General features: G+C 42.4%; 1 protein-coding gene across 6 annotated transcripts; it reads left to right on the forward strand.

The window, feature by feature from the left end:
• Positions 1-13,655: 13,655 nt before the first annotated feature.
• tnca (tenascin Ca) lies at positions 13,656-59,396 on the forward strand. 6 transcript variants are annotated; one of them, XM_035775793.2, is made up of 29 exons: positions 13,656-13,980; positions 34,787-35,350; positions 35,940-37,253; positions 37,794-38,057; positions 38,402-38,517; positions 39,408-39,561; positions 40,651-40,920; positions 41,129-41,314; positions 41,516-41,605; positions 41,980-42,243; positions 42,791-43,198; positions 44,643-45,107; positions 45,769-46,044; positions 48,082-48,354; positions 48,640-48,912; positions 49,145-49,417; positions 49,912-50,217; positions 51,626-51,898; positions 53,040-53,162; positions 53,545-53,688; positions 54,050-54,169; positions 54,351-54,494; positions 55,065-55,195; positions 55,314-55,446; positions 55,678-55,829; positions 55,978-56,074; positions 56,250-56,411; positions 56,613-56,776; positions 56,992-59,396. In XM_035775793.2, exons 2-29 carry the CDS (start codon positions 34,867-34,869, stop codon positions 57,100-57,102), a joined length of 7,170 nt encoding a protein of 2,389 aa, XP_035631686.1. In that variant the 5' UTR covers positions 13,656-13,980; positions 34,787-34,866; the 3' UTR covers positions 57,103-59,396. The 6 variants fall into 6 exon arrangements, with proteins under 6 accessions (XP_035631686.1, XP_035631687.1, XP_035631688.1 ...); XM_035775794.2 differs by lacking the exon at positions 42,791-43,198 and having other exon boundaries at positions 13,657-13,980; XM_035775795.2 differs by lacking the exons at positions 42,791-43,198; positions 44,643-45,107 and having other exon boundaries at positions 13,658-13,980.
• The last annotated feature ends 12,693 nt before the right edge of the window (positions 59,397-72,089 follow it).

Here is a 72,089-nt window from a genome sequence, read left to right on the forward strand (position 1 = left end):
GGATATATACAGGATATTACCCTAAACAACATAACCTTCCAAATCAAAACTCCAAGCGTACTACCTGATTTTTGGATGGAATTACTTGGAATGCTTCCTACATCTAGGATTATTATTCCTAAACTATACATCAAATGCTCTGGCAAACAAACAGAGACCTGAAAACACCATCCAACCTGGAACTGAGTGAGTGATGCTTAGTCTGAAGCTATTCTTGTACTTAAAAAAACGTTTTTAACTTTCAAAAGCCAATTACAATGATATATTTGACTTATTAAAACCTGTCACGGCTAGACGTGCCACTACCGGGACACCTCGACAACTGTAACTGCGTTCTTCGTTTGTGGAAAGAGAGTCGGACCGAAATGCAGCGTAGTGGTTACTCATGTCTTTAATGAAAGGAAAAAAGCGATACATGAAATAACTATACAAATACGAAAACAACAAACGGAACGTGAAACCTATTACAGCCTATTTGGTGAAACTACACAGAGACAGGAACAATCACCCACAAAATACAAAGCGAAACCAGCCTACCTAAATACGGTTCCCAATCAGAGACAACGAGAATCACCTGACTCTGATTGAGAAGCGCCTCAGGCAGCCAAGCCCATACAACACCCCTAGCCGCAATCCCAAGAATACAAAAACCCCAATACGAAATACAACAACATAAACCCATGTCACACCCTGGCCTGACCAAATATATAACGAAAACACAAAATACAATGACCAAGGCGTGACAACAACATCCGGTGAAATTGCAGAGAGCGAAATTCAAACTACAGAAATATAAATATTTAACATTCATGAAAATACATGTGTAATACATCAGAATAAAGCTAAACTTCTTGTTAATCCAGCCGCTGTGTCAGATTTCAAAATGGCTTTACGGCGAAAGCACACCGTGCGATTATCTGAGGACAGCGCCCCGCATACAAAACCATGAAAATATTTTTCAACCAGGCAGGTGCGACACAAAAGTCAGAAATAGCGATGTAATAAATGCCTTACATTTGAAGATCTTCCTTCTTCTGTTGGCACTCCAAAAGGTCCCAGGTACATCACAAATGGTCTTTTTGTTCGATAAAGTCCTTCTTTATATCCATAAAAATGCAGTTTAGCTGCGCACTTCAGTCAATAATCCACCGGTTTACCTCCATCAAAATGCATACAAAATTAATCCCAAACGTTACTAATAAACTTTTCCAAACAAGTCAAACAATGTTTATAAACAAACCGCAGGTACCCTAATACGTAAATAAATGATACAATTTAAGACGGAGAATAGTATGTTCATTACCGGAGATAAATAACAACGAACGAGCTTCCATCCATGCACATGGAAACACTACAGCCAAAATGGGCGCCACTTAGAAAAACTACAACTTCTAACTCATTTTTCCAAAAACCAGCCTGAAACTCTTTCTAAAGACTGTTGACATCTAGTGGAAGCCCTATGAACTGCAATCTGGGAGGATTTCGCCTTATAATAAAACTGACAGCCATTGAAAACAGTGGTAGGCTGAATGTTTTATTTTTGGGGGATGGTTTGTCCTCGGGGTTTCGCCTGCCATATCAGTCCTGTTATACTCACAGACATTATTTTAGGTTTTTAGAAACTTTAGAGTGTTTTCTATCCAAATCTACCAATGATATGCATATCCTAGCTTCTGGGCCTGAGTAACAGGCAGTTTACTTTGGGTACACTTTCATCCTGATGTGAAAATACTGTCCCCTAGCCCAAAGAGGATAAGGACTGAAAGCTGAGGCTACCAAGCTTTGCTAGGACAAAGAGTTACAACTTCAATTAGCACACCTTGTGAAGCGAGAGGTGTCGAAGCCTTTGAGCCCAACAAATGGCAGGCTACCCCACCCAGATCCAGAGGCCTTGAAGCCCCCTCCTGCTGTTCAAAGGCCATCCGCTGGCATTTTCTTCAAGAAATCTGCCTCCATAAATAAAAGCTTCACCCAAGTGGGTGACACCTACTCCCATCGCCTGCTGCACTGCTGCTTGGATTCCACCTGGCGATCTGTACATTGTCTGCCCTGGCCTTTCTCCCCCTGTCTGGTACAGGTACCCTCCCTCTCTCTCTGGATCAGTTGAAAGTGTGTGTTCACAGCTCCAATCCAGATGTGTTGGTCATTACTGAAACGTGGTTAAGGAAGAGTGTTTTGAATACTGATGTTAACCCTTCTGGTTATAACCTTTTTCGGCAAGACAAATCTCCCAAAGGCGGGGGAGTGGCAATCTTTACCAAGGATCACCTTCAGTACTTGGTTGTCTTCACCAAGTCTGTCCCCAAACAATTTGATTTGCTGGTTTTAAGTATTAAACTTTCAAATATCTCTTTGTTGACTGTTGCTGGGTGCTATCGTCCTCCAACAGCACCGGCCTGTACCCTACCTGCCCTAAGCTCTGTCCTGGCCCCTTACACCAAGTCTAAATTTGTCCTGCTAGGTGACCTAAAGTGGAACATGCTTAAACCACCTGACCAAGTCCCAAAGCAATGGGACTCCCTAAATCTTTCTCAGATTATTACCAACCCCACAAGGTTTGACTCCAAACATCCAGAAAAGGCTGCTTTTCTTGATTTTATCCTCACAAATAATCCTGATAGGTATCAGTCTGGTGTTTTCTGTAATGACTTTAGTGATCACTGTTTTACAGCCTGTGTTTGTAATGGCTGCTCAGTGAAACAACATGTCCTGATTTGTCACAGACGACACCATTCTGTATACTTCTGGCCCTCTTTGGACACTGTGTTAACAACCCTCCAGGCAAGCTTCAATGCCATACAACTCTCCTTCCGTGGCCTCCAATTGCTCTTAAATACAAGTAAAACTAAATGCATGCTCTTCAACCGATCGCTACCTGCACCTACCCGCCTGTCCAACATCACTACTCTGGACGGCTCTGACTTAGAATACATGAACAACTACAAATACTTAGGTGTCTGGTTAGACTGTAAACTCTCCTTCCAGACCCATATCAAACATCTCCAATCCAAAGTTAAATCTAGAATTGGCTTCCTATTTCGCAACAAAGAATCCTTCACTCATCCTGCCAAACATACCCTTGTAAAACTGACTATCCTACCAATCCTCGACTTTGGCGATGTCATTTACAAAATAGCCTCCAATACCCTACTAACAAATTGGATGCAGTCTATCACAGTGCAATCCGTTTTGTCACCAAAGCCCCATATACTACCCACCATTGCGACCTGTACGCTCTCGTTGGCTGGCCCTCGCTTCATACTTGTCGCCAAACCCACTGGCTCCATGTCATCTACAAGACCCTGCTAGGTAAAGTCCCCCCTTATCTCAGCTCGCTGGTCACCATAGCATCTCCCACCGTAGCACACGCTCCAGCAGGTATATCTCTCTAGTTACCCCCAAAACCAATTCTTTCTTTGGCCGCCTCTCCTTCCAGTTCTCTGCTGCCAATGACTGGAACGAACAACAAAAATCTCTGAAACTGGAAACACTTATCTCCCTCACTAGCTTTAAGCACCAACTTTGAGAGCAGCTCACAGATTACTGCACCTGTACATAGCCCACCTATAATTTAGCCCAAACAACTACCTCTTTCCCTACTGTATTTAATTAATTAATTTATTTTGCTCCTTTGCACCCCATTATTTTTATTTCTACTTTGCACATTCTTCCATTGCAAATCTACCATTCAAGTGTTTTACTTGCTATATTGTATTTACTTTGCCACCATGACCTTTTTTGCCTTTACCTCCCTTATCTCACCTCATTTGCTCACATCGTATATAGACTTGTTTATACTGTATTATTGACTGTATGTTTGTTTTACTCCATGTGTAACTCTGTGTCGTTGTGTGTCGAACTGCTTTGCTTTATCTTGGCCAGGTCGCAATTGTAAATGAGAACTTATTCTCAACTTGCCTACCTGGTTAAATAAAGGTGAAATAAATAAATAAAATAAAAAATAGATGCTTGCTAAAAAACTTTAATGGTCATGCCTTCCTTCATGAACTGGCCTCTGTAAAATGGTGCAGAATCAGCTTGTTCCCTTCTGTCAAAGACGCTTGGACCTTATTTTTTTTATATTGTCAGTTGTTTTGTTAAACCAGAAGGGGACTAGGGTTCCAATTTGGGAACACCCCCCCCGTTCAGCTGGAAGGTGGCGCATGGAACGCAAAAATATTCCTAAAAATATTTAACCTCCACACATTAACAAGTCCAATGGCTCAAATGAAAGATAAACACCTTGTTTATCTACCCAGCAAGTCAGATTTCTAAAATGTTTTACGGTGAAAACATAGCACATATTTATATTAGATCACCACCGAAACAAAAGGCAAGCGGCGGCCATTTTGTCCCAGAAAAAATAAAATTTAAAAGTAGGATTAAAAAATAAATAATTCACTAACCTTTTGAAAATCTTCATCAGATGACAGTAATATTACATGTTACACAGTACATTTAATTTTTTTTTCAATAATATGCCATTTATATCCATAAATCTCTGTTTACAATGACGACATTTAAAAAAATGCTACTCAAATGTCAGGAGAAATGATGATAGCTCCGACAGATAACGTCAGATAACAAGCAATAAACATGACTAAATATACATGTTCTACATATATTTACAAAGATACACTTCTTCTTAATGCAACCGCTGTATTACATTTATTTTTAACGTTATCGTTCACTGGGCTATACTATGAGTCAGCGCTCAGATATTAGCAGTATGTCTCCTCTACGTTTGGAGTCCACAGAAACACCAAATAACCACATAAATATTCCCTTACCTTTGATGTTCTTCCATCAGAAGACGTAGAAGGAGTCATACTTACCCAATACATCGTTTGGTTTCACGTTGTGTGTCTCTGTATTAGCACATGTTAACAGCTTCGGCTGAAATGCATCCAAAATTACTTCTGGTCCAGCACTCTTGCGCATCAAAACTTCCAATTTACATATTATATGTCCACTAAACTGGTCAAACAATGTGAAAAATCGAGCTTTATGATGTTTTAGCATGTAGAACAAAGATCAGCGCGAACAGACAATCCGGCTTCAAATGCTGGATCATGGAAAAAGACGTACTCCAAATCGGCCGCGCGCAATAGAGTGCCTGTTTTTCAGAGGGACACGAGCAATTTCGCCCGCCAAACGTGCAGGGCTCGTGGGATTCTCACAATGAACGTGCCATTTGAAAGCTGACATCGCGCTGAACAGATAGAGACTGTTCCTGGATCGGTAGCTGCCTGGGAAGGGTGGGGGCCATGACGTCAAAGTTGACCCAACTTTTCTCTTCACAAGAGAGAGTTTGGGAGAAAGGCTGCCCTGAGAGTTCTGCTTTACATACAGACATAATTTAAACCGTTTTTGAAACTTTAGAGTGTTTTCTATTCAATAATAATTTTTATATGCATATATTAGCAATTTTGGGAAAAAATATTTTCAGTTTACTATGGGTACGCACTTTCTCCAACGGGGGCAGTATAGAGGGGGAGCTCTAAGAGGTTATTAACAAACATGCCCCCATAAAGAAAATGAGAATTAAAAACAGGTTCAGCCCCTGATTCGAACGTGATCTTACAGAGTTACTCCCCCTCAAGAATTGCATTTGGCAAAAGGCTCAGCACACGTATACTCAAGCTGACTGGCTATCTTTCAGGGAAATAAGTGCACTTAGGCTATCCGGAATGCCAAAGTTAGTTACTTTAAGGAGCAGTTCTCTCTCTGTGGGTCTAACCCCAAAAAGTTCTGGAAAACTGGAGAATAAACCGTCCTCCTCACAGCTGCCAATGTCCCTTAATGTTGATGATGTGGTTGTTACTGACAAGAAGCACATAGCTGAGCTCTTTAATCACCACTTCATTAAGTCAGGATTCCTATTTGACTCAGCCATGCCTCCTTGCCCGTCCAACATTTCCTCATCTCCCACCCCGTCTAATGCGACTATCCCCAATGCTTCTCCCTCTTTTCCCCCTGCCCCACTACAAAGTTTCTTTCTGCAGGCAGTCAATGAGTCCAAGGTGCTAGAGGAGCTCCTGAAACTTAACCGCAAAAAAACATCCTGGTCAGATGGTTTAGACCCTTTCTTTTTTAAGATTGCTGCTCCTATCATTGCCAAGCCTATCTCCGACCTTTTGAACCTGTCTCTCCTTTCTAGGGAGGATCCCATGGATTGGAAGGCAGCCATGGTTCATCCTTTATTTAAAGGGGGAGCTCAAGCTGATCCTAACTGTTGTAGGCCTATTTCTATTTTGTCCTGTTTGTCAAACATTTTGGAAAAACTTGTCAATAATCAACTTACTGTCTTTCTTTATGTCTATAGTATTCTCTCTGGTATGCAATCTGGTTTCCGCTCAGGTAATGGATGTGTCACTGCAACCTTAAAGGTCCTCAATGATGTCACCATTGCCCTTGATTCTAAGCAATGTTGTGCTGCTATTTTGTGGGCTGGCTAAGGAGTATTGGTGTCTCCGAGGGGTTTTGGCCTGGTTTGCTAACTTCCTCTCTCAAAGAGTGCAGTGTATAAAGTCTCAGCCACTGCCTGTCACCAAGGGAGTACCCCAAGGCTCAATCCTAGGCACCACACTCTTCTTAATTTACATCAACAACATAGCTCAGGCAGTAGGAAGCTCTCTTATCCATTTATATGCAGATGATACAGTCTTACACTCAGCTGGCCCCTCCCCAGATTTTGTGTTAAATCCTCTACAACAAAGCTTTCTTAGTGTCCAACAAGCTTTCTCTACCCTTAACCTTGTTCTGAACAGCTCCAAAACAAAGGTCATAAGGTTTGGTAAGAAAATGCCCCTCTTCCCACAGGTGTGATCACTACCTCTGAGGGTTTAAAACTTGAGGTAGTCACATCATACAAGTACTTGGGAGTATGGCTAGACACTGTCCTTCTCTCAGCACATATACAAGCTGCAGGCTAAAGTTAAATCTAGACTTGGTTTCCTCTATCGTAATAGCTCCTCTTTCACCCCAGCTGCCAACCTAACCCTGATTCAGGTAACCATCCTACCCATGCTAGATTACGGAGACATAATTTATAGATCAACAGGTAAGGGTGCTCTCGAGTGGCTTGATGTTCTTTACCATTCGGCCATCAGATTTGCCACCAATGCTCCTTATAGGACACATCACTGCACTCTGTAAACTGTTCAGCTCTGTATACCCCTCGCAAGACCCACTGGTTGATGCTTATTAATAAAACCCTCTTATGCCCCTTATCTGAGATATCTTCTGCAGCCCTCATCCTCCACATACAACACCCGTTCTGCCAGTCACATTCTGTTAAAGGTCCCCAAAGCACACACATCCCTTTGTCACTTGTCTTTTCAGTTCGCTGCAGCTAGCGACTGGAACGAGCAGCAACAAACACTCAAACTGGACAGTTTTATCTCAATCTCTTCATTCAAAGACACATTCATGGACACTCTTACTGACAGCTGTGGCTGCTTTGTGTGATGTATTGTTGTTTCTACCTTCTTTCCCTTTGTGCTGTTGTCTATGCCCAATAATGTTTGTACCATGTTGTGTGCTGGTACCATGTTGTTTTGCTACCATGTTGTTGTCATGTTGTGTTGCTACCATGTTGTGTTGTCATGTGTTGCTGTCTTGCTATGTTGTTGTCTTATGTAGTGTTGTCTCTCTTCTCGTGATGTGTGTTTTGTCCTAAATTTATATGTTATTTATTTATTTTTAATCCCAGCCCCCATCCGCGCAGGAGGTCTTTTGCCTTTTGGTAGGCCGTCATTGTAAATCTGTCACACCCTGACCATATTTTGATTTGTATGTTTCTATGTTTGGTTTGGTCAGGGTGTGATCTGAGTGGGCATTCTATGTTACATGTCTAGTTTGTTACATGTCTACTTCTAAACCGTTACAAAATAAGAATTTGTTCTTAACTGACTTGCCTAGTTTAATAAAGGTTAAATAAAATAAATAAATAAAGACAGACAGACAGAAGTAAATCAACAACAGAATGGCTTGAACAGAAGAAAATACGTCTTCTGGAGTGGCCCAGTCAGTCCTGACCTCAACCCGAATGTGATGCTGTGGCATGACCTCAAGAGAGCAGTTCACACCAGACATCCTACGAATATTGTGGAACTGAAATAGTTTCGTAAAGAGGAATGGTCAAAATTCCTCTTGACCATTGTGCAGGTCTGATCCGCAACTACAGAAAAAGATTATTGCTGCTAAAGGAGGGTCAACCTGTTATTAAATCCAAGGGTTCACATACTTTTTCCAACCTGCACTGTGAATGTTTACACTGTGTTCAATAAAGACATGAAAAATTATAATTGTTTGTGTGTTATTAGTTTAAGCAGACTGTTTTTGTCTATTGTTGTGACTTAGATGAAGATCAGATAACATTTTATGACCAATTTATGCAGTAATCCAGGTAATTCTAAAGGGTTCACAAACTTTTTCTTCCCACTGTATCTGTGCAATTGAATGTAAACCATAACCAAATACCTGAAGGTATACATCCCTCTCCTAACTCCCTTGTCTTCTCTAATACCATGATCTACCCACTAATCCAGCTCTAGTCTCCTTTTGACTGTGACAGGGAGTTGTTAGGCCCTGCATCTTGAATGGACATCCATGTTTGACTTCAGCAGGATGTACTGTATCTGTAAGGTTTACTTATGACGCAGGCACAAGAACACCTGTGTTGTTTAAAAGAGACTTTTGATTTGTTTATATGTTCTCTGATGAATTGTAAGAAAAATTAGATGTGAAATATCAATATACACGCAAAGAGAAGTAATTTTTCTCTCCTGTGCACATTTGTGTCCTGCTGGAGGTCATTTTGCAGGGCTCTGGCAGTGCTCCTCCTGCTCCTCCTTGCACAAAGGTGGAGGTAGCGGTCCTGCTGCTGGGTTGAAGCCCTCCTACGGCCTCCTCCACGTCTCCTGATATACTGGCCTGTCTCCTGGTAGCGCCTCCATGCTCTGGACACTATGCTGACAGACACAGCAAACCTTCTTGCCACAGCTCGCATTGATGTGCCATCTTGGATGAGCTGCACTACAGTCTTGCCATCTGTTTGACAGATTTAGCTTGTGAATGTGTCTGGGCACTAGCCTGTTTCAACCTTTTGTCCTACAGTAGGCCCTTGTATCACACCTTTACTTTATACAGTATACATCATGTGTTCTAAATCCATTTTTGAGGGACCCCCACAGTGTGCACATTTTTGTTTTAGCCCAACACTTACACATCAACTTATCATGTGCTTGGTGACATACTACGAGGGTCCTGACTGTTGTGAAGTCAACCTTTTGGTTACATTACCTATAGTGATGACTTGCAAGTTGGAGGTGGCTTACATACAAACAAGACACGTTACCCTTCAGAGAGGTCACGGTATACGTGTCAAACACATTTGAAGCATTCACCTCCGTTCAATAAAAAGAGACAACAGGGTAACCCTCTCACCTCACCACCAAATAAACGTCCCATGTCTACAGGGACTGTCCCCCTCTCTAGTGCACTCCAACAGACTGTCTCCTTATTTTGCTCAGGCAGCCAAGGGAGATATAATTTATGTGACTTCACGAGCCATTCATTAGTGTTTGTTTATGATATGTAAATATTTATAATGGCCCAATGTCAAATGATCACCTCTTCTGGAATGCGAGCTACAATAAGTACAGACAAATCCTGGATGGACACAAAAGGAAAGAACGTTGTGAGCCCCATGCCCCTGTGTTTTTCTACAGTTGGTATTGAGCAAAACTAAGATGAAATGTGTCCGCGTCCTCTGTGGTCTTGGGTTATGCTTCCGTTTCCATTGTTGTGATTGTGTTTAGATACACAATCCAATAACTCCACTTCCAGAGAAGAGGGTCGTTGGGAGCAGAGAGAAGCAATGTGTCTGATTTAACTCTGTTTGTGTTTACATAGTGACAGTGTGTTTATGGAAGAACCATTAAATGACCGAGGATGAAGTCATCCCCAAAGACTTGAAATACTTTTATTTTTGAGAGAGAAGTCTGAGTTAATGGTAGCACTTAAAATGGCTAATGTTATAGTGTGTGTTTACAGTACATGAATGCCTAGTGTATATGTTTTAGGGTTAAGATAAAAACAGTGAGCACGAGTATGTGTGTAAATGTTTACATTTGTCAACAGACTGCACTAACTAGCATAACTGTTTGTGATGAGCAGGAAGTGACATGTTGGAAGTCTTGTTTGCTACAACATTACTCCTATGACCTATTCCTTATGTGGATGGTAGGACTTGGATCGGTGTTAAAGATAATTGATGACCTCTCTCTATTGTCATGCCCTCTACAGTGTGTAGGAAGTTGTGCGAAACATAGTGGTGCATTTGGGATCATTTGAATGGTATATAAATCACAAGAACCGATTCATGTCTACTTGATAAGGTTTTCTTTGTAATGTCTCAATTAGAAATTGAACTCTATAGGTACAGTATGAGTTCACTGAGAACTGACTTATTTCAATGAGTATATACAGTGGGGAGAACAAGTATTTGATACACTGCCGATTTTGCAGGTTTTCCTACTTACAAAGCATGTAGAGGTCTGTCATTTTTTATCATAGGTGCACTTCAACTGTGAGAGACGGAATCTAAAACATAATCCAGAAAATCACATTGTATGATTTTTAAGTAATTAATAAGCTTCGGTCTGTGTCTATGGAAATAACGTCAACCTGTCTTCATATAGTCCCTTGTATCTCAGTTGGTAGAGCATGGCACTTGCAGTGCCAGCGTATTAGGGTTCAATTCCTGGGACCACCTGTATTTAAAATGTGTGCACGCATGACTAAGTCATTTTGGATAAAAGCGTGTGCTAAATGGCATAAACTATATAATATCTAAATAGAGAATCCAAGTTTATGACAATGGATATTAGAGACCTATGAAGATGTGCTTTTTTTCTGTCTGTGCATCAGTCAGTTATCATTAGCAGGTTGAGGGGCCAAATACTTGTTCAGGCTATGTCATAATCAATTACAACAGCATTTACGACCTACAAGGTGTTCTTGATTAAATAACTGAATCGCAATCTTTTTGGGTAATACGATCATCAGATGAACGAGAGGGAAACTGAGGGAAAAATGAATCAGTTAGGAAATATATTTTCGACAAGAAACAGAAAGGATATCTCCAGGGATGTGTTCCGCTCCCAGCTATGTTATACTAATGATGGAGAGGAAGTATTCAATATAAAACAAAGTGTTGAATTTGTCTCCTCTTGGAAATCAATGGGGCATTTGCGCTTGGCTTGGCTTCCACGTAGAGCACAGTTAGTCTGTTTAGGTGATATGCGCTCAGTTGAGCTGTAATTGCGTAATTGAGACCAGTGAAGCGATTACAAACAGGTGGTAGAGACCAGAACCAGGGGCAGCATTTGTTTGGAACCCTCTGTCAACAAGCATGTCAATTTGAGACAGCTGTTTTTAACCATATAAAAAAGTTCATCATTGTACATTCACCATTACTGTTCAAGAGCAGAAAATAGCCATAATTATAATTACAGTATAGACCTATAAGAGTGGATAATGATGAGAGGTGTCCGACCTTCAATGTAAAAGTAAAAGTATTTCATCCTCCTTTTTCCTTCTGCCTCCCTTCTGAGGACTTCATAAACATATGGTATAAATTAACAAAGGTGACCCCCCCTAAGGTAAGTCTACAGTTAAAATACTATACTGTCCTTATGGCAAGTGATCTCATCAGTATTTACATGCCTACTAACTGTGTCCATCGGATGTGGACTTTTATATGGAGTTTGCGGGGTTGTATTTTACAGCTCAAATCACCGACACAAAACACCACTCATGTTCCCATAAAATCTGCTTTTTCCCCATCATTCCCCAATGCTTCGACACAACGGCAAAAAAATGTGTCTGTTTCCTGTCTTTTTCAGCCTCACAGCATCTGTTAAACAAATGAAAGTGTATCTCTGTCAGAGATAAAACTCATCGGTCAGGACAAGAGATGACAAGGGGAGAAAATCCCCCATAATTTTGTACTCTGATAGATTTGGGTTATTTTATAAGTGGCAGCTACTCACCATATGCTTTTGTCATTATTTGGGACGTGCATAAATGGAATGAGTCATATACAGTTGTCTTGAATGAAAATGCAACTCAATACTCCCAAATACTGACCTGAAATGTGGTGGGGAATATACCCAGAACCAGGTATCTAGCCATCCTGCAGCATTTCTGCATTATTTAAACTTTGAAGTTCATTAACTCTTATCTAGTAAGCTAAATGCAACTTTGACGAATGTCCCTTCAGCTGACTGCAGCCACCCAGTACTTTACTGTATAACAGAGGTTGTGGATGGAGAAGATGAGCTGTGTGTGTATTATCAGTGGGAGAATCAGCTTTGTCTGCCACCTGATGTGTGTGTGTGAATACATGTGCATGCATGTGGGTGTGTCTCTCCCTCTCTCGGTCTCTCTGTCCCTCTGTCTGTCTTTGTGTCTAAGGATTTGTCTGTGTAGGGAGATAAGGAGAGTGATGGATGGCAGGGAGGCTGGCTATCTCACTCCAAGTATATTTTGTTTGGGGAACCTGGATTAAGATGGGCAACATATGACTGAAGGGACTTAGTTATCACAGGGCTATAGTCAAGACCTGTGGTCAGTAGCGAATGGGCAACAGTTGCCATGGCGCCATTGAATGCCCTGCTTTGGGGCAGTTGGTGGGTCATGTGTAGGGACTCGCTACGGGAGTCTCAACCTATTGAATGGAAGTCCATCATGCATTCATAGATGTGTTGCTTTGTGTATTTGATTTTAATCAGACACGTGAGAGCTGATTCTTTTAGCCCCTTATGTGTTTGATACCAGGTTTCATTTGGATTAACTCATTCACTCTACTGCTTTACTGTGACTGTTCTCCCTATTTTTTTCCATCCTCTGTCTTCTCCCTCTAATTTTCTCTCTCACATACAGTCACTCTCTCCCTCTCTTTCACTCTTTGTCATGAGTTGCCAGCAGTCATGTAAAGTACTTAAGTAAAATACTTTAAAGTACTACTTAAGTAGTTTTTGGGGTATCTGTACTTTACTTATCTATTCATATTTTTGACTACTTTTACTTTTACTCCAACTACATTCCTAAATACAATAATGTAATTTTTACTCCATACATTTTCACTGTTGCCCAAGGGTACTCGTTATATTAGGAATGCTTAGCAGGACACGAAACTGGTCCAATTCACACACCTATCAAGAGACAATCCCTGGTCATCCCTACCACATCTCATCTGGCAGACTCACTAAACACAAATTCTTTGTTTGTAAATTATGTCTGAGTGTTGGAGTGGACTTTTGATACTTAACTATATTTTAGCAATTACATTTACTTTTGATACTTAAGTATATTTAAAACCAAATAATTGTATACTTTCACTTAAGTAGTATTTTACTGGGTGACTTTCACTTTTACTTGAGTCATTTTCTATTAACATAACTTTACTTTTACACAAGTATGAATATTGGGTACTTTTTCCACCACCGGTTGCCAGTAAGAACAACAACATACCACTTCAATGCAGCAGCCCAGCTAACTCCAACAGTAAGAAAGAGGGAGGAAGGGGGAGAGAAAGGAGAGGAGGGAGGGAAAGGGACAGCTATTTAAGGGCTGTAGTTGAGGAATGGGGGTCTGACCAGAATGCTTCTCTCTCAGTTTAAAAGGCATTTTATCCTCCTCTCTCTTTCTTTCCCACTCTCTCTCTAGCTCGGATCCTCTGTAGGGTCTCGGTGAGGAGGGCAGGCGCCTGAGCTATCAGTGGCAGAGGGGCTTTTCGGAACAGACGTGTCATCAGGTTTGAGCACAAGGAGAGAGGTTCCGGAACAGTCTTCAAAGTGGACATCCTTTCATTCCCCTTTATTTAATGTGCTGGGTTCCAACGAGGCAATTTGTGTGAGCTGGTGCTGAAGGCTGTGGTGGCGTAGCTCTAAACTGTCTGGTCTGCTAAAGGTAAGAATGAGAGATTCATTTAATTTTTACCTGGATGAAACTGATCTTGGATCTTTGAATGAGTTGCTGCTGTTATTTAGATAATTAATTACTGTGTCCATATTTATAAATTGGAAACGTTGAGATTTGTCTTCTTGACAGTCAATTGAGATTATTGATGACGTGATCAAACCTTGTGACACTTACATTTATTGTGTTTAGTTGTTCCTGATCATTTTGGAGATTAGATTTGAAAAAATTGTAAACATTTTGGTTATTAATGTCAAACCCTTCAAAGCATACTCAATTCAATTGTCTAATTCAATTTGACATCCAGGTAATTGAATAAAGTGTTTATGAAATATGAATAAGAGAATGTGGAATAATACGTTTATCATACCAAATGAACTAATGACTTCTACGAAGCCAATGTACATTTGAAATAACTGGGAAAGAAGCAGGATGAACTCAATCAGAATACAATACTGTCATAATACTTATCCAACAACTGTGGCTTCATTGTTCTCCCTCTGCCAGGCTTCGTTCTTTATTTAGTGACAGATGGCTCTCATTGCTCAGCTTTGCTGAGTCGCTAAAGGGAACCAATTATGGTTTATAGGGAACGAATATTAACATACTTCATGCATGCTGAAACTTCAGGGATTGCCAGTTCGACCCAAGGCTGGGTCTGTGTGATAGAGATGGAGGATTGGGAGACAGACAGAGCAAGGAGAGCATTATCTGGGTTGAATAACTGATGAGTGAATGAACATGTGGAGGAGTCATCCACCTCTTTGGTCACCTGGGGCTACAGGGCTTATAGCCCATGTATGATGTAAGAATGGCATAGAGCCAAAAATATTTTTAACATTTTTCCAGGTTCTAGATCAGTGAACTGACTGCACAGTGTGCTGTAGAAAATAGAAAAGTGTGTGTGTGTGTGTCTGTGTATATGTGCATTCTTATGTATGTGAAAGGTGCAGTGTGTGTATGTCTGTGTGTGTGTGAGACATGCAGAAATGTGTGTGTGTGGGTTATTCAGGAAGTGTCCCCCCCAGGTTTTTGAAAGTATTTTGCGGTCTGGTGAATAACTGTTTGTCTGTGGGCGACGCAATTATGGTCTTGTTTTATACGAGTTTTCTATTAAGGAGATTACACAGCAGGAGCAGCAGCCATTGATGCAGCCTTTTCCAGTGTGAGTCATGAGATAAAACAGGCACACTGCATGTCCATTTATTTCTAAATAATTTCATAACTTATTTCTTAATTGAAATCTCACCGCATGCTGTGTGAGTGGTTGATTTTCATAAAGTTTGCACTCTGTGGTCCTGATGGACAGTGCTTTAAGCCTGTGTGTAATTTACACAGTAGCCTAGTGGAGAACCAGGCTTCTCTAAATAGGAAGCCTGGGGAAGTCCATGGCACAAAGTCAGCTAAAAAAGTGTTGGGAACCCGGTGTAAATCAGTGACGCCTCACAACACGTCAAACCAATCAAATGCCTTGCTTGGGCGGAGGTGCTCACTAGATTAGGGTCGTAGGTGCAACAGTGTTTGAGCTACAGGTGAACTTTTGTTTGTTTGTTTATTAACCCAGTGTTAATCATTACACTCTTCATAGACTTATCATATAGGTCGAAAACACTGTTGCACACGTCCTACAGGCTCACATTTGTAATATTTTCAGTTGATCATATGGACAATTGTAGCCTAATTAATTTACATTCCCCCCCTATTGAAAAAAAAAGGTGCTATCTACAACCTAAAAGGGTTCTTCGGCTGTCCCCATAGGGAAACCCTTTAAAGAACCCCTTTTATTTCCAGGTAGTACCCTTTTTGGTTCCATGTAGAACTCCACATAGGGTTCTACATGGAACCCAAAAGGGTTATCCTATGGGGACAGTTGAAGAACCCTTTTGGAACCCTTTTTTCTAAGTGTAGTTAGTTTTGCTTGACAATGAATTAACTGATAAAGACCATTTCATGTGGCACATACAGTACACAACGTTTATCCACAAAGTTAATCATTGCAAATATCAAATCAAATTTATTTATATAGCCCTTCATACATCAGCTGATATCTCAAAGTGCTGTACAGAAACCCAGCCTAAAACCCCAAACAGCAAGCAATGCAGGTGTAGAAGCACGGTCCGTAGTATAATGCATGATGTCAGTCTCAGATATTAAAATCATATTTTGCTTTTATTTAAAAGGTGACCTTAGAGATCCCTGTTTATTCTCTATATTTTGGTTAGATCACGGTGTGACTAGGGTGGGTACTCTAGTTTTTATATATCTATGTTTTCTTTTTCTTTGTTGGCCCAGTATGGTTCCCAATCAGAGGCAGCTGTCTATCGTTGTCTCTGATTGGGGATCATACTTAGGCAGCCCTTTTTCCCACCTTCAGTTGTGGGATCTTGTCTTTTTGTGTTGCATATGTTGCACTCCTACCTTTACGTTCGTTGAGTTGTTTATTGTTTATTGGTGGAACATTTATAATTAAAGAAAATGTACGCCTACCACGCTGCACCTTGGTCTTCATTTAACGACGGACGATACATAAGGTCAATGTTACAACTACTTCTGGTACAAAGTCACAGATACTTAGAGGTCCTTTGGAAAGAACTGGTATATGTTGGCCCAGAGCGATACCAAAGTATTAGATGCAAGAACCTCGAACCCCATGTGCGCCTCACAAAAGACCTCATCCAACATCAACATCAAGTCCAGTTTGACATTGCACAGAAAGTCAGCAGGACCATTGGAGAGCAGACAGACCTCATGCACAGATAATACTGTGGTCTGAAGACAGAGGCTGGAAAGCACTCAGTCTCAAGTAGATCTGAAGACATCAACAATAGTAAGTGTGCATCTTGATCAGAAGGTGTTTGCTTTGACACCTGGCAGGTTCTATCCAAACTTCCAGAACTTCCAGAATAAACCTGTTGCACAAATTGGACTATGAGGAACTAGTGTTGTGGATCAGGAACCACAAACTGAGCACCGTGAGAAGAACAAACTGTCCTCTCTTTTGTAGTGGAGATTTTAGCATGTCAATTTTGGTGGGGCAAACTAACCAAAGTTTTCTTAGATGCATGCCATCAAAGCAACTACACAACACTAAACAATACATTAATTGCAATATAACAGTGACAAACGGTCCCAACAAACTATTAGGGCCTACAAAAGTCCCAACAGCAGTCCCAATACCTTACCACTACTACACCTGGAATCACTGGAGCCTTGTCTGGCAGTAAAACAGTTCATTCAGCCTCATTTACTGCCTTTAAAAAACATACCTGATATTTGTACAAACTATGGCATAAGGGGACGACGAGCGGCCCATGTTCTGAATTATGTCATTGTACATTTCTAAACGAATAGATATACTGACTACGTTTGTCGGATTGCCTCTTATCCACTTGTCGTCCCCTTATGCCATAGTTTGTACATCTCAATTGTCATTAGAAACCACATTTGTTTAAACAAGTCAGCCATATCAGCTGTGTTTTTTTAAAGGCAGTAAATGAGGCTGAATGAACTGTTTCGCTGCCAGACAAGGCTCCACTGATAGCCAGGTGTAGCAGTGATAAGTTGGGACTGCTGTCGGGACAGCTTTATGTAGGCCCTAACAGTTTGTCGGCACCATTTGTCACCATGATAGTGCAATTAATGTATTGTTTAGTGTTGTGTTGTGTAGCGGCATTGCTGGCAGGCATCCCACTTTCTTTCTTTTTTTGGCCCGACCAAGATTTACATTCTAAAATCGCCACTGCTTGGTTGTAATTGTTGTCCTGCATGCCTCTCAAATGGACTTGAATTGCCCTCACATACACCCTTGCAGATGGATGAGGTAGCACAATTGTGACAGCAGTCATGTTTGGGTGATATTGGTTTTGTGACCTTATCGTCAAGGAGCTGTAACAGTTTCACCTGCCTGTAGCTGGTACTGTTTGACACATACTGTCTCATCTTATCTGAAAGTGCAACAAGCTGTCTTCCATGGTATTGGATAAAGGAATGTTATCTTGTGCCGTCCCTACCCGCTCTTCCATTTGGCTGTATGTAGGACTCAAGGTCTTGAGGTGGTCCGTAGTTGACTACATGATGGACACCCTTAAAGTCTATCCCCATTCCCAGTGGTGAAGTAGCCATCACAACTCTGAGATTATTATTAGATTACTAATCTTTCAAGGCTGAGATAATGTGCAGTTTTATGTGCTCGGGTGTCTCTGAGGGGTACATGTCCAAAAGCCTGTTTCCCAGTGTGTCCTCTGCTCCTGCTGAATGCACAGATTTCTCCCCAAGGAACTGGTGAAAAACCTTGTACAGCAAAGGTCAGTCTTAAATTCTCTCACAGAATATGACAGTCCTTGGGGTCCAACTATGTGAGCAACCATGAAAACGTCTCTACAGGGTCAGAAGACACCTTCTACCCTAACAGTCGGATGTTGTCCCTGTCAGGACATTTCACCACCGCAACTCATTGCTGCATACCCAGGTGCTTCATTATGATCTTCCTTGTAGCCTTGGAAGCTGTAGCTTTGACGGCCAATACAGTAACTGGTAGGAGTGATCACAGCTGGCCAACCATTCCACACCACTTCAGTACAGGAACTGGAACTGGTATGAGTGACCGCAGCTCACCAACCATTCCACACCACTTCAATACAGAAACTGGAACTGATATGAGTGACCGCAGCTCACCAACCATTCCACACCACTTCAATACAGAAACTGGAACTGATATGAGTGACCGCAGCTCGCCAACAATTCCAGACCACTTCAATACAGAAACTGGAACTGATATGAGTGACCGCAGCTCGCCAACAATTCCAGACCACTTCAATACAGAAACTGGAACTGGTATGAGTGACCGCAGCTCACCAACCATTCCACACCACTTCAATACAGGAACTGGAACTGGTATGAGTGACCGCATCTCACCAACCATTCCACACCACTTCAATACAGAAACTGGAACTGGTATGAGTGACCGCAGCTCGAACCGTTCCACACCACTTCCGAAAAGCAGCCTCCTTCCCCTGTCACTTACTCTTTTATAGGAAATGGGATAAAAACAAGAAAATATGCATTAGTTGTCATAATAAAGGACTAAAAAATACTGTTTCAAAGACAAAAGTGTCATGTTAAAGCTCAAGTGTGGCCTTTGTGTTAATTTAAAGGAGTGACATTTTAAGAAAAGGTCCAACTGTCATATCTACTTCCGCTCCTCCCCTTTGGCGTTCAACGTTGCCAGTTTACTAACCACCGGTCCTAGCATTCATCATTACGCACCCCTGGCATTCATCATTACGCGCCCCTGGCATTCATCATCATCTACACCTGCACTTCACCATTAGGCCCACCTGGACTCCATCACTCCATCACTGATTACCTCCCATATTTATGTCACCTCCTTAGTTCCATTCTCCAGGCAGTATGTCACGTGGTGCGGAACAGGTGAACCCGAGAGCAGACTCAGACGAGGAGACTGGGATGAGGTAGCAAAGGTATTTATTGAAACATGGGGGGACGATTGAGTGCAGGCCAGGGGAAGCTCGGGCGGGTTGCTGGAAACCAGGTGCGGTGGCTGAGGCTGGAGCGAGAGGTGAGGGGACAGGGTAAGCAGGTCCGGAGGGGAATTTAAGGGAGCGTAGAGTGGGGAATCCAGGACAGTAGTAGCAGACCTGACGAGAAGTCGGACTGGAGACAGAGGCCAGAGTTAGAGCAGACAGAACTGTAGCGGAGAGGAAAACAGTGTCAGGCAAGGGAAAACAGCCACAACAGGAACAAACGGCTAGAAACATGGACTGACTGGGCAAAGATATGGCAGTGTGGATGTGGCAGGACTGAGTATTTGTAGAGGTCTTGATTATGGAACAGGTTGCAGCTGGTGGGAATCTGCTCTGACTCCAGCACACCTGTCCCCGACCCACCCACACACACACACACACACACACACACACACACACACACACACACACACACACACACACACACACACACACACACACACACACACACACACACACACAGGGAGAGAGTTATGGGGGGCATGCCATGTGTTTTTATTGCCAATGTTGCAAACTAACTAGCGTAAAGAACAACTTTCTACAAAATGTGTCGTACCTGGTCGGAAAACAGAGTAATCGAGCATAAAATGTACCACCCCCTTCATCAAGTGTGTGGGGGGAGGGTTCTTGAAATGTAACATCCAATTAAAATATTGCTGCTGGGAGACCATTCAAACCGCTTTTCCAATACACAATTCTCCAGACCTCCAAGGGAGGCGTGAAAACGACGTGATTTTGGAGGTATCGGAACGCGAGACAACTTACACAGTAACTGTTGTCGGCAGTATTCTTAACTAATCTTACTATAAGTCAAATAAGTTAGCTACTTCGGGCATTTAAATCATCATTGCAGTCAACCTTTAACACAAAAACCCAAATACCATGTAACATGACCAAGCATTGAGAAAAACCTATCTGTGGAGTCACACTTCCCCCAAAACTCAAAGAAGAGGTCACCTCATACACGTGGAGAATTTTGAATGGGACATCTGTTAGTTACTACTTGGCCCCAGTCAGGGTCATGAGGTGGAGTGGGCAGATGCTTTATGGGTCCTCTGCTATGGGGCTGCTTAACAGAGAGAAAGCGACAGGCCTCTGTTTGTGTGGGGGATGTGTGGCTGGACAGGCCTCTGTCATGGGCGTGCAAGTGTGCAGGGGGAGGGGGGAGACTGGTGGTATAGTGGCCCCCTTGAGGCCTTTGCCTCAGGGCCTGTCCTGCTTTTGGAGAAGGTATTTCCCTCTCATTTTGACCTCCACTCAGTAGAGAGTGTGACGCCTCAAATATGCAGTTTCTCTCTAGTTATCTTTACCGATCAGATAGAAATGTAAATCTTTCTGTTACATGACCCCAAAAATGTTTTTGTTCATGTGGAATCATGTCTAGTCCAACTGTATGTACCCTATCAAACTATCTTTCAACATGTAGTTTCAGGTGAACACAATTCAGGTAAAAAAAAAACATTTTGAATGAATCTGACCCTTCTCTACTCTTTATCTGCTGTAGCTTTACCAGAGAACTAACCCAGAACCTTCGATCCACATCCTATTGAATAAAAATAATGACATCACTGTATGGAAAAACATGACTGCAATACTCATGTGGATTGATCGACTGATGATGTAATTCTTTATATTATTTGATCATCTTAGAATACACATGGCCATGTATGGGGCACAAGTTATTGCCTACATATGCAAGATCTGTGTCAAGGAGCGCATACAGACTTTGATATCAGGGCCTGGCACTATAAATCTGCTGGGGCGTCTAGACGGGGTGTGTAACAAGTTGCGTGTGGGACTTGGGGTGCAGATGGCTCCAAACGGCCTGTGAAAATGTTCAGCTTTTTTATTCACTGCTCTCACTTTCTTGGAGATCTGCCAATGAAGCAGTAGTAAATCTGCTGCGATATCCTGCCAAGCATAAAACCCCACACGCTACTTAAACAAAACGTATGAGGCAATGTGATTATTCAATGACATCCTAATTATTGTCAACTACTGTCGAGTTTCTATATTTTATTTTGTCACTTGTTTGTAGCATTATCTTGTGGATAATGATAATTGATACAATTCAGAGGTGGAGTGAAGACTTTCTATTTCATTGTGCAGCAGGCGCTGGGGACATAATGTAACAATACAGATCGGAAACATATGACCCTGCAATTCCATTTCTCAAACTCAGGGCGAGGCAGAGTTTACTACGACTTATTGGCATCTCAATTATTTTTTACAACAGCAAAACCAGGCACAACCATTTAGTAATACCTACGTTCATCTGTATGCAGATGTAAGGATGCACTGTCTAACCAAAATGAGGTGTTTGTGTATGTGTGTATGGTTTATGGTTCACATGAGGGAGAGATCTGTGTGTGTGCATGCAACTGCATGATCACATGTGTCTGTGCATGTGCGTGTGTGTATGTATGTGTTTGTATGAACCAACAAGTCTCCTCATGACCTCAGGTATTGCACTCACTACACTCTCACCCACTAAGTGGAAAGATTCCCCAGCTGTTCCAGCAGCTTGGTCAATCAGCCCTTCCTGTTCCCATTAACGGAAAATAAAAAATCCCAAGGGAAAAACGAAATGAGCAAACAAGCAGATGTGCATGATCGACGGCTGTGTCTGGCACAAACCGGGAAGTCCTGACATGCTGTTAACGCCGCTGAGACAAGAGTTTAGAGACTGTTTTCCATAAGAGGTACACCTTGCCGTGCTTCACTCCAACCGTTCCCATGGATATGGTGTTATGAAATACAGAGCGAGAACTGAAGACTCCATAGACACCAGATCCTACTCACTGTGTCTGTGTGTAGGTGGTAGTGATGAGTGATAGTGGTGAAGAGAACTTTGATTCCATTGGAAGCTGAGAAGGCAATCAATTGTTGAGTTAGAGATACAAAAGACTAACCATGGTTACAGTGCCTACGGGACTATGTCTTTGTTTGTAAAGGGATTGTGCTGCAAGACTACACATTTAGTTTAATTTGCTCAACAAAATAATATTTACTGTCTGAGACAAAGAAACTCAACAGCATATTAATAAATAAATAAAAAATATTGCTGTGTGGGAAGAATGATGTATTTAATCAATAATATCCCCCTAGACTCTAAGCCCTGTCTATGCCGAGGAGGGGCGTGGGGGGGGGTACTGACGACCTGACGAGTCTTGTGTGAGCAAAACAACTGACATGTACGTGTTTGTGAGAGTCTCATCTTTCCACAGAGGGGTCATATTAGTGTGTAGCCCAAACAGTTCGGACTTCAGACGAATTCCAAGACGCTTGTGGGGGTCGTAGAGCAAAAAGGAGTCTCATCTTTCCATAGAGGGGTCATAATAGTTTGTAGGCTGAAGACGATTTTGTAAGAAGTCTGATTTTTGGTATGTCTCATGGTCTGACAAGCACTGCTCTAGCTATGTCACCTTTCACTGTGAAAGTGTTACATACTGTAGGTGGATGCTGTGGATTGAGACACATGCAATGCAAAAAAACAGATATATCTAGCTTAAACTGACAGATTTTTATGGGGATTTTTAAATGATACAAATTACATTTCCGCGTGGGTGCGGGAATTGACCTTAGGGGGTTTTAACCGTTTTCATTTCTCTCTCCGCCTGTGTCACCCCATATGGGACCGACCATAATGCTCTGAATCGAGCAGCCAGGCTGTCCATTTCTCAGAAAGGTACAGTAACCCTGGACCTGCAGGAAAGCTTGTCTTAAGCTTCAAGGGGAATTTAGCTAATTGCTAAAGTGTCTGAGCATAAAGGCTGCACCAGTCTGGACATACAGTATGACTTGTGTGTTAATGCCTTTGTCTTGGACAAGGCAAAACAGATGTCCTGGATCTTGGGCCAACATTCCTCATCCCTGTTTTCCATGTGGGAAAGTTCACAGTTCCACGCCAGGATGGGAGAAGAGTTATAAGGCTCCAGTAATTCTGTTTTAAAGAAAACACTGATATTTATTTATTTTTTCTTTATAACAAACGTCTCCCTAAGTCCCATGGTGAAAGGGGATGTCCTTGATCAACCCCATTCTGAATCTGAATTATGTGTCCCTGAAATCGCAGGGTGTCCAAAATATATAACTCAAACTAATAATTCAAATTTGTTCTGGGATTTTTAATAGGTGTGAATATCATCAATATTTCTGACCATCTCTTGCAGTTAACTTCAAACCTTCCACTGAGATTCTTTCCTGGCAGATAGAAATGGAATCTGTCACAACTTTATCTCTGCAGACACTTCCAACCCAAAACACACACACACACACACACACACACACACACACACACACACACACACACACACACACACACACACACACACACACACACACACACACACACACACTTAAATCATCCTCCCATAATCTACAAGAGATTAGGACTAAAGATAGGGGAAACCTCCCTGATGCTCTCAATTTCATACACAAACACAGCAAAACCATAATATAATAATAATAAAATATATGCCATTTAGCTGACGCTTTTATCCAAAGCGACTTACAGTCATGTGTGCATACATTCGACGTATGGGTGGTCCCGGGAATCGAACCCACTACCCTGGCGTTACAAGCGCCATGCTCTACCAACTGAGCCACAGAAGGACCACATACACTTCTCATAAAACTCATGAATGAATGAAATCCCATCATTTGGACTTCCCCGTTTCATCATTACACAGCACATTTGTAGATGTTAAAATCTCGGTGTTGAGGTAAAATGTGTTGTGTTACAGTGCCTTGCGAAAGTATTCGGCCCCCTTGAACTTTGCGACCTTTTGCCACATTTCAGGCTTCAAACATAAAGATATAAAACTGTATTTTTTTGTGAAGAATCAACAACAAGTGGGACACAATCATGAAGTGGAACGACATTTATTGGATATTTCATACTTTTTTAACAAAACAAAAACTGAAAAATTGGGTGTGCAAAATTATTCAGCCCCTTTACTTTCAGTGCAGCAAACTCTCTCCAGAAGTTCAGTGAGGATCTCAGAATGATCCAATGTTGACCTAAATGACTATTGATGATAAATACAATCCACCTGTGTGTAATCAAGTCTCCGTATATATGCACCTGCACTGTGATAGTCTCAGAGGTCCGTTAAAAGCGCAGAGAGCATCATGAAGAACAAGGAACACACCAGGCAGGTCTGAGATACTGTTGTGAAAAAGTCTAAAGCCGGATTTGGATACAAAAAGATTTCCCAAGCTTTAAACATCCCAAGGAGCACTGTGCAAGCGATAATATTGAAATGGAAGGAGTATCAGACCACTGCAAATCTACCAAGACCTGGCCGTCCCTCTAAACTTTCAGCTCATACAAGGAGAAGACTGATCAGAGATGCAGCCAAGAGGCCCATGATCACTCTGGATGAACTGCAGAGATCTACAGCTGAGGTGGGAGACTCTGTCCATAGGACAACAATCAGTCGAATATTGCACAAATCTGGCCTTTATGGAAGAGTGGCAAGAAGAAAGCCATTTCTTAAAGATATCCATAAAAAGTGTTGTTTAAAGTTTGCCACAAGCCACCTGGGAGACACACCAAACATGTGGAAGAAGGTGCTCTGGTCAGATGAAACCAAAATTGAACTTTTTGGCAACAATGCAAAACGTTATGTTTGGCGTAAAAGCAACACAGCTCATCACCCTGAACACACCATCTCCACTGTCAAACATGGTGGTGGCAGCATCATGCTTTGGGCCTGCTTTTCTTCAGCAGGGACAGGGAAGATGGTTAAAATTGATGGGAAGATGGATGGAGCCAAATACAGGACCATTCTGGAAGAAAACCTGATGGAGTCTGCAAAAGACCTGAGACTGGGATGGAGATTTGTCTTCCAACAAGACAATGATCCAAAACATAAAGCAAAATCTACAATGGAATGGTTCAAAAATAAACATATCCAGGTGTTAGAATGGCCAAGTCAAAGTCCAGACCTGAATCCAATCGAGAATCTGTGGAAAGAACTGAAAACTGCTGTTCACAAATGCTCTCCATTCAACCTCACTGAGCTCGAGCTGTTTTGCAAGGAGGAATGGGAAAAAATTTCAGCCTCTCGATGTGCAAAACTGATAGAGAAATACCCCAAGCGACTTACAGCTGTAATCGCAGCAAAAGGTGACGCTACAAAGTATTAACTTAAGGGGGCTGAATAATTTTGCACGCCCAATTTTTCAGTTTTTGAATTGTTAAAAATGTTTGAAATATCCAATAAATGTTGTTCCACTTCATGATTGTGTCCCACTTGTTGTTGATTCTTCACAAAAAATACAGTTTTATATCTTTATGTTTGAAGCCTGAAATGTGGCAAAAGGTCGCAAAGTTCAAGGGGGCCGAATACTTTCGCAAGGCACTGTATATCTGAGTGTTGACTCTAGTGGGGTTAACATCAGTGGGATTGAAATTGACGCCACCTGCGGTGAATAAACTAAGTGTTATTTGAATCACAGTGGAAACAACACCAGGTGGTGTTGTTGTAACTCAACTGAATTTAGTTAATTACCGGTAACATTGAGTAAAAATGATATGGGAGGGGTATCATTGCCATATTTCCCAGCATGTTTTGTTGCAGGTTGCTTTTTAGATGAGTTTGTTAAATATATATATATATATATATATGCACATTGATTGATAAATTTTTCTTATACTACACAAAGATAAATGACAAATGTTTCTAAAGTAATCCAATCTTTAAGTGGTTGGATTTATTTCACTTGTTATTGAGATAGTTGTTCCAGTTTAGATGGTTTAGGTAGTCTCGTTCATCAATCTTCCCTACCTTGACAGTCATTCTATCTGCAGGTTGCGGGTGAGTAAAAGTTCCAGTTGTTGGATATCCTAACTCTGTCTCGATTCCAATAGGAATGATATAAATCCGATTTTATTTGTCACATGCCCCAAATGCAAAGGCGGTAGATTTAATCATGAAATGCGTGTGTTTGTGCGTGTGTTTTTGGCATGCGTGTGTGTGTGCGTATGTAGTGTATATGAACGTGCGTGGGTTTTGAGTGTCAGTGTCGTGTGTGGGTGTGTGTGTGTATGTATAGTGTGTACTGTATAGTCATGTGAGTATGCATAGACTCAGTGTAAGACAGGGTCTGTGCAGATGCTCTGTGTAACCATTAATGAACTATTTCACAACCACTAGCAAACACAGTCATGGGTGGTACAGGTACATCTAAAATTCACTCGAAAGGCACCCTCAGAAATAAATATGCAAATAAGGCTTTACACCCTACAGCGCTAAAACAACACTGTAACACCACAGGTGTTGATTCCCTAACACGGAGAAAGTGTTACAGCAGAAGCTCTTATAAAGTGTTAATTTAACTCTGAAATTTGAACACCCATGGTGTTAGGTACCCAATACTCTTGGAGTGTTAGTTTATCAACACTTTGAAAAGTGTTAGTTTAATGCAAGGTGGGTGACATACACAATAAGGTGGTGTAAAAAATATATACATATACACATCTATATACAAATTTGCTGTATACTACCCTTTCTACCAATATTACCCTCACCAGGGAAGAGGTCAGCCAACACAAACTTCTAACCCTTTCAAGAAAAGCAAGCAATTTAGGTTACAATTAATCTAAAATATGTCAGTTGCTAAACTCTGGAATTTCTGGGTATTGCTAACTAAGAAAAGTACGTACATGTGGTCCACTCATCATCCACAGAGGCCATAAATCAAAAGTGTTAGATCCAACAATACTTGTGTAGGATCTTAATTTGAGCCAGTTTGCTAAAACAGGAAATGTGAATTATGTGGATTTTAATTAAGACATTTTTTGTAGGGGTTGATACATTTTTTTGTAAGGGAAAATCTGACATTTCTAAGTGAAAATTAAACTTCAGAAGCTTTTTTAAACCTAAATACAAGTTTCTGTAGTGTATCCTTGCCTCCAGGGAATAATGGGGTCCTTGTAATCAGCCTATAACAGGTTAACTGCACGTTTGAGTTAGAAACTGACAAATACAGACTCCATATTGATGCAGAGTGTCACGTGGAGCGGAACAGGTGAACCCAAGAGCAGACTCAGATGAGGAGACTGGGATGAGGAAACCAAGGCATTTATTGAAACGGGGGGGAAGATTGAGTGCAGGCCAGGGGAAGCTCGGGCAGGTTGCTGGAAACCAGGTGCCGAGGCTGAGGCTGGAGTGAGAGGTGTGGTGACAGGGTAAGCAGGTCCTGAGGGGAATCCAAGGGAGCGTAGAGTGGGGAATCCAGGACAGAGTAGCAGGACCGACAAGGGACCGACAAGAAGTCTAACTGGAGACAAGGACCAGAGTCAGAGCGGGCAGAACTGTAGCGGAGAGGAAAACAGCATCAGGCACGGAAAAACAGCCACAACAGGAACAAATGGCAAGAAACATGGACTGACTGGCAGCGATTACAATCTGCCAGTGTGGATGTGGCAGGACTGAGTATTTGTAGAGGTCTTGATTATGGAACATGTTGCAGCTGGTGGGGATCTGCTCTGACTCCAGCACACCTGTCTCCGGCCACACAATCTCACATAGAGAGGGAGAGAGCACTTTGGGAGTGGCGGCAGGTCAAGGAGACACCGGATGAGCACTAGAGGGCGTGGCAGGAGCAGATGTGACACAGAGGTCGTTGGTTTCACAATCTCTGGTGAAGCATTTACCTACAAATGTGGTAAATAACTTATGGGGTCAATTTGTGATGTGTGTATACTAAACACTATGCTGAAACAGTAGACAGAGCATCCACTATAACATAACCCAAACAATGAGTCCTCCAATTACTGGGTGGGCAGAAATGCCTCACTCATTGCAAGACAGTGGAAGAAAGAAATTTGAGAGGCAGATAGGGTGGGAATGGAAAAGGAGCGCTGGAATTGCCATCACAGGTGTACTACCGACTGAGCCATGGGCCTGCTATGACATTATTTCCACTGAAACCAGAGAGTAGCAAAATAGATGCTCTGGAATGGTCTTTCTGCAAAGAGTTGACAGAGTCTATAGTGAGCTGTCATATGGGTTGGCTCATATCTACAGGTCTGGCGTGCCACCTTTCCACTCTGCGTGAAACCTCGTGCCCTTGAGCTGTCAACTTTGCAGAGTCTACTGTGATACGTATCACTGATGGGATATGCAAAAAAAAAAAGTTTTCTTTTCAATTATTTTAAAACCTGAAAGGAGTTGATAGCCACAATAATATTGATTGATCAGTCAGGCTTGTTTTGCCTCATCTGGGGGCTTGTTATATTATGTACAACATAAAACTGTCTTAGATCAGGCATGACGTGAAAGCATGTGGGCTGTATAACATAATCTGTAGTCAAGTAGTATTTATTAAGTTCAAGTGGAAATCAGTGGGGGAGAGTAACTCTCTGTGTCAACTGCTGAATTTGCAGTCTATTGTGAACTAGGAAATAGGGCTGGGCATGATCAATCCTACCAGACCTGTGGATTGGCATACCTTCAATGGATCAACCAGGGTCTTGCTACAGTAGTGTCTCCCCTCACACCCACCCAACCTTTGGAAACCCGAAACTCAATCATCCCTCACTGTTTTCCCATGCTGAGGGAGAAGAACCGTTTGATGTTTCTTCCAATCCATCTCCCACAAATTACAGGACTACAGTGTCCAGCATATGAAGTCATCAGAGTGATCTGCAGTGGCCGGTGGGAATATAGACTATTGGCTGAATCCTAACATGAGATATGTACAAGTAACTCAAACTGTTGCCCCAAATGCACCACTCATATCCATCATGACAGCTGGTGCATAGACCAGCAACAAAGGATCAGAAGATCTCCACTTCTTGCAGTCTTTGGCCATCTTCCTAAAGCATAATTAATGCAAATTCAGTTTACATATTCAGTTCTCAAGCTAGGATCTGTCCCTATGTGTGTGGGTATGCATCCCCAGTTTAATGCATGAAACAGCTGGTAAGACCAACATGTACAGTGTGGAGTTAAATAAATCCTATGGAACACAATTTTCCATCCAAACTGCTTATTGACACTAGAATGATCGTGGTGTCAGAGGAACTGGGGTAAAATACCCAGGAAGATTCATCACCGAGCGCTGTGACAGGTCGCTCAAAGAGAAAAACAGGGATGGGATTGTTTGTAGATTTTTTGTAGATCAAAAGTCCTCCCTCATGACCATTTGCTGTGAACATGCCCGGTACATACCGATAGGATCTTCTTTTGAGCATTTTCTCTCAGCAGGCAAATAATCCTGCAGCAACAGGAAATGTCAATTATTGTGTGGATTACAATTCATTTACATTTTTGTAGGGGTTGATGCATAATACATGCATGATACATTTTCAAGTGGAGATTCCAAACTTTAGAAGCCTTTGTAGACTTCAAATACGCAAGATGTTTGCATTTCCTGCAACAACAGGGTGATACAGTAAAAATCCTACATCCGTATTCACTTTTGATGGGTACAGAGGTGCAACATGAAACTAAAAATAGGCAGGGTGTCATCCCTCTCTGGAGCTCGAGGGCGCCAGGCTGCACACCTTTCACCTTCATTACGCACAGCAGCGCTCATTGGACTCACCTGGACTCCTTCCCTTTGTTGATTGCCTTCCCTATTTCTGTCTGCTTCCCCATGTGTTCCCTGTGTCTGCATTAATGCTATGTGTTTATGTCCAGATGCTGTCCTGTCCTGTTCCATGTCCGTTGCTCAGTAAATGTTCACTCCCTGGGTCTTTGGCTCCGAGGGGGAAGTTATTTCAGGTGTCAGGGTGCATATGTTAATCTCTAAAAGCTGTTGGGGGGTGGGGGTCTTCTACTAAGCTAACATATGTAATTATTTTAATTCATTTTGCTATTTGATTTATAATTTTAGGACCCTTTTTATCGTGACACAAGGTGAGACCCCTATGCAGACACAGGAAGCAGATGGTTGGAGTCTTACAATGTTTATTAATCCAAAAGGAGTAGGCAAGAGAATGGTCGTGGACCGGCAAAAGGTCAAAACCAGATCAGAGTCCAGGCAGTACGGTACAGAGTGGCAGACAGCCTTGTGGTCAAGGCAGACAGAATGGTCAGGCAAGCAAATACAGAGTCCAGAAACAGGCAAGGGTCAAACCCGGGAGGACTAGAAAAAGGAGAATAGCAAAAAGCAGCAGAACGGGTAAACTGCTGGTTGACTTGGAAAAACAGACAAGCCGAACTGGCACAGAGAGAGGAAACACAGGGCTAAATACACTGGGGAAAATCAGCAACACCTGCAAGGGGTGGAGACAATCACAATGACAGGTGAAACAGATCAGGGCGTGACACCCCAAAAAGATATACCTATACCAAAAAATGAATCATAAAGAATGAGGTGTCTGTCCTATATCTATATTAGAAAGCTCAGGAAATATATATATTTTTGGACACATATTTAACCCCTTATTTTTGTTAGCACAAAACTACCTACACACTTCCATTCATTTGTTTGGGTTACCTTGAGAAGAGTATCACGACAGAGAAAAACGAAGAACACCATCATGTTCGTGAGAGTCTCCCCTGGTTTGTAGTGGTTTGTAGGCCACAGGCATTTTCGTGAGAAGACCCATGTTGGGTTGTCTCGGGTCTGACAAACACTGCAGAAGCTCGGCCATAGGCGGATACAGTGGATTGAGACGTAGCTCATGCAAAACATTTTTTTATTATGTAACTTAGATTGATGCACGGGCGTATCAATACACTATTTTAAACACATACATGTCTTACAGGTCCAATGCAGCCGTTTTTATCTCGATATCAAATGATTTCTGGGTAACAATTAAGCACTTACTGTCACGCCCTCACCTTAGTTATCTATGTTTTATGTATTATTTTGGTCAGGTCAGGGTGTGACGAGTGGGTATGTGTGTTTTTGTCCTGTCTACGGTTTTTGTATATCTATAGGGTTTTTGTATGTCTAGGTAATGTTGGTCTATGGTGGCCTGAATTGGTTCCTAATCAGAGGCAGCTGTTTATTGTTGTCTCTGATTGGGGATCCTATTTAGGTTGCCATTTTCCATGTTGTTTTTTTGTGGGTTATTGTCTATGTGTAGTTGCATGTCAGCACTCGGTCTATATTGCGTCACGGTCGTTTTGTTTGTTTGTTTAGTGTTCTTTATTAAAAGAAGAATGTATTCATATCACGCTGTGCTTTGGTCTCCTCGTTATGACGAATGTGACACTTACTGAGATTGTTTTAAATGAAAATTGTCAAAAAGTAACTAAAATGGCAATTTTGCTAGGACTGTCTGGGAGTTGCCTGAGTGGGGTGGAGAAAACTGAAAACTAGCTGTTATTGGCAGAGAGGTTTAGACTCAATCTTATTGGTTTATTAACTAATTTACCGCATGGTAGTGCTGAGTGATTAGTGTTTTTTGACGTCGGTTTGGTTCGATTATTGAAAAAATAATCACGGTTTTTGATTTTGTCTATGATAAAAAAAATGGTAATATTAAATGCACTATGCATTATGTGGATTGAATGCTGTAACACAAAACAATTAATAAAAGCCCCATGACGGTAGTGACTGCCCATTACTGCTTATCACTTATTAACCATAATTTATTCACATTATTTTACCTTAATAAAATATTACATTTGTCAGAGTTGCAAAGAAGAATCCATATCTCAAACTGGCCAATAAAAAGAAAAGATTAAGATGGGCAAAATAACACAGGCACTGGACAGAGGAACTCTGCCTAGAAGACCAGCATCACGGAGTCGCCTCTTCACTGTTGACGTTGAGACTGGTGTTTTGCAGGTACTATTTAATGAAGCTGCCAGTTGAGGACTTGTGAGGCATCTGTTTCTCAAACTAGACACTCTAATGTACTTGTCCTCTTGCTCAGTTGTGCACCGGGGCCTCCCATTCCTCTTTCTATTCTGGTTAGAGACCGTTTGCGCTGTTCTGTGAAGGGAGTAGTACACAGCGTTGTATGAGATCTTCAGTTTGTAGGCAATTTCTCGCATGGAATGGCCTTCATTTCTCTGAACAAGAATAAACTAACGAATTTCAGAAGAAAGTTATTTGTTTCTGGCCAATATGAGCCTGTAATCAAACGCACAAATGCTGATGCTCCAGTCTAGTCTAAAGAAGGGAGGTTTTATTGCTTTTTTTAAGCAGAACAACAGTTTTGAGCTGTGCTAACATAATTGCAAAAGGGTCAATGATCAATTAGCCTTATAAAATTATAAACTTGTATTAGCTAAGACAACGTGCCATTGGAACACAGGAGTGATGGTTGCTGATAATGGGCCTCTGTACGCCTATGTAGATATTCCATAAAAAAATCAGCCGTTTCCAGCTACATCATTTACAACATTAACAATGTCTACACTGTATTTCTGATCAATTTGGACATTTCTAGGTGACCCCAAACTTTAGAACAGTAGTGTATATACAATTGTTGGACCAAGGAAATGGTGTGTAATAGAAATTCTACACATGGGACATGTGTAGAAGTCAATCTTAAATGAATCATTGTTTTCATTGTCAGCAAGCTGGAGGTCACAGTCAAACATAGATGCATAAAGTACCGGTCTGAAGTCATCTCCACCAGGGCAGTTCTGTTAGTTCTCTTATGTACTGCTTACACAGACAAGTTATTTTTTTACATGATTTAGCTTATGCATTATTCATACTTAATTCATCATTAACGTTTGGTTCATGAATGTAACCGACCAATATTTCACGAGGCTTCTTCTCTCCAAGCTGAGAACTTGAAACTGCGATATCCATTTCATTCTCAAAACAAGGTTCTGGGTGTACTGCCAAATAGCAGATATCAATCAGTCACTTGAATAAACACAGAAATGGGTTATTAGAAAAGCACAAACATAAAATGTAATTAATGAATTACCAGCTAAAATTACTGTCAGTTCTGTGGTTAGCTTGATCTCAGTCACTTTCAATGGCTCACAGTGGCTCACAGTCAAGTCAAGTCAAATCAAACCAAATCTTATTTATCACATACGCCGAATACAACAGGTGTATTTGGCGTATGGGGGGTTTTAAGAAAATACCCCCCAAAAAGTAAGAGATAAGAACAGCAAATAATTAAAGAGCAGCAGTAAATAACAATAGCGGGGCTATATACAGAGGGTACCAGTACAGAGTCAATGTGCGGGGGCACCGGTTTCGAGGTAATTGAGGTAATATGTACATGTAGGTAGTGTTATTAAAGTGACTATGCATGGGTAATAACAGAGAGTAGCAGCAGCATTCCGGGGGAGGGGGGATACAAACAGTCTGGGTAGCCATTTGATTAGTTACAGCCCCGTTGATGAGAATGGGTGCGTGCTCGGTCCTCATTTTCTTTTAGTCCACAATCATCTCCTTTGTCTTGATCACTTTGAGGGAGAGGTTGTTGTCCTTGCACCACAAGTTCAGGTCTCTGACCTCCTCCCTATAGGTTGTCTCATTGTTGTTGGTGATCAAGCCTACCACTGTTGTGTCATCAGCAAACTTAATGATGGTGTTGGAGTCGTGCCTGGCCGTGCAGTCATGAGGGAACAGGGAGCACAGTAGGGGGGCTGAGCAAGCACCCCTGAGGGGCCCCCGTGTTGAGGATCAGCATGGCGGATGTGTTGTTACCTACTCTTACCACCTGGGGAAGGCCTGTCAGGAGGTCCAGGATCCAGTTGCAGAGGGAGGTGTTTAGTCGCAGGGTCCATTGCTTAGTGATGAGCTTTGAGGGCACTATGGTGTTGAACGCTGAGCTGTAGTCAATGAATAGCATTAACACATTTTGTCCAGGTGTGAAAGGGCAGTGTGGAGTGCAATAGAGATTGCATCATCTGTGGATCTGTTGGTGCGGTATGCAAATCGGAGTGGGTTTCTGGGATAATGGTGTTGATGTAAGCCATGACCAGCCTTTCAAAGCATTTCATGGCTACAGACGTGAGAGCTACGTGTCGGTAGTCAGTGGTCGCTTTCCTCAGCGGGAAAATACACTAAAGGGTTAGGTGTCAATCACTCACAACTTATATAGACAGTGTTCACCCTGTGAGAATATGTAAATAAAGAGAGGGAGAAAATATTTGAATCTTTTCTCATTTACATCTGAGTGAAACCCATTGATTAGAGGGGTTAAGGACATACACACGGGATGCCGCTACATCTCAAACTTCATCCCTCTGGAATGTTATGGCCTTTACAGTCATGGACGTCTCCCCAGCGTGACCCTGTGAAAATGTAGTTATCCATGTGCGTTATTGAGGCTATCTTTGACTTAATGTTTTTTGTTTACCTTCCAGGGCCCCTACACTGTTTTTCCAGATTTGGCCAGTCTTTGTCCCGATATTCCTAAAGCTGAGTCCAGTTAAGAGAGCCAAACATGAGTACTAAAAGCATTCTAGGCTGCCTCTTCCTGACTCTCCTTTTCAGCCTCTGCCAATCTGGGCTGGTGAGAAAAATACTTAGGCATAAACGGGCAACTCTGACAGCCACGGGAGGAGACAACATAACCCTCCCCAGTGCTGACCAGCCAGTGGTCTTCAACCATGTCTACAACATCAACGTCCCTGCTAGCTCCTTGTGCTCAGTGGACCTGGATGCGCCAGGAAGTACCAGCCTTGAGCCCCAGGACGCAGTTCCGCCATCAGGCCTCCACACCACCGAACATACCATGGATGGGCAGAACCAGATTGTTTTCACCCACCACATTAACATTCCTCAGCAGGCGTGTGCATGCACCGAACGGTTCCCGGATCTGAAGGACCTCCTGAGCAGGTTGGAGATTCTGGAGGGAGAGCTGTCCACGCTGAGAGATCAGTGTACTACTGGAGACTCTGGCTTCTGCAGCGCTCAGCCAGTCACAGGTACTGTACTGTATACACGTCAACCTAATCACCTCCAGCTTCTGATTGGCTCATTCAACCCCTCTCCTCTCCCCTGGTCATCACTGTAAATTATCATGTGCTCTCATTCAACTTACCTGGTAATTAAATGGTTAGGAAACACAACCCAACAGTTACGATACTGCAAATAATATAATTGGGACAAGTTTAGGGTGTTTTGAAGGTTAAAGGGTTGAGAAATACTGGTATATTATAGCATGCTTAGGATGACTGTCGCTCATCACCTCCCCTTCCTTCAGAGGGACATCTGTTTTACTCAACCTCTGGGAAGCTTCACTGGAATTGAATGTGGGGTTGGGCTTAGCAGTGCTTTCTCTTTTACAGGGAAAAATGCTCTTGAAAATGGAATGAACATCGAAGCATGGACATACTCCGTGCTGATTAGAAGATTGTTATTCAGGACATAATTGGGGTTTCAAATGTCTCTGGTCTATAATGATAATACTTGATTACAATATTTCTAAATTACATTTGTTAGAGAAGTGGATTGGGGGGTAAGGGGCAGGATTATGATTCAGAGGGTTGTAATCACTTAACTCTGCTCCTTTAGGTGAAGTGGGGACCAAGCCTTACTGCAATGGCCGTGGCAACTACAGTGCTGACACCTGTGGCTGTATTTGCAAGCCTGGCTGGAAGGGACCCAACTGCACTGAGTCTGAATGCCCCAATGACTGCCAGGACCAAGGTCGATGCATAGACGGGAAATGCATCTGCTTCGAGGGCTTTGGCGGGAACGACTGTTTGCTTGAGGTTTGCAAAGTGGACTGTGGTGAGAACGGACAATGCATTGGCGGGGTCTGCATCTGTGCCGAGGGTTTCATTGGAGAGGACTGTTCTCAGACGGACTGCCTGAACAACTGCCAAGGCCGTGGAAAGTGTGTAGATGAGGAGTGTGTGTGTGAAGAGCCCTGGACGGGTTCTGACTGCTCGGAACTCATCTGCCCCAACGACTGCTATGACCGTGGACACTGTGTCAATGGAACCTGCTACTGCGAAGAAGGTTTCACCGGGGAGGACTGTGGGGAGACAACCTGCCCCAGCGACTGCATGAGTCATGGTTTCTGTGTGAACGGCCAGTGTGTCTGCAGCGCTGGCTACACCGGAGAGGACTGCTCCAAGCTCACCTGCCCCAGTGATTGCAACGATAGAGGTACCTGCTTCAATGGCATGTGTATCTGCGATGCTGGCTACCAAGGAGAAGACTGTAGCCAGCTGGCTTGCCTCAACAACTGCCATAACAGGGGGCAGTGTGTCAATGGGCAGTGCCATTGCGACGTAGGCTACCAGGGAGAGGACTGCTCTGAGCTCTCCTGCCCCAATAACTGCCTCAACCGGGGCCGCTGTGTCAACGGACAGTGTGTATGCGATGAAGGCTTTGGTGGAGAGGACTGCAGTATTAAGACCTGCCCCTCAGACTGCTACGGCCGTGGAGACTGTGTGGACGGCCAATGTGTCTGCTATGCTGGCTTCACTGGTGAGGACTGCAGCGAGCTGAGCTGCCCCAACAACTGCCTGAACCGCGGACGCTGCGTTGACGGGCAGTGTGTCTGTGATGAGGGCCTCACAGGGGAAGACTGCAGTGAGAAGCGCTGTCCCAATGACTGCCTGGGCCAGGGATACTGTGTGGATGGAAAATGTGTCTGCCAGGACAGCTATGCAGGTGATGACTGCTCTGGACTCATCTGCCCTGATAACTGCAACATCAGGGGACTCTGTGTTAATGGGAAATGCATTTGTGAGGAGGGATACGTGGGAGACAACTGCGGAGAGCTGAGCTGCCTCAACAACTGCCAGGACAAAGGCCGCTGTGTGAATGGACAATGTCTCTGTGAAGAGGGATACATCGGAGAAGACTGCTCAGAAGGTAAGAATGGTTTCATTCAACTGACCCACTGATTTGAGAGAAAAAAAACAACGGAATAATTGGGTTTAGTTCAGTTGTTAACATTGCACGCTTGATACTTCCATGTGCTGGTTGAATGCCACATTAAATCCAATTACTTATTTTTCCGTTATGTTTTATACTCAAAACATAATAAAATCCCCAAATACCATTTGAATTAATTTCAAAGGGGTTTTGCAAAAAGGATTAAAACTTCCATCTATGATTTCTTCTGATGCCAAAAGCTGTGCATTTCAGTTGTCTGTACTTCTGTCTCAAAGATCTTTGGCGGTCCAAACCACTACCAGATGTGAGTCTGGGGAAAGCATTAGCTTTGTGTGGAGGATTGTTAGTGGCTGAGTGGCTTTGGATAAAAGTGTCTGCTAAATGGCATATATACAGTATATTATATATTATTATATTGAGGGCATGGGAAACTTAGTGTCTGAGATAGTAAAAAACTCAGACAAAAATATAACTATTTTCTGTCCCTCTTTTTTCTTTCTTTCTCATTCTCTTTAGTTTCTCCTCCAAAGGGCCTGACCGTAACAGAGGTCACCACTGAGACAGTGGACCTGACCTGGAATAATGAGATGCTGGTGACAGAGTATCTGATCACTTACGTGCCAAATGGTCCTGGGGGTCTGTATCAGGAGTTCACAGTGGGCGGAGACAAGACTGCTGCCACTGTCAGCGAGCTGGAGCCTGGCATCGAGTACCTGATCAACGTCTATGCCATCCTCAGCAACAAAAAGAGCATCCCAATCAGCGCCAGGGTGGCCACATGTAGGTCATGCCCGTTTAACGAGGCTTGCGTGATAAGACATCTTGCCTAAGATGTGAGAACTTGGGTCTCTGAGCAGTCTGGGTTCATGGGAATGTGATCCACGTTAGAATTATTATTTTTTTAAACAAACATTTGCATATTAACTGTAATCAGAATGCTATTCAGTCCAGTGGACAAAATTTCACAGCACAATGTTTACACAAGGCTTTCTTTTTAAGGTGATTCCAACACAACCACTAGATTTGACTGATGCTTAACAAGTTTTGAAACCACACACTGTCTCGATGCACAATATCTTGTCATCAGGCATAACATATTATTGTCTCTCGCTCTGTCCTGCCAGATCTGCCAGAACCAGAAGGCTTGAAGTTTAAATCGGTGAGGGAGACCTCAGTAGAGGTGCTGTGGGATCAGCTGGACATTCCTTTTGATGCCTGGGAGCTCTACATCCGCAACACGGTCAGTCTGTCTATGTCTCTTTGCAATCTCTCCACAAGTGATGTCTGCTGGGTCTTGCCTAGAATTCCACTAAACAGCAGGGACAAGATGACAGATTTTCACAAGCTGGCTTTGTTCTTTTAGTGAGGAGATCTTGAAATACTTGGCTATTTATCATGTCCAGTGAAGTAGCAATAACTATCAGGGTTGGGGTCAGTTCAGTTTTCAATTAAGACAACTCAAAATAACAAGGTTAAAAATTAAACATACACGATAAACCACAAATTGTTATTACACTATTGAAGCGTGCTGTACTTTACACTTTAAAGAATGAGGCTGATGTGAACCGGTACGTGGAAAATAACTGCATTGCCTCAGATCACAAATCTGGGGGCTTATTATTACTGGCACGTTTTCTGCTCAGCTGCTAATGGCAAAGGTCTGGGCAGCCATAACCCATAATACCCTTCATATCGTTCCCAAGTTCATTTTCACAAAGGGCTGTATCCTCGTTATAACAGCAGCCAGCAGCCAGGACATGCTCAGCACTGTTTATTGCTAATCCCATTCTCCTCAGCGCTTGGGCTTTATTGCCCCATACATAAAATGTAAGGACCTGTAATCCATGATCAGCACTTCATCCCTATTACTATGGGCCAAATGGGCTTTGTTTGTAGCATTCTAATCTGAGGTAATCAAATACCTGCTAAAATAACCATGAGAAATTTTAATATTGTAGCAATTGTTATTGTTTAACTCAACATTAACTGTGTGAAATATTGATTTTGTTGATCCAAAGGACAAATTGACGTGGCTTACCTCAGCTTGCTTGTTGGATATGTAAGTAGGCTATGTAGCATGTATGAATCCAGAAATGGTATATTAAAAACAGTATGCATTTGTCCTTTCAGAAAGAGGAGAGTGGGAAAACCCTTACCACCCTTCCATCCTCCCAGACCTTGTATGAGCAGACGGGGCTAGGTCCCGGTCAGGAGTACGAGGTTTCAGTGGGCGTCATCAAGAACAATACCAGGGGACCTCAGTCTACTAAAATCATCACTACCAGTAAGCTTATGTAATGTTTTTTCCCCCTAGTCAAATGCAGATCTGCATGTGCAAACTGGGAAGCCAATTCTTCTGACATTGTCATGCCATGCATGAATGAATCTAAAGCAGGCTTCTCCCACTCATCCTGGCGACCACCCACATCCCATGGGGTGGATAAGGAAAATGCCTACACCTCACAAATCACACAAGCAGACAGAGAAATTGAACAGACCAATTTAACTGTCAATCATGGCGTGAGGATTAGATGGAAAAAGTGTCTAAACCCCCATTGTCGTTTCACACAGTCCAGTTTAACAGTATTTTTTGCAAAAGTGAACAATGCTGAGTCTCAGCCTGTATATTACAATAGAGAGAATTTGTATCTTTCAAGGAGCCCTACCATAAGCTTCTACTGCCAACTGTTTAGTCCATACATTAAGGTCAAATGGGTTTCTAGCGTGAACTATGCTACCTCGTCTATGGAAAAGCCATTTCATTAAATATTCCATGTTGATGGAGCCTATAAATATATCTTCTCCTGACTTGTTCATCATTTATTTATACAGGCTTTAAGTTCAGCACAGCTTTCAAGAATGAGGAATGAAGAAGTAGGTGATTTATACAGTGTGAACCTATGGCTTATTTCACCCGGTGAAGTCACCACAGCATGGAATTGAGAAACTTCTCCTGTGAAAATAAACACAGTAACTTACCAGAGGTCCTGTCAGAACACAGATCAGTGAAATCACATACCAAACAGTCAGAGTAACCAAACTGTTAATTACATTTGTTATGCCATAATTGTAACAGTGTTATGCAGGTCTTAAAATGTAGTTAAAGTAAAACCAATACTCCTTGTGTCCTTGTGTCTGTAGCCCAAAGGGAGGATTTAAAACATGTGTGTGATCATTGTCCATGACAAACAGCACATACTTTCACCCTTTTAATTCCTTGTGATTGAATCCGTATTTTAGCTGAGTTGACTGAGAACACATTCTCATTTACAGCAACGACCTGAGGAATAGTTACAGGGGGGAGGAGGGTGGGTGAATGAGCCTGCAATAGTCATCCTTAACATATTGTATTCCTTGGGTCCCTTTCCCCCAGGGATTGATGGGCCCAGGCAGGTAGAGATGCGTGACGTGACAGACAGCTCAGGCTTGGTCACCTGGTTCCAACCCGTGGCTCAGGTGGATGGTGTCACCGTGTCCTATGGCCCCAGCTCCGACCCCACAGAGAGGACCAGTGTGGACCTGTCCACCTCAGACAAACAGTACAGCATTGACAGCCTCAGCCCAGACACTGAGTACCAGGTGTCCCTGGTCTCCAGGAGGGGAAACAGCACCAGCGATCCAGTCACTGAGATATTCACCACAGGTTGGGGCTTTATTTTATCCACTTCTGATAAGTGCACTCCTGATAAGTGCAAACTGTGTTTGAGCACACTACAATTTTACAGTCCCAATTCAATTCCATTCCAGTCCATTCTTTTAAGTGTACCTGATAACAGGTACACTTGGATTGATCAAGAGTTCACTGTCAACAGTCTTTATTATATTCCTTTCTTCTTCTTGCATTGTTACAGACCTGGACTCTCCTAAGGACCTGCAGCCACTGGGCCAGACAGACAACAGCGTCACACTGGAGTGGAAAAACAGCCGGGCAGACGTTGACAGCTACCGGGTGAAGTACAGCCCTATCTCTGGGGGTTCCCATGGCGAAGAGGTGTTCCCCCGTGGGCCAGGAGGCAACACTCAGGCAACTATCACTGGTGAGTGTCAACCATGACCAAATCCCAACATGCAATTATGTCAGTCGAAGGTATAAGGGCTTTTTTCAAGATAGGATTCGCTATGACTTTGTTACTCTTGATGTCAATTCAATCAGGTACTCAAATCCTTCTCTGTTCTGCTCGATTGCAGGACTGAATCTAATCAGGTACTCAATTCATCTCTGTTCTTCTCCATTACAGGATTGAAGCCGGGTACAGAGTACGGAATTGGTGTGACCGCCATGAAGAACGAGAGGGAGAGCCTGCCTGCCACCACAAATGCAGCAACAAGTGAGAGCATACGTTGACACGTTTTCATAGGATAGCCACTGTTCAACAGCAGCCCAAATATCCACCACCATAAGTGACCACAGACACTCTGCAGTCGTAGATATATACATATATATAAATAACTTTCAATGCGACAGATTATTAGGGAACAATATGAGGCAAACATAGGTGCGTTATGAGGTTCTGATGTTTCTAAGTGGTTTGGGAAACAATCTTCAAACCTCAGAACTATCATAAAACAGAATGAAATATGAAAGCACTATACTATCCATTGTTAAAACAGAAGAATTATGTTTGTACTTTCACTACACTATGAATTGTACCTAAGGCTTGATAATCACTGATTGAAAGCTTTATACCACTTTCCTCCACAGACCTTGATGGGCCCAAGGACTTGGAAGTGAGCGAGTCCACAGAGACCAGCATGACGCTGGTGTGGAAGAGACCCCGAGCCAAGATCCCCGTCTACAGGCTGGTGTACATCTCCAAGGATGGCCGGAGGGAGGAGGTGGAGGTCCCTGGAACAGCCACCTCCTACAACCTAAACAACCTGACCCCCGGAATGATGTACACCATCACCCTGGTTGCTGAGAAGGGCTCAAAGAAGAGCACACCTGCCACCCTGTCCGCATCTACAGGTGAGGGTTGAAACAGAATCTTCACAACTGACTCCACCCTCGTATTGCAAGGCACAAATATGTGTGGTTGATCCTTTAAGAAAGTAGTTTCAGTTCTGCTCTCTGCAAATAGCAATTTTCCAGTATACAATAATATTTTGCCAATTTGAAGTCACAGATTTGGTTTCAGGTCTGGGTAAAAAACATAGTCTCTTGTGGGAAACATTCAGCAAGTGCTAAACGTATGGATCCTATTGTACTGCTAACAGTTTTGAATTGCATTTTATAATCCTAAGAGATAAAGATATCTGTAACAGCTTTACCAATCCAAACATATTTCACAACACAAGCTCTTGGGAGTGAAATCATTTCCTCATATACATACCAATACTTGACAGAAGAATGTGGAATTACTAAGGGCAAGGGTCCGGTAGTTGTAGGCTGTAACTTACTTTATTTGTTGGGACAAAAATAGACAACACTGAGGCCAACAGTAACAGTGCAGAAAGACACACAATCTCTAAATGTCTTCCTTATCTGAATTTGTGCCTTTGTGTTTCTCTTGTAGCCTCTTTCACGTTTTACATAGCCAACCCTGCCCCTGAGCTTACCACTCCCATAGGCTCGGAGGACAATATCATTAGTTTTGTGTCGTTAGACCCCTCTGACCCAGACCTACAGATCTCAGGGATGGGGCTTGAGCTCGAGGATAAGCTGGGAGAGCTGACTGTCTCAGTTGTAACGTCCGAAGGATTTGAACTTTCGTGGGAACCAAAGGCACATGTTGTCTATGATAGTTATATTTTAGAATGTAGAGACACTCTGGGATTATGGGATGTAAAAGAGGTCCATCTCCATGGAGATGCCAAAGGTTCTAGATTTCAAGGCCTGAGGGAATCCACAGAATATCGAGTAAAGCTTTACGGAGTAAGCAATAGCCAAAGATCCTCTCCGCTTGAAGCAGTCACAGTTACAGGTATATGCTTTACTTTTGGGCTGCATGCCTTCAGTACAATAGATATCCCTTTGTTGTTGAACATTGCTCATTTTAAGTCTGCCTGGATAGCAAAGTCAGGATTTGAACAAAGGAGTTGAGAAATTCAAAACCAAACCTTTCACGTTTTGCATGATGGTATTGTGATTTTCAACTGCAGTGGATCAGTACGCATGGCATGATATTAGAGGTTTGAGATAATACCATCTTTACAAAATGGCCATTTGGCTTCCTCCCATCAAGTCACTTCTTGCATGCTGAGGACGGCAGTCCTAAAACGGAAAGTGTTGCTTTCAAACTATGAAGAGGAATCCATGCCTTCTCTATACCAGAGAAATTCAGATGAAGGACATTACTAAAATTGGTTATAGCAAATATAGCAATGGATACTGGGACTGTAAATGCTGTTATTTGCAGGGCATAATTTGCGGCTTTCTGTCAGCAACAATACTATCTATTGGTTGTTTAAAAACACGTTGTGGCACCCCCCCCCCCCAAAATAGGTTTGTTATCAGAAAAGTTGATACCTTCTAGCTGAAGAGATAAAGCATTAAGAAAATCAGTGAATTCCATGGAATGGCAATTCAGAGAGGTTACAATGTCTCCAGTGTTTCCCTGCAGATCAGCATGACATCCAGAAAAGTCGATTAGACTACATTTGCACACCAATTTCCTCCTTCATTGGAGTTTTTAAAAGCACCCAATTTGTTCTCTGTATGTCTGTGCCAACAAACTCATCCACTTCACTGTCATTGCTTGCGATCCCATTCACATTGCATTTTCATTCTGAAATGTTTACAGTATTGCTTGCAAAGGACAATGTTAAAATAGCATATTATGCATCTTGAAACAACAAGACATGAATCAAACTCTAAAGTGTTCAACCAGGGTTCTGTTCCAATATCCATGCTTGCATAGTACACTAGTGGTGACCTAATATGGATATTGGAACAAAAACAAAGTTGTAGGATAACTTTGGCAATGCATGGCTTCTTCATCCATTTGAAGTGTACTGGGTACTGTCACTACGGTGGACTATTCGGAACCTTCAAAAATTAATGGCCCTCGTTCAAGGGCCATTAATACATGAGCTGCTCAGTGTAAATGTACGTCTCCGATGCATGTGGAAGTTTATGGTCCCTGACAACAAGAACCTGTACAGCACCATAGAGAGAAAATGGTGATGAATGCAGAATTATTCCTTCCAAACCTCAATGGGAGAAAGTTAGACAAAAGACAATATACCTTTTGTTACTGTAATCAATCATTATGCTTTTGTGGGTACTTATGTTAATCTTTTACTCTACCAGTTATTTCTTCTAACCAGATCTTCTTCCCACAGGTTAACCACTCTTTTTGTTTTTCTTCTGCTCCTTTAGAGGTTACAGGTTACACATTTAATCCTTTTGAATGTACTTTCATTTAGCACCCAAGTCTACCTCTACTGATGTAGTCGCTCTGAGTGTCAAAAGTGCTCAGACGACACAGTCTCCTGACACAGGAGCTGTTCATCCAACAGTCCTTCCCCTGGCTCCTCTGATCACAGAGGGGCCTACATCTACATCTCTGTACCCCACGGGGGACATCCCCTCTGGGGCTGAATCTGAACCAGAGGCCTCCAGCCTGGAGACGCTAGGGGACCTCAATGTCACAGACGTGAGCCCCACTAGCGTAAGGCTAGCCTGGTCAGCCCCAGATGAAGCCTTTGATAGCTTTTTGGTGGAGGTGAATGCTCTGTCAGGGATGGCACAAGCTCATGTGACCACGGTACCAGGAAGTGCCAGGAAGACCCTTATAGAAGGCTTGTCCCCTGGGACACGTTATGAGGTTTCGTTGTATGGGAAGGTGGAGGGGGAGCAGTCTCTGCCTCTTCATGCTTTTGCCAATACAGGTACATGGAGCAGTGATTCTTTGCCATAGACATCCATAACCATCGGTCATCTTTCTCTCCATCCCCCTCTCCATCCTAACCTTATACATGTCATACATCCTCCCATTCATCCATCTGTCTTTGTATTCGTGTGTTCTGTGTCATCATAACTGACTAAGAAAGTGCTGCTGAAACACATCACAGTTTAATCCCTGCAATACATTGTATAGTTGATGTGAAATATATGGAATATATAAAGCAGGGTTCCCTAATTTGCGGCCCGCGGGTGATTTTATTTGTTGTTGTATTTTATTTTTTAATTGTCGGACATAAAAGACTGTAAAACCTCCCGCAAATCAACTCCAAGTGATTTCAATTTTGTAAATCTATTCCAAAGTATTCCCACACATAATAAAGAGATACATGTGATCGTATACAAATGTAAGCAAGGTTTGAAATTTGTTTGGGCTTCTTGCGGTCAATTTGCAGTATACAAATTATTTGTAATTATGTTACGGCCCCCTAACCATCCGCTCAAGAAAGAAATCGACCCTTGGCTGAATCTAGTTGATGATCCCTGATTATGGGATATAAAACATAATATGATGTGAAATATCGATTTTTGATATATTTCATATAGTGTATATTTTATTGACTGTACTATGATCTGTTTGTCTGCTAGAGGAGCTGAGGCCTGTGGTGGCCAACCTCACAGTCTCTGACGTGACATGGGACAGCTTCAATGTGTACTGGACTCCCGAGGACGGGGAGTTTGAGAGCTTTGTCATTGAGGTGACAAACTTAGAGGGAGGTCCAGAGAGTGAGAACCTCACCCTGTCGGCTGATGCCTTCAACCTGGGCATTTCTGGCCTGAGTCCTAACACTTTGTATAGGATTGGCCTGTACGGGCTCCACCAGGGCTCCTTCCAGGAGCCGGTGTATACTGAAGCCACTACAGGTACCTATGAATGGAGGTGGCCCCCAAGGTTCTGTTCTTATCCCTCTCTTTACTTTTTCTTCACTGTGCCTTTTGAGCAATTTCTCTCTATTCCAGTTGGGATCTGTGGTGAACAGCATACACACACACCTGCCTGTTTCCATTCACATGCAAGCATCCACAGCACTGCACGTAGCAAGCAAGATCACTGACGTAACCCTTCAATTGAGCCTTTTTACCAATGTTTCATTCTAACAACACCATGCCATGTGTCATTCTTACCCTCCAGCCACTGTGTCAGTCTTTCACCACAGGGCAGGGTGCTGGGCATCACCCACACAAACCCTTACCTTATAACTGAAACAAGCAAGCTACCCGCAAGTGACCAACCTCACCCTGTCTCGCCCCCTCCTCACATTCCTGAGTGCATGAAGCCCCCCCCCCTGCCATTACATGCATCGTGGTGAGTTTTTATGTGCTGCAATGATTGCAAAAGAAAACCAAACAACACCTCCTCCCCCCCATCCACATTAAACAGTGTCCATTCGCCATCATTCCATCAACCCCCATCCTCACAGACTGAGTAATTAACCTATAGCTTGTTTGCCTGTTGGAGTCATGCTTTAACTGAGTGGCCAGAACGGCTGAGTGACATTAGAGGCCTATGTATTGGTTTCAGTACGAGAGAGACTGGAAATGTAGGCCTAATAGTATACAATGAACAATGGAGGCTGCTGAGGGGAGAACAGCTGGCTGGAAAGGAGCAAATGAAATGGCATCATACACCTGGAAACTATGTGTTTGATGTATTTGATACTGCTCCAGTCATTACCATGAGCCTGTTTCTCCCCAATTAAGGTGCCACCAACCTCCTGTGACAATGAATACTATGTACTGTGTGTGTGTTGTAACAACATTAACTCCTCTTTTAGATATTATATTTGTGAAACATTGTTTATTCCTACTATAGTGCAACAAAACAGCAACTTATTGTCCTACTCAATGTAATGTGTGTGCATGATTTGAACTTGTTTGTGAATGTCTCTTGCACATAAGTGTTTTCCTTTCCCTTGTCAACAAACCCTTCCAAAGGAATGGAGGGTTTTTAACTTCATCACCCATCCATATTATTAACATCATAAGTGAATGGCTCTCCTGCTTGGGTTTGGCAATGTACTATCTCACCAACAACATGTCTACTGTCTTCTAGCCCAGGGTTCTCCAACTCCTGTCCTGCAGAGCTACTGAGTATCCATGCTTTTGTTCCAGCCCAGCACTAACTACAGGCTACAATTGTTTACTATTTGAAACAGGTGAGTTAGTGCTGGGCTGGAACAAAACCTTACATTACACACCCAGTAGCTCTCCAGCACCAGAGTTGGACACCCCTGCCTTACGTCACATTTTGACACTAAATTCCACCGTACACTTATGTCAAAAAGCATACTTGTCAAGTCTAGCAAATCAAGTCAAATCAAGTCAAATCCTGTTTACTTTCTTTCTCTCTCCGGCACTTTGGCTATCTGTCACTTTCCCTGTTTGTGTCTATATCAATGTCTTACTCTGTCTTGTCTGAACAAACACTGAACAAAACATGCACATCTATTTTTAGAATAGGAGCTAGTCCTGACCTGGCTTAAATTGGAATAATGATGATATCACTTACACTTTATATGGCACAAATGCTATTATTATTCATGTCACACATTATGATGAGTACTGATGTGTTACACTGCAATATATTTTTACCTTTCTTTAGTCTTCACCACATCCCCAAAAGCTTGCCGTTGTATTGTCAGAAATTAAATGTGCATGTCATTCATTTTTCATTATATTCAAAGACTATCGAGAATGGCAGGTGTGAGGTGAGTGCCATGTGAAATTGCACTTATTATTCTCATTTATCTTTGATAAACAAAATCATCTACAATCTATTATCATCCCCTAAGATAGATAATTGAATATGTAGCAGCCAAACGAGTGAATTCATAGGCAATAGGCATATTGCTTTTAACATTTTAGCTTATTTAAAAATCCAATAACTGTTTCTTCCTTTAGTGAGCGAGCCAGTGGTTGGCAATCTGTATGTATCTAATTTAACGTCAGAGAGTTTCTCCATCTCCTGGAATGGCACTGAGGGAGAGTTTGACGGTTATGTCCTGGAGATTATTGATTCAGATTGGCTGAAGGAGCCAAAGGAATATAACATATCCCAGAATGCAATGTCTCATGACATCACAGGGCTAAGGCCCAGCACTGACTATATAGCCTACCTCACTGGGATTGTCAAGGGATCACGAACCCATGCCGTCAGTATTATTGCATCAACAGGTATTTCTATTTTGTTTGTTTTGTTTATTTCTAAAGCCAGAACGAGCGCATGATCACTTTGCTTCATATTGAAGTTTGCAATGCTTTTCTGATCATTTTTCTTGAGCACACATACTTATTATATAAAATACACATGACTACCCATTGACTTCATTATAATCTGGGTCACTTGAAGTTTTTGACACTGGATTAAATGGAAAACAGTTAATTGAGGGGACAAAAGGATAGTAACAGTGTGCCACCCTTAAAAAAATGAATGAATGCTGACTTTTCTCTCCTTTGTAGCTGCAGAGCCTGACTTGTCCAGGCTAGTTGTTTCTAACGTTACCTCAGACAGACTTTCACTGTCATGGAGGAGAGGGGAGAAGGCTTTTGATAACTTTATAGTAGAAGTCAGAGAGTCTGCTTTGCCCTCGCAGGCCATGGGCCGCACCCTGCCTGGAGCGGCTCGCACCACAGTTATGACTGGCCTCAAAGGGAGTACAACCTACGACATCAAACTGTACGCTAGCTCCGCTGGACAGAATACACAGCCCCTATTCGCTGTAGTCACCACAGGTATTGCATCGCATGTATTTTTTCTCCATATGTTACATTATAACATATTATAATTCCGAATTCAAAAGCTATTACTCTTAACTAGCTCATGAGTAGTCAAACCCCGACTATGAAAATAATCATAACTTTATAGTTTCAGCCATAGTACTAGACTGTCAAACAGATAACGTCTAAATTTTATATCACACTCCTCATCTCCCCTAATTCAAAATCACTGTTCTCTTTTGTCCAGAGGCAGTCCCACAGTTGGGCTCAATAGCTGTGTCCGAATCTAGCCACGATAACTTCACCCTGTCCTGGGGCACAGTGGCTGGTCACTTTGATGGCTTTGTCATCCGGGTCGGTGACCCTGAACAGCTGTTTGATACACTGGAGTTCACGCCGTCTGGCGAGGTCCGTAACATTACAGTCACTGGCCTAGTGGACGCCACTGACTATGACATTGAACTGTACGGTATTTCTCATGGGCGCCGCACCCCTTCTGTTTTAGCCCATGCCGTCACAGGTACTATGTCATTTACTCAAATCTTACCACTTATGTTGAAACACTGACAGGGTGGAAATGTGTGTCCCAGTAGCCAAAGAATTACACATGAACTCTCCAGGGACCCACCCAGGTTTAAGCGGGACAAATTTGCAGGCTTTGAATAGTGTTCAAGTGAACATTACAAAGAGGCGTGATGGATACAGTATTCTTGGATGAGGATCTTTACTTTATTGTTTCAACACCCCCTTTTATCTACATGACATGTCCACCGTTTTTAATTAAGAGTTTGTCACCCATTTATAAACATGATATCAATCTATTTAGGCTATGTGCATGACTAGATTCTCCTAATTGAATTGGGGCTCTACAAGTCAAAGGGCCAACTGCGCCGAAGACAACAATTACTTTTGCAATCATTGCACACATCAACTACCATATGTATTCTCACCACGTCTTACCCCTCCTCTACCCGACCCTAATACCCCCCCCAAAAAAACTCCTGCTCCCTCCAGCATCATTACCCAAAGTGGAAAACTTGACCATTTCTGAGATCACCCCATTCGGCTTCCGCGTGTCCTGGAGGGCGCATCATCCTCAACACCAGGAAGGGGCTCCCTCTACTGGTGGCTTCGGCCACTTTCACATAGTGGTGTCAGACTCAGGCTGGCTACTGGAACCTCAGGAGTTCATTGTCCCTGGCAACCAGAGCTTCTTGGACATCTGGGGCCTGATCACTGGCATAGGCTATGAGGTCAGGCTGACTGGGGTATCCAGTACTGGGCTGGTCTCCCGCCCACTGACCACAGTGGCTGTGACAGGTACCACCCACAGAGGCGTCATGGCTGTTGAAAATGAGGGGGCATGAGCCCCCTACCAATTTGATCAATTTGTAGATAAAAGGTATACAAGATATAGATGATTTTTCTCACAATTCATTGAAATACATTGAATTCGGTCATCAGTGCCCCCTCAAAAAATAAGGTGCATGATGCCTCTGGCCACACTACACACACTGTAGGCTGAAATTCTAAGATGCACACAAGTAACTTGGAGTTAGGATTCGGCCCTGTACAAAGAGGCTTCTCCATCACAGTGAGGTGTCACTTGGGACAGCTTGAGGGATTGGTCACTATTCAGTCGAAGTGAAAACACAGGTTTACTTTACTTACTCAAGGGGTGATTGATTCCCAACTTGTATTTTTACTGTATCACAACAAACTAGTAGGCCTTTCCACTGTAATCTTCTGAGAAAGGATGAAATATTAATGCCATCAATGCTTTACTTTGGTGGGGAAGCCTCAACACACAACCCTACTACCTCCTCCAACATCTCACTTACTTTTCCAGAGCAATCTGATTACTCTTAATATTTTCTTCATCCTCTTCATGTTTGAAGCATCATGGAGGTCTTGCCTGTGTTTTCAGTTTGAAGCTTAATTGTTACAGCGAAGAAGTGTGTGGTGCTCTGCTTTTTCCTCTCTCCAAAATATGAAAATATGTTTTCATATTTTAAACTGTGTTTTCCCCTCAGATTTCGCATAATGTGACACTGTGAACGTTACGGTGTAAAGGATGTCATTTTCAGTGGACACATATCACTGTCACTAAGAATTGTTTGAGGTAGGCTAAGCAAGCAATATCTAAGTTTCACCTGTAAATATTAGACTGATAAGGCGTTTAAAAAACAGTCTTTATTTCCAGTTGAAAATGTCTGAGGATGGTAATGGATCATTGATTGGATAGTAGGCGTAGCCTATAAGTAGGAAAACACAGACAAATCAACATGGCATTTTCAGCATGAAATGTCAGTTGACCTAACCACTCGTTTTCTTATTTACCTTTGAATGCACTGAATGCAGGGCTGGCATTGAGGATGCATGCGGTATGGATGGATTGTTTTGGCCAAATCCTTGGCTTGATGCAACAATCATGGAGAATAGTAATTGTGGATGTTGACTTGCTAATTGACGTCAATAAATGTTCTCCACAACCATGAACGTGTCTATTACTCAATAAAATAACAAAGGAATGCAAAGCACCTTGACGATTTGAAAGCATGTCCGAGTGGTGGTAGCCAGTTCATGAGAATTTAACCAAAAACTAGGAGTCCTACTCTCTCACCTTTTCCATCTAGTCGCCGAAAGTTGCTGTCATCAAATTTGTTTTCTAGTAATTGGGTGAATGTTTCTCGACAAATACGTCGAATTGAATTCTCTTTCCAACCAGAGGCTGAGCCAGAAGTGGAGCACATGTTTGTCTCGGACATCACTTCAGACAGTTTCCGCCTGGCCTGGACCGCAGATGAAGACATGTTTGATAGATTTGTGATCAAAATTAAGGACTCCACAAAGTTTGCGCATCCGCAAGAAGTCAACGTCCTTGGTGACGAGCGAACCAAGATTTTAACGGGACTCACCGGCGGCACCGAGTACGAAATCGAGCTGTACGGTGTCACTTTGGAACAGCGCTCCCAACCAATTACCGGTGTTGCTCGAACAGGTATTTAAATAAAGGGCCTATTTTCTGACAATCTGAACTATCAGTAAATGTCAAAGCACAATGTGGTCTGCATCTCACATCTCTCGTCTGATTTCTCTGGAAACAGGTGTCTTGATTACAAGATGCAATACTGATCTTTGTTTTGACTGGGTTTTGTAATAATACCTTTTGTTTTTACTGGTTTTCTTTTCCAAGGGGTATGCCTTCAGGGATATATCTAAATGCCACTGATAATTATTTTATGTATTAATAGTTCTAGGCCTGTGAGCATCAAGGTACCAAACAAGTGGCTCCTGAGGGGTGCAGCGGTCTAAGGCACTGCATCTCAATGCTTGAAGTGTCACAACAGACACCCTGGTTCTAATCCAGGCTGTATCACAACCGGCTGGGATTGGGAGTCCCATAGGGTGGCGCACAATTGGGCTAGCGTTGTCCGGGTTTGGCTGGTGTAGGCCGTCATTGTAAATAAGAATTTGTTCTTAACTGACTTGCCTAGTTAAATAAAGGTTACATTAAAAAAATTGGCTTTGCATGTCTCTTTTTCCCCATATGATATACTTTTCAGGAATATGGAGACACATGTTTTTGCATTAGATTGTGCTGCTTCTTATGCTTGGATTTAAATGCAGCTCAAAGTCCATGTGTTCTGATGCCCATTATAGACCAATTTTCATAGCCTATACATTTTACTGGCCACTAAACTGGTTAAATTGTGGTTACTAAACTGGTAAATTTTTTTGTAGCATGTTTGACAAAAGTTTAATGGTTTGGTTCATGCATTGAAATGTGCTCCCTAAAGAGCACAGTTTTTTTTTTGCATTTTGGGAAGTGTGATACTGATGCACCCCTGTTGATCTGTAGATTGCAGTGGGTTTCAATCTTACTCTGGCTGGGGTGATTGTGGTGGGCCTTTGTTGGTTTTCAGCAAATATGTTTTCTCACTGGAATTGTGTGTGTCTTTGTGTGCCTTTCTGATTTGTCAGTGTGTATATTGACACACCATAGGGCAATAGGCCTATTCCGTTGAATAAACTGACCTCAGTAAAATCGATTCCTGATCAAAAATCAAACTCAAACAGATCAATCTAACTTTTCTCATTTTTTGCTTGCCTTTTTAACCCTGACCCCATCGCTGTGCCAGGCCTGGGTGCTCCAAGAGGCATCCGCTTCTCTGAAGTGACTGAGTCCTCGGCCATAGTACACTGGATCATGCCTCGTGCCAGAGTGGATAACTACCGCATCATTTATGTGCCTCTCCAAGGAGGTGAGTGAATAGCCTCATATCTTATAGTGGCAGTAAAGTCTACCCATTATAATAAGGATATTGGACTGCGTGTATATAGTACTTTAGGCCTCAAAAGGGCTTCATGTGGCATGGGGGGAGGAATTTCCTCTCCTCCAGTATTTTTCAAATTGGACAAAGCACTCTCTCTAGTGGAATATAGAGTAATCACACGGTTTCTTCACACAATAATTTACACTAGTGTAGAACTGTGAATATCTGCAGCTGCTACCAGGGAAGGAAAGGAAACCAGTTCCTTAAAGTGGATTTAGCAGTACGATTTAACAGCACCATTTAACATTTATTTACTTCAGGATAGAAGAACGTAAAGTAGCATAAATGCAATATTTTCTCTCATCAACAGGCAGCCCAATGACAGTGCTAGCAGATGGGACTGAGACCCAGGCCATGTTGCCTAACATGTTGCCAGGAGTGACCTATCAGGTCACCATCTTTGCTGGGAAGGGCCTGGAGGAGAGTGACCCGGGGACAGAGAACATCACCACAGGTGTCCGACTACTCTTTAGCATACATTTACACATTTGACCTTTTACTAAATACATTAAATGATATAATACGTTTGCATTCAAGTCACAGAGCTATGAGGAGGATAGACAGAAGTCTCTGTGTCATGCATAGACATTATGAGCATTTCATAAATCATTAGCTTCATACATTCATACTCAACAGCACATATGGTCCTCCTCTACTCTGTCCACCCCAGTCAATTATTCCAGGAAAAAGTATGACATCATTGCATTGGGTTGTTTGCAGGTCATAATATTGTCAGTACAGGTGTTTGTTTTCTGAAGCTGTTGTGGCTACAGGCCTATGTGTGTAACAAAGCTGTGTATTTTCCTCCTCCTTAGCTCTGGACAGGCCTCAAGCTCTTTCTGCTGTCAACGTCACTGACACGACCGCCCTGCTGCTATGGCAACCAGCTCAGGCCACTGTCGATGGCTACGTCATCACCTACAGCGCAGATTCAGGTTTGTGTGTGTTTCACAAGAGGCCCAAGGCACAGATTGCCAGGAGCTGACATGTATTTATGTACATGATGTATTTGTATCAATGGTATCCCTCATCACTAGCCAAAGAGACACAGCACAATAGGACTGTTGGTGGTGGTAACCGGGTGGTGATATTGTCTCTTTCCTCTGCTGTCTGCAGTGTCCCCAGTGATGGAGCACGTTTCTGGGAACACGGTGGAGTTTGAGATGGGCTCCCTGGTCCCTGCCACACACTACACAGTAGGGGTGTACGCCATGAGGGAGGCACAGAAGAGTGGCACCATCACCACTGAATTCACAACGGGTAGCTCTCCAATCAGATGCTTCATATAGGAGCATTGGGTCTGATTTTCAAACAACAATCAAACTGTGTAATATTTTATTGTTCATAAATTCAATGAAGTGCAGTATTGTATTGTTCATGAATTCAATATTAAGACATCTGTGATATCATGATTATTATTATTATTTTTTTTTTTTTAATTTTACCCATTTTTCTCCCAAAATTTCGTGGTACGGGCTCAGGAGAGACGAAGGTTGAAAGTCATGCATCCTCCGATACACAACTCCGACCACTGCTTCTTAACACAGCGCGCATCCAACCCGGAAGCCAGCCGCACCAATGTGTCGGAGGAAACACAGTGCACCTGGCTACCTTGGTTAGGAGTCACAGGAGTCACTGGTGCGCGATGAGTCAAGGATATCCCTACTGGCCAACCCCACGGACCTCCCGGTCGCGGCCGGTTGCGACAGAGCACGAACCCAGAGTCTCTGGTGGCACAGCTGGCGCTGCAGGCCACCCGGGAGGACCTGTGATATCATTGTTTAACACGTTTAACATGTGATCCTTCCACTTTCCTGTTTGTGTCTGTAGATGTGGATTCTCCTCGTGACCTGGCGGCCACTAATGTCCAGACAGACGGTGCCACTCTCACCTGGAAGCCTCCGCGTGCCGCCATCACCGGATACATCCTCACCTTCACCTCACCCGACGGCACAGTCCGGGTACGGGTTTATGAGTCCGCACACTGGCCCCCACTATCGATCATCAATGGCTATTTTACAGCTACATTTTCCAAAGTGCTTTACATTATGAATAAAGATTGATTTGATTTGAATACAGGAAGTTGCCCTGAGCCCTACAGCCACATCGTACAGCATGAGTGAGTTGAGTGGCTCTTCAGAGTATAGCGTCAGGCTACAGGCCATCGCTGGAGCCCAGCGGAGCCGCCACGTCACCAATGTCTTCACCACCAGTAAGTAGACTGCTACACACACCACTTCCTTCCCCTCACAGCTTTACAATGGGAAGATCTCAAGTGATGCTCTATTTCCTATGTAGTGCACTGTTCTTGATGTGTGTGTGTGTGTGTGTGTGTGTGTGTGTGTGTGTGTGTGTGTGTGTGTGTGTGTGTGTGTGTGTGTGTGTGTGTGTGTGTGTGTGTGTGTGTGTGTGTGTGTGTGTGTGTGTGTGTGTGTGTGTGTAGTTGGAGGATTATACAGATACCCTAAGGACTGCTCGCAGGCTCTGCTGAATGGAGATACGATCTCTGGCACCTACAACATCTACCTGGGAGGGGACGAAAGCCAGCCCATCCAGGTCTACTGTGACATGACCACGGACGGAGGAGGATGGATGGTGAAGAACACACACACACGCACGCACACACACAAAGTTTAAACTCCAGGTTTGATTGGATTGACCTTTACATGGTTGTGATAACACTGAAGCCAAACCACTGACATCAGGGCTTGTATATGAAAGGTTCTGTCAACTCTCTTTACAGGTGTTCCTGAGGCGCCAGAATGGAAATCTGGAGTTCTTCAGGAACTGGAAGAATTACACCGGTGGCTTTGGGGACATGAATGATGAATTCTGGTTTGGTGAGTCCACATCTCTCCACCCTTCCTTTATTTGGATTTTATTTTCTCCCTTTATTCAGTATTTGTGGCCAATGCGGAAGTCAAACCACAATCATGGGGTTGCATCACCATGCTCCAACCAATTGAGCCATAGGAAACAGGAATGGCACTGTGATGTCATTTCCTGTCGTTTCAGGTCTGGCCAACCTCCACAAGATGACGGCATCAGGCCAGTACGAGCTGCGTGTGGACCTGAGGGACAACGGGAAGTCGGCCTACGCTCAGTATGACAAGTTCACCATCGCAGAGCCACGTAGCCGCTACAAGATATACTTAGGAAGATATAGCGGCACAGCAGGTAAGGACAATTATAATAATAGCTGTGTTTATTAGTGCTCCTGCATAGAAAATCTAGTCAGATCTAACTTGATTAAAATTCCATTGAAATATACCAATACACTTTACAGTAAAAAAAAGTTACAATAAAAGACACAATATAACTGTGATTGAACTATCCATATTTCTTCTCACCAGTCAATGTGTTTTTCTTGTTTCCTAGGTGACTCTATGACCTATCACCATGGTCGGCCCTTCTCCACGTACGACAATGACAACGACATTGCAGTAACCAACTGTGCACTGTCCTATAAGGGTGCCTTCTGGTACAAGAACTGCCATCGTGTCAACCTCATGGGAAAATATGGTGACAATAGTCACAGCAAGGTACAAAAAGTGTGGCCTACAATGTATTGACTTCCTTTCTGCTATCACAAAGTGTGTGTGTGTATGTGTGTGTTTGTACGTGTGCGTACATTATATTATTGTCAGAGTATGAAACAAGATTATTACATGTATTATTTATTACACATGCACACATATTTTGAAATACTGGGGTGTGTAAAATGTAAACATGTTTAAAAAAGTATACCTTTTTTCAGGGTATCAACTGGTTCCATTGGAAGGGACACGAGCATTCAATCCAGTTCGTCGAGATGAAGATTAGACCCGTCAACTTCAGAAACGTTGAAAGCCGACGGAAAAGATCATAGACTTAATACCTGTACATGGTTATATTGTAAAGATATGTGGTGGAGGGTTTGGAATGGTCAGAATAGGCACTGTTGTGTGTTTGATTTGTTTTATTGTTTGCGTTCATTGGAGAATGCTCAAGCCAAGTATGGCTCCTTATATTATGTCCAAAGATATTTGAATATGCCAATTAAGAATAAGGCAGTTTGATTATGAAATGTGAAACAATGAATGGAGATTTCCGTTACACTTATTTTTATGGTGAGGGTAAAAAGAGTCCTACTGTAAGTTTCACTCTCGCTCTTATGTTTTATTCTCCCACACTGTTACGTTCTCTTTCTGGCAGTCGATAAAAAAAACTGTATGAGCACCGTTAAGCTTTTCAACTAGGCACATAGAAATAATAACGTGTCTTTATGCCACATCCCTCAGTCTCCCCAGACGTTGAGGGGACGGGGAAATAATAACGTGTCTTTATGCCACATCCCTCAGTCTCCCCAGACGTTGAGGGAAGGGGAAATAATAACGTGTCTTTATGCCACATCCCTCAGTCTCCCCAGACGTTGAGGGAAGGGGAAATAATAACGTGTCTTTATGCCACATCCCTCAGTCTCCCCAGACGTTGAGGGAAGGGGAAATAATAACGTGTCTTTATGCCACATCCCTCAGTCTCCCCAGACGTTGAGGGAAGGGGAAATAATAACGTGTCTTTATGCCACATCCCTCAGTCTCCCCAGACGTTGAGGGAAGGGGAAATAATAACGTGTCTTTATGCCACATCCCTCAGTCTCCCCAGACGTTGAGGGACGGGGAAATAATAACGTGTCTTCATGCCACATCCCTCAGTCTCCCCAGACGTTGAGGGACGGGGAAATAATAACGTGTCTTTATGCCACATCCCTCAGTCTCCCCAGACGTTGAGGGAAGGGGAAATAATAACGTGTCTTTATGCCACATCCCTCAGTCTCCCCAGACGTTGAGGGACGGGGAAATAATAACGTGTCTTTATGCCACATCCCTCAGTCTCCCCAGACGTTGAGGGACGGGGAAATAATAACGTGTCTTTATGCCACATCCCTCAGTCTCCCCAGACGTTGAGGGACGGGGAAATAATAACGTGTCTTTATGCCACATCCCTCAGTCTCCCCAGACGTTGAGGGACGGGGAAATAATAACGTGTCTTTATGCCACATCCCTCAGTCTCCCCAGACGTTGAGGGACGGGGAAATAATAACGTGTCTTTATGCCACATCCCTCAGTCTCCCCAGACGTTGAGGGACGGGGAAATAATAACGTGTCTTTATGCCACATCCCTCAGTCTCCCCAGACGTTGAGGGACGGGGAAATAATAACGTGTCTTTATGCCACATCCCTCAGTCTCCCCAGACGTTGAGGGACGGGGAAATAATAACGTGTCTTTATGCCACATCCCTCAGTCTCCCCAGACGTTGAGGGACGGGGAAATAATAACGTGTCTTTATGCCACATCCCTCAGTCTCCCCAGACGTTGAGGGACGGGGAAATAATAACGTGTCTTTATGCCACATCCCTCAGTCTCCCCAGACGTTGAGGGACGGGGAAATAATAACGTGTCTTTATGCCACATCCCTCAGTCTCCCCAGACGTTGAGGGAAGGGGAAATAATAACGTGTCTTTATGCCACATCCCTCAGTCTCCCCAGACGTTGAGGGACGGGGAAATAAAGCTATCAAGGTTAAAGGAAAATTCCACTCAAAAACAATATTTTTGTCCACTGTTGATACAGTCCTACAATGCTTTGCATGTCAGCAGATACGTTTTCAAGATACTGGACTTTCAAGAAGCAAAGTGTCACTTGCCACATCAGCATAATGATGTAAAACGCATCGTATGATGCCAAACGCATCATTATGATGATGTGACAAATGACACTTTGCTTCTTGAAAGTCCAATGTCTTCGAACCTTGCCTGCTGACCTGCAAAACATTTTGGGACTGGATCAAAGGGGGATGAATGAAAAAAAATACAAAAAAATAGTTTCCTTGTACAGACCTGAGGGCAGGACTGACTAAACGGGGTATCGTTTGTTTCATATTGAGTGATTGATATTTCAAATAAAATTTTATATTATTTAAACCTATTGGAATTCATTAACAGTATGTCCACAAATACAACAAAGCAGGACAACTATTCTTGAGAAGATTATGGTAGTGATTTTAACCACTGACATCATTGAATACCGGTTTAAATTATGTCTGACATTTTTTTTCAACTGAATAAAAAACAGATGCCTATATGAAACCCTCAATACAATAAAATATACTTTGTTAAAAGGTGTCAGCATTTTTCTTGCTGCCAATGTCAAACATACCTGTTTCTTTACTTAATAGTTTCCCTTCAACAGCAGATGGCAGTGTTGAGTGTTCATGTGTTCATGCCTTAACCATGAGAAAAGTACTCATCAGTATGCATCACACAGATTGAGAGCATATTAACCTCACTAGGGTATGTGGGATACTAGCGTCCCACCTGGCCAACATCCAGTGAAATAGCAGAGTGCCAAATTCAAAAACAGAAATACTCATAAAATAAGCCTAAAATAGCAAAAGTATTCAACAAACAATAATACACATCAATTTACTAGACTACTTCTGTAAAAGTGTCTCTTTAATGTTGTCTTTTTGTAATCTAGGGTAAACAATAAAAAAGTAAGCTAAAATCAAAAGGATTAAATATGCTGTGGTATCATGTACCTACAGAGTGATAATATCAAATATTGATATTTTGGTAAGGGGGACATGTGAAAGCAGTGAAGAATGTAGAGCAGCAGATAGATAGCAGATTGATAGCTAGGGGGGCCAGCCTGGTCTGGGATCATGTGGTTCTACAGGTCAAGTCAGAAGAATCACTCATGTATCCCTATCTCCTCATGTTAAAGGCTTAAAGGCCCATGACTTAATTTGAAAAACCACATAACGGCAGCCCGGTCACTTTCATGTTGACCCATACAGAATAGAAAAAATACATCTGACGCAGGTATCAATTTATGACAGTAATGTAGGTGAAGAAAAACATGGTGTGAAATAGTTGCAAAGACTATAAGGCTGTGTTTACTGAAAAGTCCCTGGTTGATATTGTGAGCATTTATCATATACCATGTACATGTAGCACACAAACTAACATCCAGCACACAGGCAAGCATTCCCTTTCGGTAATGCCATGATTGGATGATAATATTACTAAACAGTAATACAGAACAATAATATTTCATAACTAGGCCTGGATGAAATCAGCTTTTTGATCAAGTTTATTTGTCTGCCTTTTTAATCCATTAGATGAAATGTACTGTATTGCAGTGTTTTGATTGATGATTTCAAATCCTACTTGAGGGGTTTAAGGAAATTCTTATTTAATCTGTCTGTATTCATAACATATGAACTTGGGTTGCAGGAAATTTCCACTGGGACATCTTATAGAGACTTTACCTGATTGCATGTACTGAATACATTATTGTCCATTTAATTTATAGGGCAATGCATAGTTACCTCCCACCCCATCGGCAAATACACATTAGAATAGAACAAAAATATTATTACGCAACATAATTAACAGTTAGACACATATATCATACATTGTCACACAATTATGAAATAGAACATCTCTATGGTTGCAGATAAATAGGGTCAACAAGTTCAGGTCAACAAGTTCAGTAGACCAAATACTGGCATGTTAGTTGACAAATTAATGGATATTTAATGGATAATGTACTGTATGTCAATAATTCTACAGTTGGATATGTGCCTTCATCACATCCTATTTTTGGTCCAGATTCTGGGTACTGGTGGATGCCATTCATTCCTTGGAAGTTCAGTTCTTTGCCAAGGACATTTCAATTCTCTCACACTAGACAAGTTCTAACAGCTTCCTTTGTATCTGTGGTGGAATCTGACTGAGAGCAGCTGGGTTCATGCCGACAAGTGTTGAGTATATAATAATTTGAAGAGGCGACTCTGGAATGCTGGCCTTCAAGGCAGAGTTGCAAAGAAAAATCCATATCTCAGACTGGCCAATAAGATAAAATGGGCAAAAGAACACAGACACTGGACAGATGAACTCTGCCTAGAAGGCCAGCATCCCGGAGTCGCCTCTTCACTGTTGACATTGAGACTGGTACTTTACGGGTACTATTTAAAGAAGCTGCCAGTTGAAGACTTGTGAGGCATCTGTTTCTCAAACTAGACACTCTAATGTACTTGTCCTCTTGCTCAGTTGTGCACCGTGTCCTTCCACTCCTTTTTCTATTCTGGTTAGGGCCAGTTTGCGCTGTTCTGTGAAGGGAGTAGTAAACAGTGTTGTACAAGATCTTCAGTTTCTTGGCAATTCCTAGCTTGGAATGGCCTTCATTTCTCTGAACAAGCATAGACATGAGTTTCAGAAGAATGTTCTTTGTTTCTGGCCATTTTGAGCCTGTAATCGAACCCACAAATGCTGATGCTCCAGATACTCAATTAGTCTAAAGAAAGCCAGTTTTATTGATTCTTTAAGCAGAACAACAATTTTCAGCTGTGCTAACATAATTGCAAAAGGGTCAATGATCAATTAGGCTTTGTGTGTACTGGAGTGATGGTGGCTGATAATGGGCCTCTGTACGCCTATGTTGATATTCCATAAGAAATCAGCCGTTTCCAGCTACAATAGTCATTTACAACATTAACAATGTCTACACTGTATTTCTGATAAATTTTGATGTTATTTTAATGGACAAAAAAATTGCTTTTATTTCATAAACGTTTCTAAGCGACCCCAAGCTTTTGAACAGTAGTGCATATCAATATATATATATTTTATTAAATGTTTTATTTCACCTTTATTTAACCAGGAAGGCTAGTTGAGAACAAGCGGACAGCGGAGTCAATCACCACCTTCCGGAGACACCTGAAACCCCACCTCTTTAAGGAATACCTAGGATAGGATAAAGTAATCCTTCTCACCCCCCTTAAAAGATTTAGATGCACTATTGTAAAGTGGCTGTTCCACTGGATGTCTTAAGGTGAATGCACCAATTTGTAAGTCGCTCTGGATAAGAGCGTCTGCTAAATGACTTAAATGTAAATGTAAACAAGTTCTCATTTACAACTGCGACCTGGCCAAGATAAAGCAAAGAAGTGCAACATAAACAACAACACAGAGTTACACTTGGAATAAACAAACATACAGTCAATAATAAAATAGAAAAAGTCTATATACAGTGTGTGCAAATGAGGTAGGATAAGGGAGGTAAGGTAATAAATAGGCCGTAGTGGTGAAATAATTACAATATAGCAAGTAAACACTGGAGTGATAGATGTGCAAGTAGAGATACTGGGGTGCAAACGAGCTAAATAAATAACAGTATGGTGATGATGGAGTTGGATGGGCTATTTACAGATGGGCTATGTACAGGTGCAGTGATCTGTGAGCTGCTCTGACAGCTGGTGCTTAAAGTTCGTGAGGGAGATATGAGTCTCCAGCTTCAGTGGTTTTTGCAGTTCGTTCCAGTCATTGGCAGCAGAGAGCTGGAAGAAAAGGCGGCCAATAGAGGAATAGGCTTTGGGGTTGTATATCTCCGAGATATAGGACAGACACTTCCGAAACGTATTCCTTCTGATGTATATATTTTACTGTCTTTTTAGCCATTTATGAATGTGTTACTATTGGCAATAGTAAATATTACAGGCCAAATTCAATATTTTATCAAATAATTTCTAAATATATTTTATATATATATAAAATATATATATATACCTAAAGCGGTCCTACAATTCTAAACCAAATAGCTAAATAATCCATGGTAGGACCATCTTCAAACACTTCCATATGTTAACTTAGTAACACCTTACATGTGGAATGATCTCCAATGCACTTTACAATTGGAGGAATTGGAGCCGCTAGGGCATTTCAGATGGTTGTTAGGGGACCTTTTTACTGAAGAATGTGTCTGTTTTTTATCATTGTGTTTAGCTTTTTGTGTATTGTTGTGTATGATAAAGTGTATTTTAATGTGCATATGAATCTGAATGTGTAGTTTGATGTGTTTATTTTATATTGATGTGTATTGTGGTGCTATGCAGGGCTCATCTGGAAAAGAAACCTTGGTCTCAGCATTGACTTCCTGTCAAAATAAAGGTCAAATACAATGGTCAAAGGTAGTGTACTATATGGGGAATAAGGTGTCATTTCAGATCTGTCCAATATTCCCCGAAACAAAGTGTATGTGTGTGGCAACCTCCATAAGTTTATACTCAGGTCACTCTCAGAGTGAGGCCCCATAGAGGTAGACTCACTCTGAAAGTCACTTTGCTTACTCCCCAAGATGTTATATAACATAATATATACTTTGGGTGTTCAAAATGTTTCATGGAACCGTCATGGCATTGCTGTGCATTGTTCCAGTCAATGTTTGCTCAGCTTTATGTCATTATTAAATAGCTGCCAAAATGATAGACAAGCTGTTCCTAGGGATGTAATATAATTCATGACATAACCAACCTAAGTGTGGTGCTTTTTCAGAAAGCCCAGTTTCCGCATCTGGTATTTTGTTCTATTTTCCCATGTCATATGAGTCATTTAATAACGAATGTATTAGCATGTGTCTTAAATTTAATTATGAACAAAATGCAATTTCCGTACTGCATAAAAACAAATTAGTGATGACATTCTCATTGGTGGTGAACTACTCTGTATGCAAATTCATCAATGCTATGTATTACCAGATACATATTCCCTTTATTAGTCCTATTTGACTTTCGTTATTTAGGCCTACCCCATTGAATCAAATGGGCAATGAAGAAATAGTTTCACATTTCCACATGGTATTAGTCCACATTGTGCAAAGGTTAGAGTACATCCGGAGGGAACCTGTTTACATTCACCATGATATTTAGCCTCAGTGGTACCAATTGGATTGCTATTAATCCCGTTTTTCAAGGAAATCTTTTCCCAAGAGTTTGTTATAATGTCTGTGTTATATTTGAATTGGCTGTACTTTCACAGTGCAGAGTCCCTGACACTGTGGCCCGACATATCTAAATCATCTGACACAGGCTTGTCACTGTGCTTCCACGCTTTCCACACTACTGTAAGAGAATTGTCATAGAAAAAAATACATCTCTGTAAATAACACAGGGGATGCTCCATTTCATGCTTCATCCCATCGTTTTTTGAACTGAATTGTTAATGTGAAGGCCCTAAAGGCTTAAAAAGGTGTGCTTGTATAGAACACGCATGCCCCTTCCAGAAAGAGCTAGACAGGCCAGGTTGAAACTGAAGCCAAAGCTCAATCTCCCAATCTTAATGACTATAGCCATTACATCTGAAATTATAAAGAATATGCAAAAAGATGACAGGGTTGGGCATACAGACTGAACATGTCTGAGCCTAGGGATCCAGTTGCAAATGATTGTCTTCAAGGAACTCACTATTTGCCTTCTAAGAACTCACTTGTTCACTCACGTTTCTCTGCCAAGAATGATCAGCCCAATTATGTTATTGGATGGAGCCCATGTTCAACCCAAAGATCCTGGTCAAACCAGAAGCAGACAACAGACGAGGGGGAGGTGTATTCGAAGAGGTCTCTGGGAGCTGTATAGTCAAGGTTATCTGTGACGGTTCAAGTGTTTTACAACCCATTAGTGTAGTAATAACGCAGTCAATAGGCCGACATAGGTGAAAGATGATCCAGCAACATGCTAGGATATTACATATTACATGAACAATATGTGATGATCAGTATCTTTCTAATCATAGAGGCTTTTCTATTCCCATACTTAAGAATCGATAACATGAGACAAATTGCCCTCAAGACACAAAGGGCTACGGGGAATATTTTGCAGGATTGTAATTGCGAATGTATGCCCCCGGATCACCTCTACTGACATCTTGTAGATTTACGATGGATGTATTTAACGAATGTGTGCTCGTAATTATGGGTAAGAAAATGAGAGTAGGCCTCGCCTGATCAGGGTGACTGAGAGTGTTAGTGTCACGGAATTATTCCTGGGAAGGAGAGGCGGACCAAAACGCAGCGTGGTGTTTAGATACATCTTTAATAAAGATGAAAATATAACAATATACAAAAACAAGAAACGTGAAAAACCGAAAACAGCCCTATCTGGTGTAACAAACACAAAGACAGGAACATTCACCCACAAAACCCAACACAAAACAGGCTACCTAAATATGGCTCCCAATCAGAGACAATGACTAACACCCACCTCTGATTGAGAACCATATCAGGCCCAAACACAGACACAGACAAACAAGACATCCAACATAGAATGCCCACTCAGATCACACCCTGATCAAACAAAACCTATAAACATACAAAGCAATCTATGGTCAGGGTGTGACAGTCAGTGATCCCCCACGTACACACACACACCTATCAACAGCATGAATTATCCCCTTTAATGGTCATAGGGGCTGTCATATGAGATAAAAGATGCTGCTCATTTAGTTAATTGCACAGGATTTGATCAAATGTATGGAGTTTTGTTGCTATTGTTCCTTTAAGTGGAAAGGAGCAATTTGTGCCCAGGCACTATAGGGCCAGGTTTGTATTTGTATTTGTATTTCTTAGGGATCCCCATTAGCCACTGTCGAGGCAGCAGCTACTCTTCCTGGGTTCCAAACACATTAAGGCACTTACATTACATATAAAACAAAAGATAAAACAGTACATCATATAACATTATTACACCACTACATATCTACATATCTACAATACAAAATGTATAATACCACCATACAGTACAACAATATTACAATGCACGTGTGTGTAGAGTGCGTGTGTTAGCGCTTGTGTGCTTATACGTGTGGCTATACCTGTGTATGTGTCTCTTCAAAGTCCCAGCTGTTCCATAAGGTGTATTTTACCTGTTTTATAAATCGGATTCTACTGCTTGCATCAGTTACCTGATGTGGAATAGAGTTCCATGTAGTCATGGCTCTATGTAGTCCTATGCGCCTCCCATAGTCTGTTCTGGGGATCGTGCAGAGACCTCTGTAGGCATGTCTTGTGGGGTATGCATGGGTGTCCGAGCTGAGTGCTAGTAGTTTAAACAGACAGCTAAGTACATTCAGCTTGTCAACACTTCTTACAAAAACAAGTACTGATGAAGTCCATCTCTCTTCCACTTTGAGCCATGAGAGATTGACATGCATATCATTAATGTTAGCTCTCAGTGTACTTTTAAGGGCCAGCCGTGCTGCCCTATTCGGAGCCAGTTGTAATTTTCCTTCTTTGTGGCACCTGACCATATGACTGAACATGAGGCAGAGCAAAGCTTTATTATGGACAGACTTCTCCCCATCTTAGCTACTATTGTATCAATATGTTTTGACCATAACAATTTACAATCCAGGGTTACTCCAAGCAGTTTAGTCACCTCAACTTGCTCAATTTCCACATTATTCATTAAAAGATTTAGTTGAGGTTTAGGGTTTAGTGAATGATTTGTCCCAAATACAATGCTTTTGGTTTTTGAAATAACTTATTCCTTGCCACCCATTATGAAACTAACTGCAGTTCTTTGTTAAGAGTCATCTGCATACACACAGGCTTTACTCAAAGTCGTTAGTAAAGATTGAAAAAAGTAGTGGGCCTAGACAGCTGCCCAGGAGGATTCCTGATCCTACCAGGATTATGTTAGAGAGGCTTCCATTAAAGAACACCCTGTGTGTTCTGTTAGACAGGTAACTCTTTATTCACAGTATAGCAGGGGGTGTAAAGCCATAACACATACATTTTTCAAGCACCAGACTATAATCGATAATGTCAAAAGCCGCAATGAAGTCTAACAAAACAGCCCCCACAATCTTTTTATCATCAATTTCTCTCAGCCATTTATCAGTCATTTGTGTAAGTGCTGTGCACACTATAAGCGTGCTGAAAGTCTGTTGTCAATTAGTTTACTGTAAAATAGCATTGTATCTGGTCAAAAAGTTTACTAAGGGTTGGTAACAGGCTGATTGGTCAGCTATTTGAGCCAGTAAAGGGGGCTACTCTTGGGTAGCAAGGAAGGGTGGGACAGGAACATAATTAAATGGCTAATTAATTATTTTATTTTACGTTTTATTTAAGTCGTGACGGTCATTGTTTCTAAGACAACATTTTAAACCATTTTCAAAATAAGAACCCTTTTATGGTACTTTGGGTCATCATTTCTCTATCTCACTCTTCCCCTCCCTCTCCCTCTCTAGTATGACTTTAGCCCTATAGCTTTAGCTGTGACATAACAGACTCAGTCAGCCCCAAAGCTTCTGCAGCATGGGCTCTAGGAGAAAGAGGCAGGCAAAGAGGAATGAAAGCTCATTCAGAGCAGCAGGTTTATTTTAGGGTCCTACTGGATAAAAGTAGATTAACATCACAATGAATCCCTGGGTACTCAGACGCAGGAGTCAGGTCCGCAGAGGCCCTGCTGGAGCACAATTTTTTAAAAATCTCAATCTGTGTTATGACTGCTAAGTTTAGATCTGATCGAATGTCATACCGGTGATGTGTCCAATTTTGACGAGTGCCATGGGGGGACTGGGACATCAGGGCAGCATGCTTTAGTTAGGTGGAGAGTGTATTCAGTGAGTTAAACTGTGGTTATAGTTGTCTCCAGACCATATAGGGTTCACTACAATATGAAAGTTAATGTGCATTGAGAAAATGTTAATTATGTTTAACATGCACTATTTGTTAGAACACACTTCAGTAAGTGCTGTGTCTAGAGGTTTCTCTTTACACTGTTGGTGCATTGCTGTGTGCCACATCAGGGGTTGAGGTGGTACAGAGACTGAACACGCTATTTTGTAAGGTTCATCTCAATGCAAAGATGCCTTTAGGTGGTCAATTTACACATGGATATTGTTGTTTGAACACATACCGTTTACTGTTAAGTACCAACTGGCATTGAAGGAAAGATGTACAACACATAAGTTATCCTAGTCTTTGTCAATTCAGTTCATATTATCCTTTGAGTCTGTTGAGGTACCAGTAAGTCAATCTAAGTAAGACAATAAAAAAACTCTCCTTCAAAAGAAGTCAGTTGAAGCTAGAGATACAGTATCTGGTTATTTGCATGAGCTGCATCTCAATTCACCGCATCCAAGCTACAGCGGTGTTTGACAGACCATGAGACATCCCGAAAATTGGTCTCACTCTATGGAAAGATGAGCCTCTCATGAATACGATGGTGTTCTCTGTTTTGCTCTACGACCCCCACAAGCCCCACGGGACTTGTCTGAAGTCGGCAATGCTAATGTGCCAACTTCAAATCAAATCAAATCAAATGGTATTTGTCACATACACATGGTTAGCAGATGTTAATGCGAGTGTAGCGAAATACTTGTGCTTCTAGTTCCGACAATGCAGTAATAACCAACGAGTAATCTAACCTAACAATTCACAACAACTACCAAGTGTAACGGGATGAAGAATATGTACATAAAGATATATGAATGAGTGATGGTACAGAACAGCATAGGCAAGATGCAGTAGATGGTATCGAGTACAGTATATACATATGAGATGAGTAATGTAGTGTATGTAAACATTTTGCACACAATGTATATAGACTCCCCTTTTTTTCTACTGTGTTATTGACTTGTTAATTGTTTACTCCATGTGTAACTCTGTGTTGTCTGTTCACACTGCTATGCTTTATCTTGGCCAGGTCGCAGTTGCAAATTAGAACTTGTTCTCAACTAGTCTACCTGGTTAAATAAAGGTGAAATATATATATTTTTTTTTATTTAAAAAAATAAAAGTGGCATTGTTTAAAGTGGCTAGTGATACATGTATTACATAAAGATAGCAAGATGCAGTAGATGGTGTAGAGTACAGTATATACATATGAGAAGAGTAATGTAGGGTATGTAAACATGGCATTGGCATTGTTTTACATCAATTCTTCCAATAATAAAGTGGCTGAAGTTGAGTCAGTATGTTGACAGCAGCCACTCAATGTTAACGGTGGCTGTTTAACAGTCTGATGGCCTTGAGAAAGAAGCTGTTTTTCAGACTCTTGGTCCCTGCTTTGATGCACCTGAACTGACCTCGCCTTCTGGATGATAGCGGAGTGAACAGGCAGTGGCTCGGGTGGTTGTTGTCCTTGATGATCTTTATGGCCTTCTTGTGACATTGGGTGGTGCGTTGTGCAGACCTCACTACCCTCTGGAGAGCCTTACGGTTGTGGGCGGAGCAGTTGCCGTACCAGGCGGTGATACAGCGCGACAGGATGCTCTCGCTTGTTCATCTGTAGAAGTTTGTGAGTGCTTTTGGTGACAAGCCAAATTTCTTCAGCCTCCTGAGGTTGAAGAGGCGCTGCTACGCCTTCTTCACCACGCTGTCTGTGTGGGTGGACCAATTCAGTTTGTCCATGATGTGTACGCCCAGGAACTTAAAACTTACTACCCTCTCCACTACTGTCCCGTCGATGTGGATAGGGGGGTGCTCCCTCTGCTGCTACTTCTCCTGAAGTCCACGATCATCTACTTTGTTTTGTTGACGTTGAGTGTGATGTTATTTTCCTGACACCACACTCAGAGGGCCCTCACTTCCTCCCTGTAGGCCGTCTCATTGTTGTTGGTAATCAAGCCTACCACTGTAGTGTCGTCTGCAAACTTGATGATTGAGTTGGAGGTGTGCATGGCCACGCAATTGTGGGTGAACAGGGAGTATAGGAGAGGGCTCAGAACGCACCCTTGTGGGGCACCAGTGTTGAGGATTAGCGGGGTGGAGATGTTGTTACCTACCCTCACCACCTGGGGGCGGCCGTCAGGAAGTCCAGTACCCAGTTGCACAGGGCCGGGTCGAGACCAGGGCGGGATCTCGAGCTTGATGATGAGTTTGGAGGGTACTATGGTGTTAAATGCTGAGCTGTAGTTGAACAATAGCATTCTCACATAGGTATTCCTCTTGTCCAGATGGGTTAGGGCAGTGTGTAGTGTGGTTGCGATTGCACCGTCTGTGGAGCTATTGGGGCGGTAAGCAAATTGGAGTGGGTCTAGGGTGTCAGGTAGGGTGGAGGTGATATGGTCCTTGACTCGTCTCTCAAAGTACTTCATGGTGACGGAAGTGAACCTTAGCTTTCTTGGGAACAGGAACAATGGTGGCCCTCTTGAAACATGTGGGAACAGCAGACTAGGATAAGGATTGATTGAATATATCCGTAAACACACCAGCCAGCTGGTCTACGCATGCTCTGAGGACGTGGCTGGGGATGCCGTCTGGGCCTACAGCCTTGCGAGGGTTAACACGTTTAAATGTTTTATTTACGTCGGCTGCAGTGAAGGAGAGTCCGCAGGTTTTGGTAGCGGGCCGTGTCAGTGGCACTGTATTGTCTTCAAAGCGAGCAAAGAAGTTGTTTAGTCTGTCTGGGAGCAAGACATCCTTGTAACGTTCGTCGTCCTCGTCTGAGGAGTATGAAGGATCGGAGGACCAATGCGCAGCGTGGTATATGTTCATGATGAATTTAGTAAACACAGAACACTGAAACAAAAATAACAAAGAGAATGACACGAAACGAAACGAAACAGTCTTGTCTGGTGACATACACAAAGACAGGAAACAATCACCCACGAAACACAGGTGGGAAAAGGCTACCTAAGTATGATTCTCAATCAGAGACAACTAACGACACCTGCCTCTGATTGAGAACCATACCAGGCCAAACGCAAAACACAACATAGAAAAACAAACATAGATAACCCACCCCAACTCACGCCCTGACCAACCTAAAACAAAGACAAAACAAAATAACTAAGGTCAGAACGTGACAATCCTGGTCCGCGACGGGGCTGGTTTTCTTTTTGTAATCCGTGATTGACTGTAGACCCTGCCACATACCTCTTGTGTCTGAGCCGTTGAATTGTAACTCTACTTTGTCTCTATACTGATGCTTAGCTTGTTTGGTTGCATTGCGGAGGGAATAGCTACACTGTTTGTATTCTGTCATGTTTCCGGCCACGTTGCCCTGGTTAAAAGCAGTGGTTCGCGCTCTCAGTTTCGCTCGAATGCTGCCATCAATCCACGGTTTCTGGTTTGGGAAGGTTTTAATAGTTGCTGTGGGTACGACATCGCCGATGCACTTGCTAATAAACTTTCTCACCGAATCAGCGTATTCATCAATGATGTTGTTTGACGCAATGCGGAACATATCCCAATCCACGTGATCCAAGCAATCTTGAAGCGTGCAACCAGATTGGTCGGACCAGCGTTGAACAGACATGAGCGCGGGAAATTCCTGTTTTAGTCTCTGTCTATAGGCTGGGAGCAACAAAATGGAGTCGTGGTCAGCTTTTCCAAAAGGAGGACGGGGAAGGGCCTTATATGCATCGCGGAAGTTAGAATAACAATGATCCAGGGTTTTACCAGCCCTGGTTGCACAATCGATATGCTGATAGAATTTAGGGAGTCTTGTTTTCAGATTGGTCTTGTTAAAATCCCCAGCTACAATGAATGCAGCCTCAGGATATGTGGTTTCCAGTTGACATAGAGTAAAATAAAGTTTGTTCAGAGCCATCAATGTGTCTGCTTGGGGGGGGAATATATGCGGCTGTGATTATAATCAAAGAGAATTCTCTTGGTAGATAATGCGACCGACATTTAATTGTGAGGAATTCTAAGTCAGGTGAACAGACGTTCCTGTATGTTGTTATGATCACACCACATCTCGTTAATCATAAGGCATACCCCCCCCCACCCCTCTTCTTACCAGAAAGATGCTTGTTTCTGTCGTCGTGATGTGTGAAGAAACCAGCTGGCTGTACCGACTCCGGTAGCGTGTCTCGAGTGAGCCATTTCCGTGAAGCATAGAGCGTTACAGTCTCTTATGTCTCTCTGGAATGCTACCCTTGCTCGGATTTCATCAACCTTGTTGTCAAGAGACTGGACATTGGCGTGTAGTATGGTCGGGAATGGTGTGCGATGTGCCCGTCTCCCCGGAGCCTGACCGGAAGACCGCTTCATCTGCCCATTTTACCACTTCGTTGTTTTGGTTCG

Source organism: Oncorhynchus keta, chromosome 9 (assembly GCF_023373465.1).
Source record: "Oncorhynchus keta strain PuntledgeMale-10-30-2019 chromosome 9, Oket_V2, whole genome shotgun sequence".
NCBI classification, from domain to species: domain Eukaryota; kingdom Metazoa; phylum Chordata; class Actinopteri; order Salmoniformes; family Salmonidae; genus Oncorhynchus; species Oncorhynchus keta.

Bases quoted from the DNA above. Each gene is read 5' to 3' on its own strand.
- tnca (XM_035775793.2), top strand. From the start codon at position 34,867: ATGAGTACTAAAAGCATTCTAGGCTGCCTCTTCCTGACTCTCCTTTTC. The intron at 49,418-49,911 runs GTACTATGTCAT...TGCTCCCTCCAG, and splicing joins TTTAGCCCATGCCGTCACAG to CATCATTACCCAAAGTGGAA. The intron at 56,777-56,991 runs GTACAAAAAGTG...ACCTTTTTTCAG, and splicing joins GTGACAATAGTCACAGCAAG to GGTATCAACTGGTTCCATTG.